Source organism: Malus domestica, chromosome 02, assembly GCF_042453785.1.
Source record: "Malus domestica chromosome 02, GDT2T_hap1".
NCBI lineage: Eukaryota > Viridiplantae > Streptophyta > Magnoliopsida > Rosales > Rosaceae > Malus > Malus domestica.
The window spans coordinates 26,924,834-26,985,781 of NC_091662.1; the positions used below are offsets into that span (position 1 = coordinate 26,924,834).

At 37.2% G+C, this 60,948-nt stretch overlaps 2 protein-coding genes across 2 annotated transcripts; one reads left to right on the forward strand and one right to left on the reverse strand.

Annotated features, from left to right (window-relative positions):
* The first annotated feature begins 26,435 nt into the window (after positions 1 to 26,435).
* Positions 26,436 to 29,688, forward strand: LOC103431622 (probable LRR receptor-like serine/threonine-protein kinase At3g47570). Its single transcript, XM_008369789.3, has 2 exons — positions 26,436 to 29,148; positions 29,291 to 29,688. The coding sequence occupies exons 1-2, from the start codon at positions 26,445 to 26,447 to the stop codon at positions 29,668 to 29,670; spliced, it is 3,084 nt and encodes a 1,027-aa protein (XP_008368011.2). The 5' UTR covers positions 26,436 to 26,444; the 3' UTR covers positions 29,671 to 29,688.
* Positions 29,689 to 54,321: 24,633 nt separating this feature from the next.
* LOC103431612 (protein TRIGALACTOSYLDIACYLGLYCEROL 4, chloroplastic) lies at positions 54,322 to 58,927 on the reverse strand. Its single transcript, XM_008369777.4, has 5 exons — positions 58,524 to 58,927; positions 57,331 to 57,577; positions 56,019 to 56,400; positions 55,108 to 55,430; positions 54,322 to 54,736 (listed from the first exon to the last, which is right to left on the reverse strand). The coding sequence occupies exons 1-5, from the start codon at positions 58,793 to 58,795 to the stop codon at positions 54,539 to 54,541; spliced, it is 1,422 nt and encodes a 473-aa protein (XP_008367999.2). The 5' UTR covers positions 58,796 to 58,927; the 3' UTR covers positions 54,322 to 54,538.
* Positions 58,928 to 60,948: the final 2,021 nt, after the last annotated feature.

The window sequence follows — 60,948 nt, forward strand, 5'->3', positions numbered from 1 at the left end:
ATACTCTGGATACATATTAGTGAAATCCTCGTGGGAATGATCTCATACTTGCTTTCTATACTATGTGTTTGATCTTGTGCACTTGCGAGTTTAAAATGTGCAATTAGTAGTTTAAAATTTAGGTTGCTAAATGCATAACAAGGACAAGTGGGCTGAGGAACGACCACATGGAAGGGAATTTGATAGGTTCAAAAATCGTGCAATCGTGTCTAATAAATGCGCCTGGATGGTTGGAGTATTCGAGGCTTTTCAGTATCCTTTGGTTTATTAGAAGGAATATGCTAAAGGGTTTATTTCACTTCTTTAAGGTCGAGGCTCGGCCAAGGCTTGTAGGCCGAAGACCTCAAAAGCGAGAGGGCAATGTTTGGGCCCAAAATAATATTTTGGGCCGAACTTAGAGTCATTCTTGGCCCAATAGCATTCATCTAGAATCTTGTTATGGGTCGTTCGGTCAAGGTCGACCGAATCCTATTGCGAGGAAGATTGATTTAGATAAAGGTGAGGTAGTCGAATCTTAGTGCAACAAGGGGTCTTGAAGCTGAGGATGCTTAGAGTTGGGAGATGAATTTGGTTCGTTATGGAGCTTGGTTCAAAGTCCTATAGGAGCTAGGATTGACCGAAACCTAATCAAATTGGGTTAAGGAGTTCTAGTTTGGCCATGAGAGGGGTTCACTACTATAAATAGAGAAGGGAGTGCATCATTCAGGGCCCCTTTCAAATCAACACACAAATTGCCCTACGCAAAGCTTCTCAACAACCTTTGAGATTTTATCCTTCTCCCCTTTCTTCTGCCAAAACATCTTCAGTTTGGATAAACAACACTGTGAAGGCAACCAGCAACATCTTTAGTTTGGATAAATGGCACTGGAGTTGTAGAATCAGTCGATCGAGGAGCACCTTCAGTTTGGATAAACAGCACTGCTTCGAGACCGACTTGTTACCATAACTCTTCACACATTCTAATGTACTAGTAGCCAAACTATCCTTTGAACTTTGTGGCACATTAGGCTGCTCAAAATACTGTTCAAGATTCTTTTTCAAATCTGGAGCGTAGAAATCAAAAGTGGGATCGTTCCAACGCCAATGTGAGTCATTCCTCATATTAATATGCTTCTTCACTTAGTCTGGAAAATATTTCCTTTCAGGGCATTGCAAAATTTCATGGGTATTTGAACAACAAAGGGCACAAACTATAGGTTTAAATTCATAGAAATCCTGTTTTGCGAAAGAAACCCATAGAATGGGTCTTCCTGCTGGTGGTAGTTCCTGGCCCATCGTTGAATTGCTCCCAAAATCAATATATTGTAACAAGGTGTTTTCTTGTTGGAATCCAAACCAATCCGTTGGATGTTCTTGTGAGAATCCAAACCAATCCATTGCTGCTAATGAATCCCATAAAGGTGGTGGTCTTGCTAGTGGTAGTTCGCAACACATCATTGTAGCGCTCTCAAAAATCAACAAACCAACCTAAAAAAATAAAATCAGCAATTACATAAAAAATATATGTATGTACAATAATAATTAACTAAGAATATGATAAATGCAAATTATTTAAAACAATCCCCGACAATGGTGCCAATTTCTTGATAATGATTTTTACTGCAAAAGTAGGGATAAAAACATTTACAAATACTTGCAAGAGAACAAGGTAGTTATAGTATAAACGGCTCAAGCAAGGTCGTTTTCACAGGGATTGATTGAATAATTGGAACTTAAACTAACTCTTAACTAACTATTTAAAACAAAGTTTTGAAAATGTTGATTTTATGACCTAGAATATTAAAAACGAATTTTAAATTAAAAAAATTAAAGAAAAACATGAAAGAAACCAATTTGAAAGGGAACAATCTTAGAAAATAATGATAAAAGGACACTAGAGTTTTGTCATCACCTTAACAATCTTATGTAGTTTTACCAATTAGTTATGAATTACACATGCAACTTTGAAGGTTAGGTTTTCCTTATGCATATTCTACTTGTGGCATTCAAGCTAAAACGTATATCAAACATGCAATCTGTCTATGGCATTCAGATCAAATATGAGCATGCATGACCCATTACGCTTTGTGAAAACTCTTTGAAAAACCATGCAACCCCTAAGACGTGGCATTTGCCCTAGGTGAACTTACAACTATCGATCACAAGAAGCAATACTCAATCCTCCGGTGGCATTCTTACCGAATTGCATCCGATTACTTATCTAAACATCTTAATGGTAGCCAAGCATTAAGATATAGAGACAGTTTAAACACAGTGATTAATAATTCAAAGCATGCATGCATAATATCATAAGCAATTAAATAAAGACTACATATTCATGTTAAGGCTCAAGGCATCACCCTAACAAACGGAGATTAGTTACAAACAACCATAAAACAAAAGGAATTTTATTGAAATAGATAAAGGATAGAAAACACCTTGAAATACAAAATGTCAAAGACTAGCTAAGTTCTCCAAATTGATGCCTTTGTTCCTAATAAAACCTTATTTATACTACTACAAACAACCAATAAAACCTTATTTATACTACTACAAAATAAAATCCTACCTAGAAAAGATCTTCTAAAAACTAGGAATATAATTGAATAAGATAACTAGGAAATAAAAGGTTTCTTATTTGAACTAAAATTCAAACTTCTCAGAAAATCAGACTTTTAACCGACCAAATCAACTCCGATTTGGTCCCAAAGGGTCTCTTTTTAAAGCTTGAGACATCCCAAACCCTAACAAATCCTCAGAAGGAATCTTCTTTAAAATATGCCATCTTGACCTCCAAAATGCCCAAAATGTTCAAAAACGTCAATTCGGGAAAGCTGCTTGTTGGGCCTTAATTTCATCCACACGGTTAAACAGCTAGGTAGAAAAATCTAAAACTTTGATACAATCATCTTGAAAGACTCACGAACATCCTCCAATTGGAATCACTCCAAAATTCATCTGTTTGATCACTTCTTGCTCCAGGGGAAATCAAATGTCCTACATTGAAAATATATAACAAAGTATCAAAATTCTACCAAAATAACCAATAAACTATAACTAAGAATAGGGTAAAATATATGGTACAATATGAACTCATCAGTGGATCCACTATATTGGAAGCAAGCAACTTTGTGTCAATCAACTTTGTGTCAATCTCCTTTATCTTTGTGTTGTCAACTTTGTGTCAACTCCTTAATTCAAGGAGCTTGTCTTCCCTAAGCCACCTTTGTGGCATAAATCAAGGGGTCAATCTCCTTATATATTGTTGTACAATTGTAATGATATCATAATGAAAATACAAAACATACTTTGAAAATCAACATGGTATCAGTGCAGGAAATCTAACCTACTTCTGCTGTACTACTATCCGAGCGTGTTCAATCTTCAAAATGACTGCAGACAATTCGTTATGATCAGAACCTGAAAGTTCACATGTGATTTCCTCCATGAATGTGCATGAGGTGGATGTCAACCCAAATCAAAGATTAAGCTCAGTCTTGTTGAATGAGTTTAATTACTTGCCTTGGTCGAGAGCAGTGTCTCTGGCTCTAGGTGAAAGGTCCAAGTTAGGGTTCATAAATGGAAGCATCAAAGTACCTAATGCTTCCTCACCAACCTATGAATCCTGGCTTAGCAAGGATCGGCTAGTTATGTCATGGCTCCTGAATTCCATGGAACAGAAATTAGCTGAAATATTCAGTTACTCTGAATCTTCATACCAGCTATGGGAGGTGGTCAAGGAAATGTATGGCAGCCAGAACAATGCTGCAAGGGTTTTCCAATTAAAGAAAGACATCTCCGATCTGGAACAAGACGGCACGCCGTTTGTGCAACTCCTAGGAAGCATGAAAAGCATGTGGAATGAGTTGGAAATTTATCACCCTCATACAATAGACGCATAACTGCTACGAAAGAGAGCAGAAGAAAACAAGATATTTCAACTCTTATCCAGTCTCGATTCAACGTATAAAGATCTACGATGTCACATACTCATGAACACTGAACTTCCTTCCTTCACCAGTGTATGTGCAACAATCCAACATGAAAAAGTAAGGAGGAAAGTCATGAACATGGGTATAATGGCTAGTGTACCTGAGGCTAGGGCATATCTAAACAACGAGAGAAAGTACAAAGGAAAACATCTAAACTTGAAGTGTCAACACTGCAACAATATAGGTCATGTTAAAGACACATGTTGGATTTTACACCCATAATTAAAGCCTGACTTCATGAAGGACAACAAGGGTTTACAAAGGGTGAATCGTACTACACAATAAGCAAATCATGCGTCTGCCTCCACCTCTAATGGGTCTAATCCATTCAAGAACTTCACAACGAATCCAGCTGAACTCGTGAATGAGTTTATGTCGTACCTTCAAGGCAAGAAAAGAGGGGTTGGAATTGACCTGCAGACAACATAGGAGAAGGGAACACGACGGCATTGCTCGGTAAGTTTACGGGTTTCTTGGCAGATACGAAACCCGTACCCCAAGAGAACATGCAAGGTATCATGAAAGCCTTTAAAACTTCTCTTAAAATAAATATGTTGCATGATTTTTGGGTTGTAGATTCGGGTGCCACAGATCATATGACTAACCATGTGTCTAAGTCTCAAAAGTTTGAAAAATTCACTAATCTTTCCCAAGTTTCAATTGCAAATGGTGAGAGTGTAAAGGTTTTAGGAAAGGAAAAAATAAAAATAATGTCAAATGAAATTGAATCAATGGCTTTGTATGTAACTTCCTTCCCATTTCAACTTCTATCTGTGGGAAAGATCACAAATACCTTGAATTGCTTAGTTATATTTTCTCCTCACAATGTCATCTTTCAGAACTGTGCCACCAAGAAGACGATTGGTGAAGGGTTTTATTTAGAAGGTCTCTATTACATATTAAAAAGCAATCCCAGAGGGTTCCAAGCCAAGTTCAATCCCATTCAAGATAATCAATTGTGGCATCAACGTTTAGCTCACCCTTCTCCACCCATTTTGTCAACTTTATTTCTAAACTTAGGGAAGGATGCTATTTCATGTGAAACATGCCACTTGTCTAAGGCCACTAGATTATCTTTTAACTCTTCCTTGTCCAGGGCTAGTAAGTGTTTTGAACTAGTTCATTCAAATGTATGGGGACCAACTAGTGAATCTTTTGATGGTTATAAGTATTTTGTGATCTTTGTTGATGATTTCTCTTGAGTCACTTGGTTGTATCTTCTAAAGTCTAAGAATGAAGTTATGGAAGTATTTAAGGACTTTTATAACCTTGTTAAAAACCATTTCTTCTCTCAAATTCAAACCTTAAAGTCTGACAATGGCACCGAATATATGTCCCATATCATGAAACAATATTTAAGCACTCATGGCATCATGCATCAAACAAGTTGTGTTGGCACACCTCAACAAAATGGTGTAGCTGAACGCAAAAACCATGACTTACTTGAAAAAACAAGAGCACTAATGCTACAAATGAATGTACCAAAGAAATTTTGGTCCTAAGGGGTTATGGTAGCTGCTTATATCATCAATAAATTACCTAGCCAAGTCTTGGATTTCAAGTCTCCCCTAGAGGTCACAAAAGGAAGTAAAATTGATCTCTCACACCTTCGAGTTTTTGGCTACATATGTTTTGTGCATATATCTCATCACCGAGATAAATTGGATCATAGAGCTGTTAAATGTATTTTTCTTGGTTATTCATCTAAACAAAGGGATATAAGTGCTATAATCCTCAACTAAGGAGATTGATTGTGTCTAAAGATGTTCGATTCCATGAAACTAATCCTTTTTTCAGCAAGTCACATGAAATCACAAGTCAAGGGGATGACATCTTGGATGTTTTCCCACTACCAAGAATCGAACTTAAGGCTCCTCAACAACAAGATCCTAGTCATGTCAACATTGATGCATCTCTCAATGAAAGTAGCAATAAAGGGTCTCACTCTGATGGTACACGGCATGAAGATGGTGATAATCAAGATGACCCTCATAATACTGTCCAAAATGTGAACGAGTTTGAGACAACTCTTCCTGCTCCTCAACGCAATCCAATGCGTGTTAGGAAAACTCCTACAAGACTTTAAGACTTTGTCATCTACAAACCCACACATCCCATCTGCCAATGTGTGTCGTACAAGAGAGTGACACCAACCCATGCTGCATTCCTAAGCACCATATTAAGTTACAATAAGCCTTAGAATTTCCATGAGGCTAACAACCAAGAGGTTTGGAAGGAAGCAATGCAAGAAGAACTTAAAGCTCTAGATCAACACAACATCTAGAGTATCACCAAACTTCCCATAGGCAAGAAAGTCGTGGGTTGCAAATGGATTTATAAACTTAAATTCAAGTCAGATGGATCAATTGAGAGGCATAAAGCAAGATTGGTAGCTCGAGGATTCACTCAAACATACGAGGTGGATTACAAAGAAACGTTTGCACCTGTTGCCAAAATGAACACCGTGAGAGTGCTATTGTCCGTGGCAGTAAACAAGGGGTGGTCCATGTACCAAATGGATGTAAAGAATGCATTCTTGCATGGAGATCTCAAAGAAGAGGTTTATATGAAATTGCCACCAGGGCATCCTCAAAGCAATGAACCGAATTTGGTGTGCAAATTGCACAAATCCATTTATGGCCTGAAACAGTCTCCACGAGCTTGGTATGGCAAACTAAGCTCAGTTCTCACTAGTGTTGGTTTCAGAAGCAGCAATGCCGATTCATCACTATTTGTTCGCACAAGAGCTGTGGGAAAATTGGTTGTGCTAATCTATGTTGATGATCTGATAATTAGGGGTGATAATGCTGACGACATCCTCAACCTCAAACAGTCCCTCAAACAAAGGTTTGCAATTAAAGACCTTGGGATATTGAAGTACTTCCTTGGTATAGAAGTGGCAACCTTGCACAAGGGGCTATTTCTTAAATACAGAAAATATGTCTTAGATTTGCTCAAGGAAGCCAACATGAGCGATGCTAAACCGGCCATTACTCCTCTCAACAACAAGCACAAACCTAGCTTGAAGGGCACGCCACTCACGGATATCAGCCATTATCAGCGATTGGTGGGTAAGTTAATTTACCTAACAATCACTAGACCCGACATCACATATTCTGTAAGTCTTGTGAGCCAATTCGTGCACTCCCCGACTTTTGAGCATTTGACCCTTGTTAAAAGGATCTTATGCTACTTAAAAGGATCTTATGCTACTTAAAAGGATCAATGGGTCATAGAATCCTCATGCAAAAGAATGACAAAACACAAATCATGGGATATTGCGATGCTGATTGGACTGGGAATGCCATTGATCGCAAGTCCACAACTCGCTACTATACCTTTGTCGGTGGAAACTTGGTCACATGGAAAAGTAAGAAGCAAACTGTTATCGCCAGGTCAAGTGATGAAGCTGAGTATCATGCCATGGCTTCAATTGTGTGTGAGTTGATTTGGCTCAAGGGGCTTCTGTGCGATTTAGGTGTTCCTACAACTCTTTCTATGTCCTTATTTGGTGACAATCAGGCAGCCATGCATATAGCATCAAACCCAGTGTTTCACGAGTGGACGAAACACATTGAAGTTAACTGCCATTACGTTCGGGAGCAGGTACAGTTGCAGGTGATTCAGACACACTATACAAGAAGCTTCGACCAACTAGCCGACATCTTCACAAAGCCTTTGGCTTCTCATCAGTTTCAGCGACTTCTGTCCAAGCTTGGATCCATAAACCTCCTAGATCCAGCTTAAGGGGGCGTATTAGAAGCAAGCAACTTTGTGTCAATCTCCTTTATCTTTGTGCTGTCAACTTTGTGATAACTCCTTAATTCACGGAGCTTGTCTTCCTTAAACCATTTTGTCGATTGTCTTCCCTAAGCCACCTTTGTGGCGTAAATCAATGAGTCAATCTCCTTATATATTTCTGTACAATTGTAATGATATCATAATGAAAATACAAAACATACTTTGAAAATTAACACACTACGATAGTGGTGACTATGGTTATAAATTGGATTTTGCTAAAGCTCCAAGACAAACAACCGCCATTGTTTAAATTCATGGGTTAAGGTTCGCACAAAACAGTATCACCATAGACCTTTACGACTCCATTTCTGCTCTTGTTTTCTCATCCTTTTGTATGCATGCTCTCATTCTTCACTACTCTTGCTCTCCTTCTTTCGCCCTTCCCAGAAATGAGACAGATAAACTAGCTTTGCTTGAAGTCAAGGCTAGCATAACTCATGACCCTTTTGGAGTTTTAGCTTCACAGAACGAAACCAAGCATTTTTGCTATTGGGGTGGTGTTTCGTGTGGTCGTCGTCACAAAAGAGTAACAAGTGTGGACCTCGAGTCCTCGAAACTTGCAGGCTCTATAACACCGCATGTTGGAAACTTGAGTTTCTTGAGAGAACTGTATCTCTCAAATAATAGCTTCGAGAAAATTTTCAGTGTGACCGGTATCTCAACAGCTTCAACAATCAAATTCCTCCACAAATCAACCGTCGACATAGATTGCAAGATTTATGGCTGGAGAATAATTCACTCAACGGTCAAATTCCAACTAACTTCTCACTCTGCTCTCAACTCCAGACAATCCATCTAGGTCACAATTTGCTAGTGGGAAACATGCCTGAGAAGCTTGGCAGCTTTTCAAAGCTAACAATAAATTAAATGAATTGGTCACATGCATAAATGGTTCAAAAACATAAATTATGTTCAATTAATTATTGGAGAAAATAATCCTTAAAACTCAATATCCAAAATTAAAACAAACAACAAAAAATCATCCAAACATAAAAAAAAAAAGGAAATTTTATTTAAACCCAACTATCTTATTTTCAAACCCAACTTAAATATTTTTACCATCAAATTCTCTATTTTGCCCCGACGTTATTTAGAAAGTAAAAATAAATTAAAAGAACATGAACCCACATATATGGCCACCACTTTTCAGCATCTTCTTTGATGATGCCGGTGTGAATCTCTTGTCACCGGTGTCTCTTAGCCACCTCCTCTTTTGTATTATCTCACTCCTTATTTGTCCCTTTCCCTCCTCTATTTCTCACGCTCTTCAATCATAACGCAGGCATCAGAGGCCTACAAGCATAGTCGAAGCTACGTGAGGACGAGGAGTGGCAGCCGCCCCTCCTTTCGCCGGAAAACATGCCTAGGACCGCTTCGATTGAAACTTGCACAGGTGGTGTGTCGTGGTAGTCCTTGGCTGTGAAGGAGCTCCTTCCTACAACTTCCATGTCAGTGCGTTTGGCATACGTTGTCGAGTCCATACAAATGGAGACCAAAAGCCGTACATCGACTAGTGTGGTGCTTTTGCTGCCGTTCAACTACTTGAAGCTACTTTTGCTGTAACTCATTCAAATAGTCGGAGATGTGAAGATTAAGAGCAAGAAGCGGAAGCATAGTGATTGATAATGTAACCCAGATTAAGAAAACCCAGGCGTAGAACTTCCTCTCTAGTTACAAGTTTTCGAGTGGTACAGAGCCGGCAATGCGGAGAACCACAAATGTCTATGGCCGAGAAGGGATGACGGAGTTGTCGATGAGGAAGATGTTGAGCCGAAGAGGGATCATTTATCTTGTATGGACAGTTCAAAGTCAAAACTTGTGGAAACTAAATGGTGTGCCATATAAGGGGGTTATGACGCTAAAAGAATTTAACTTGAAGTTGCCATGGAGAATTGCCGGTGAATCTTCCATAGGGTTTGAGGTGGAAGAGAACCACTGGGTGTGGAAAGAGATTTCAATTTTTTTTATTTCTATTGATGCACAAAACCGGAGGTCTTGGAACAACGTAAATCCGACCATGAATCTGCATGAAATGTAAATAACACAAGATGTATCGTGGTTCACCCCAAGGTTTGGGCTACATCAACACTAATTATGTATTTATCTGAGGGAGAGAGAGCTCTGAGAGTGAGAGCTTTGAGAGGGGGTGAGAGGGCCTAGGAATTGGTCTTCCCTAATTGTGAGGGTGAAGGGTACTTTTATAGAATAAAGACTCCTCACTTATTACATATTTGCCCCTTCCTTTATCACATAATTACTTTCAAGTCCCCCGAGTATTTATACGAGATCTAAATACGAGGCCCTAAATATGGTATAAACAGTAGTCCCCCAAGTCTTCAGTCAAGAGAATCTTTTGGCTGGAGATTTGAAATTCGGTCCATTTATGGGCCGAAGTAACTAGATGTTGTCTTGAACTGATGTTCGATATGAGACGGTGCTCAATCTGAAATAATGCTCAACTAGAAGTAGCACATGTTGCAAGGCTGCTCGGCTCGTGGCTTATGTTGCCTTGGTTGGCTCAGCTTGTTGCGTTGAAGGTGAGGGAGTCCCTTTTATATAATAAGGGCTCGCTCCTCAATACATAAGTGATGGGCTAGGAGTGATGCTCACGGCGAGGCGGTTGCTCAGCTGGCGGTGTTGCTCTCTAATGAAGGTGAGGGAGTCCCTTTTATAGAATAAGGGATCGCTCCTCAATACATAAGTGATGGGCTAGGAATGATGCTCGCAGCGAGGCGGTTGCTCAACTAGCGGCGTTGCTCTATAATGAAGGTGAAGGAGTCCCTTTTATAAAATAAGGGCTCGTTCCTCAATACATAAGTGATGGGCTAGGAGTGATGCTCACGGCGAGGCGGTTGCTCAGCTGATGGCATTGCTCTCTAATGAAGGTGAGGGAGTCCCTTTTATAAAATAAGGGCTCGCTCCTCAGTACATAAATAATGGGGGCTCTCTAATGAAAGTGAGGGAGTCCCTTTTATAGAATAAGGGCTCGCTCCTTAATACATAAATAATGGGCTAAGTCCCCCAAGTATTTTTCATGAGGCCCAGTTGAGGCCCAATATATGGTACATAATGTAATCCCTCAAGTCTTCGGTCAATAGAGTCTGTTGGCTGGAGACTTCAAATTGAATCCATGTATGGGCTGAAGTGGCGGTTGTTCGGAGGCGATATTTGTATACCCTACACTGAAGCTTTGTAGGTGAAGCTTTGCAAGTGAAGCTTTGAAGCTGGAGCTCTGTAAATGAAGCTTTTGAAGATAGAGCTTTTGTAAATCAAGTTTTTGAAGCTAGAGCTCTGTAAATAAAGCTTTTGAAGCTGATTGACATAAGTGATGCTCATGAATGTTTATGTTGATTTACATGAGTGATGCTCATGGATATTGTCATGAGTGATGGTCATGAATGTTATCATGAGTGCTCATGAATGTTTATGTATGATTGTCATGAGTGATGCTCATGAATGTTTATGTATGAATGACATGAGTAATGCTCATGTATAATTTGGAGTACTGGGCGTACTTTTGATCATCTGGTTGGTGGCATGAAGGAGAGTACGTGTTGTACATTTCATCACCTGGTTGGTGGCATGAATGGCTAGTTGCCAAATGATATTAGAGACGGGTTGTACATTTTATCATCTGTTTGGTGGCATGAATGGCTAGTTACCAAATGATATTAAAGTACGGGTTGTACATTTCATCACCTGGTTGGTGGTAATAGTGGCAGGTTGCCGAAGAATTTTGGAGTACTGGGCGTACTTTTGATCACCTGGTTAGTGGTAATAGTGGCAGGTTGCAAAATAATTTTTGGAGTACTAGGCGTACTATTGGTCACCTAGTTGGTGATAATAGAGGGTCTGGCTCTTTTGGGCATATGGGCATTCGCCCTCCACATGACATTGCAGCCCATTATTTTGGGCTTGCAGTTTTTTTTATTTTTTATTACCCTCTGATAAGGTTTATACAGATGTCTTTGAAAGATAAGAAAAATAATTTACACCATTCAGAAACAAAAAAAGTAAATCACATCATTCTGGTAGGGTGTTTATTCCTTACTTTTGCTTTCTGATTTGCTTTTGCTTTCGTTTTTTGCATTGCTTTTGCTTTCTTCTTTTCTCTTTCTACGTTGCTTTTGCTTTCATTTTCTGCTCTCTGCTTGGTTGCTGCTAGGACCTTGTAGTGGGATGGCATGTGAGGAAAGCCTTCAAGTTGCACTACTGTCGCCAGCCAATTGCCTTTTACTTTTCCTTTTCTCTTTTCCTGACCCAACAAGCTAACTGCATAGCAATCATACCCAAAAGCCAGAAAGAAAATGAAGCTAGTGCTCAGCCCAGCACCAAGCAGCGTGGTAGATTCCATGGACGAAAATGAGAGGTGGCTTTTCACTTGGTCTCTCCTTTTCCATGGACGAAAACGAGTGGTTGCCATCTGTATTTGGTGTGAATCTGATCGGGACGGCCATTCTTTTGGCAGCTAAACTCACGCTCAATGAAGGGGCATGAGGAAGGATCGTAGAGCAAGTAGGACTGGTCCAGAACCCATCTGCAACAAGATCTCTCTCTGTCTCTATGTTTTTCTTTCTCTCTCTTGATTTATCTTGCAACAACCTCACTGGATCATTACCCACATTTCTCATCACCGATCTGGACCGGGTGTCTACCTTCTTCTCGAATGGAAATTTGGAATTCCAGATTCAGGGGAGAAATCCGAGCAAAAGGATTAATCCAGAATCAGGAGATATGTACCCGAGAGAGATTGGATCGGAGCAGGTCCATGGGGTTGAGCATCGCTCTTTGTACAGAAAAAAAAGGGTTTTACTGCATCAAGACGTGCACATGACGCTGAGAGGGATGATGAGGGTGGCACACTCGAATTTTAACAGTGGCCATGAATCTTTCTGGGTTCGGTAAAGTTTGAATCTTTCTGTTTCATCGACTTTGCAACAAACATCAGCACATCCAATCTCAACCCGTCTTTCGGGTTAAAGTTCCTCTCTAACAAATCCAAGGAAAAATCAACAGCACGTCAAGCACAATCACTTGCATAGTATTGAAACTCACCTATCTGCTAAAATTTGAGTTTCTAACCACCCCAAAGTAAAGGGTTAAAAATACCAAAAACCCATCGAAAGGGAAACTCTTGAAGACCTAGATGGCGGGAATCAACGGCTGGATGAGAGTTTGGATGGCAGTGAACTAGGTAATCACGTATTTTCCGTACTGGATGCCGTCGAAGAAGGGGTAGAAGTAGCACACAGCGGAGATGAGGTGGTCGGGGGCGTCGATAAAGTTATCGATGCCTTTAGATTGGGTTGTGGTGAGTGGTCTTCTGGGTTTGATTTTGTCGGTGTGTTTAGTGAGGATGGAGTGGTGGTGGTTTAGAGAGAAGGCTGGACATAGCCATCTCTTCGGAGGAAATGAAATGAAAGGTTTTCTGAAAAAAGCCCAAAAATGGAGGTTTTGGGTTTTTGGGTTGTGCAGATTCACGGTAGTGAGATGAAAATGAAGGAAATTTTGTGAAAAACATGTTCATTTAAGCAACATCTATAGCATGCAATTAACAAATTAAAGGCAGAATCATGCTTGCATGCACTCAAAACAAAACATTACCCATTAAATTCAAAGCCTAGTAGATTGGTTAACCTTGACTCAACTTAAAACAACATTTGTTAGTTGAGAAATTATACCTTTATAGATTCCTCTTTGCATCAGCAAAGGCTAATCACCCAAAGAGAGGGCCTTCAATCCTTGCATCTTAGATCTATGGATTTGGATGGATGAAATGGTTCTCCAAGTTCCCAAAATTGAGAACCTCTAAGTCTCTTCACCAAGGTTAGATTGGAGAAGAAATGAGTGACCTTGGAGTAGTAGGATTGCTAGCTAAACCCTCCAAGGAGGCCAGCCACTTTAGAGAGAAAGGAGAGCTTATGTTCTCATCCTTTCCCCAAAAGAAAACCCTAAATGAATTTTGGCTATAAAGTCATATTTATACCTTAATTCATTGGAGTGGCAAACTTGTAAATAAGTCCAAAACTCACTCCATCTCTAAATGGCCAGCCATAGGGTATTATTGGGCAAATTGGGCCTTTGTGAATCATTATTCATTAAGTTGTCATACAACTTAAGTCAATGGGCTTAACATTCGAAGCCCATTGGGCCTTAAGGTCCAAAACTATCCCGAGGTCTTTAACGAACTTATTCGTTTGATTAATTAACATATTAATTAATCCTTGCCATAAATAATTAAACCATTTAATTATTCTTACTCATCTCCATTGTTTCTTCAATCTCCACCTTACACGGTGTACGATCCATTAGGTTCCTTGTAGTGAGGCAGTGGGCGATTAAAACCATTTCAAATCGATTGTGAATTGAAACTTACTTTCAATTCTCCCTTTAGTGATTATACACATTTAGGGCTTCCACAAACCATGAGTGACACCTAGCAGCATATCATGGTTACCCAAGCTAATCAGAAGAGGTGGAGAACCTATTCAGTTTAGGATTACAAATGCAATACGTAATTTCTCTAATACAATACTCTTGACCACATTGTTTGGTTTGATAGTTTATTCATGTATACTATCCAATGTGATTCGTGTGTTTATATGATTACCTTGAATGTGATTTGAAACGACTTCCTAAATCTCATTCATACTCTGGCCAGAGATTCTTAATCATATCATAGAGTATTCTCCCCCAAACTGTTTGAAGGTTAGAGATCCCTTGTTGCGCATTCACTTGCCTCCATGGCTAAGTGGCTTAACCCCGACGATGCCGTGGACACCCGCGGATGGGGTGACTTTGACATAATCAAAGATCAAGTACCTAACCACAAGACAACTATGATGCCTTTGGTCAAATGACTACTTTGCATTATCCCAACCATGAGTTCTCATGTGACATGAATATGAGAACTCTTCGTTGATCGTGTTCAGTGAACTCATTCTTTATTGAGCACCTACGTACTTGTCTTGATGTCACACACACCAATGACTCGAGACTAGTCACTCTTCCTGAGAGAAGACACAACACGTACTGATCTTAACGGACTGTTAATGCCCAATTGGCAATCCTATGATCAGGAACGTTTAGGATGTGTCTACGAAAGAATGGTCTCATGAATCTAACTTCTTTAGATTGCATTCTCCCAATCACATATTCTTTGGACTTATCGTTTAAGCGTATAACATTTATATGAGACGGCTCAAACAATAATCTTTGCCCTTGATATTAAACTAGATTAGTTTAACATGTGAAATGTCTGTAAAGTATCATCATATGATTGGTTTTAGGGCACATTTCCAACAATCTCCCACTTGCACTAGAGCCAATCAGCTTGGTCATCAGTGATGATACCTCTTCTGTAGTCATTTCATAAATGGCTGAGTAGTAGGCCTAGACAATGGATATCTATATGTTATCCATAGAAGCAACCTTGAGAATAACGACGTCACCATTATACATGATTCTCAATCATGTGGTTCAGTCTCTCATTTGAGTTCGGATCTTGATGAGACCTTGATTCCCTGGCTTGAGCTATCGCCCCATTAGTGTCGTAGTGTCGGTACACTAGAGACACTTTCTGGTTAGAACCGAATAGAGAGTTCATAAATGAACTTTCCCATCCAAACAACATTCTTGTAAGCTTCTATATGGCAATATATTTTGCATTCATAATGGAACACACTAAAGTCATTACTTTTAATGTTTCCATCCAAATATCTCTTTAGTCATAATAAAGAGATATCTGATTATCTCTTCATTCATAATGAAGAAATATCCAATGATGTATTAGATTCATAATCTAATACATTTACGCTTCCATTACGTTACTCTAATTCTTCCTCATTCTTTGGGGAATCTATCCTTTAGTATTTCTTAAATACTTAAGGACTCACTTGACAGTTGTCGTGGTTCTGATCCTTGGCTTGCACTGATATCGTCTTGTACCTTTCTAGGTACAACTCATATCAATGTTTTTCATACAATATGAAATACATAAATCACCTTTCTATGTATGCATAAAGGATTCTATTTACGCATTATTTCTTTGGGAGTCAAAGGGTACGTTCCCTTTGAGAAGGGCAACTTGCTAGTCTCACTAGAGTCGTCCTTCTAATTGAAGTTTATCATCATATGAGAAACTTCCTAGCATCTCTTGTCTATTATTAGGGATTGATATAATCTAATTATATCTTGAAATATATCATTATAGATTTCTATCCCATGTATTTAGACTATATCTCCCATACACATTCTATCGTTATAGAATGTTTAAAGTCATAACTTTAACGAAGAAGTATTCTTTTCATTTCCAAAATTAATATATCATATATGTGTGTATATATATATATATATATATATATATATTTAAATTTAGGAATATGATTAACTCCCACTAATCTTTTGTAAACCTAGTAAACAAAAGATTCATTCACATCTTTATGAGAAATCAAACGATTTGATCTTTCTCTCATAAGACACTTATAGCTCCCACTAGCTTGCTAAGATCCATGATGGATGGATCTCTACAACTTACATGTTTTGTGATTCATAGTTTTAGACATATATTATCAAGACTATCTTAATAATGGTTTCGGAAACCCATATTATGTCCAAACATTGAATCACCATTTAGTTGTAGCTAGCAATCTTCGAATTAATTGAAACCATGACTACGTCAAAGACGGTTTCTTCAAAGTCAACCAATCTCTTTGATTGTAGTCACCTTAAGCTACCAATTAGCTATGGAGGTTTCATTATTTCGGGTCAAATGGTACTTTACCATTTCCTTGAGTATATCTCGTATATACACTCAATGTAGTCATAAGGATTTTCATTCTTATTTCTTTCGAATTAAGAGGTGCAACTCTATGACATAGTCATAAAGTTCAAACCATTCAACTAAGACGGTTTATAAATCTTTCTTGACTACCTTGGAGCTTGTGGTATAGGAACTAGGTTGTTATATTTGTTGATCACTATCTTGTTTCTCAAAGAACCCATTCTTTGAGTTCTATCTCTCGTTCATTTGCGCTATCTTAGGCAAATCCTAGTGTAGGATTACAATGAACTACCCAACAAACAACATTTGTTAGTTGGTTTATAGAAATGATATCCAAATGTTAATTTAAGGATACCCACGAGATAATTTTTAAACAAATATTGCTTATTAGCACACAACCCCAAATCTTAACATGATTAAGATTTGTCTTTCTTTCCAACTACATCCTATGGAGTCATGAAAATTTTTGGAAGATCTTCTAATTGACAATCATATTGTCTTAGAAGTATATATCCTATATATGGGTAATTGATAATATCCAACGAACTAAATCTTATTCAAGTTCGTTCTTCTCTTAATGGAGAAATCCATTATCTTATGATGCTTCTTTCCTTGATATCTTTCAAGAATACTATTCTAAAGTGTTACCACTCCTTGGATCAAATCTAAGGAGGTAAATACTTTAGACGTCTTACTCATCAACTTACATTTCTTGAATTCTTTGAAACATTTTGCAAAGTATTCGGACTTGTGTTTATTCAAAATAAACTATAGTCCAACCGAGAGTGATCTTCGGTGAATGTCATACAACATGAGTAGTATTATGTTTGTGGACAAGTGTCACTAACATCTAAGTGAATTAACCTCAACAACTTTGTGATTCTTTCTTCTTTCCAAAAGAATAAAAATTCGAACATTTCGCCTCGATACAATTTTAATAAGAAGGTATTGGATCCGGATTTAATGATCCAAAGCATCCATCTATGACCAACTCATAATTTATGTTTTAGAGGTATCACAACTCAATTGAGATTAGTCACTACCTTGCAACCTTTTGGGTTTTAAGCATCGCTATATTCTAAACAGTTAACACTACCATATCATCTCTACTATAGAGATAATTAATTAGAATACAATAATCTAATCATTCATTAATAAAGAACAATGTTTTGTCAAACAAAACATTTATCCATTTAACATACGGAATTAAGTTCCTTTATTCAATTGGAATGTAAAGACAATCTTTGTTTTTCCATTTTCTTTGGTAGTTTATATGAGGAAGTAAGTACTATCTGCTTTCGCAGAGATCTACATTTAATTCACGTTCCGAATGTTAAGTACTTTCTCTTCTCTCATTAATCTTCTACTTCTTATTAGCCACACTTTTACAACGATTGTAAAACATAGTTACTAATACGGAATCAAGCATTCAAGTAGAAGAACCAACTGTTTTGAACTTTTCAAGAACAATTTACAACACCTTCGAAAGGTGTGTTCTTGACACTTGCAAGACATTTCTTGCAAATACCCCTTCCAATGTCCATCCTTTCATAAAGAAAGTTTGTTCCCTTGGAGTTTATTTCTCTTTCTTCATTTGACTTCTCCTTTGACTACAATAGTCATGGTCCCTAAACTCCCACTGTCTCTCTTGAAACTTATTTCAATTGTGTTATACACATCAAACGATTTGGAGAGCGTGTGGTTATTGTTCACTATATAGTTTACAATAAACTTAGTGAACCATTTGGATAGGGACACAAAGGTGAAGTCCTTACTTAGTTTCCGTTTCTAGAAGTGGTTTAACACTTCAACACTCAATGATTCAAAATCATCATAAGTCCATGTTGATGGACTATTTTTGTCAAACAACCATTATGTTCTAAACATAATTACAAACTTTCAAGAGTTGTTCAAGACAACTCTCATTTCTTCATACAACAATTTGTAAGTGAAGAATCATGGCACATAAAGTGTCCATGCCCTTGTGCTTTCTTCTTAAGTTCTTTGTTCATTTAACAAAGAAACAAGCACTAGTGTTTGCATTAGCTAAGGGTTGTTCAAAGCAACTCTTATTTCTTCATACAACGATTTGTAAGTGAAGAACTATGACATTAAAAGTGTTGTCCTCTTTATGATAGACTTATCTAACATGTTCTTCCAATGATACATTATCAATAGGAAGATTGTGAGGATTAGACTACTTAGGTACATATACAATCCATTTAAGACAATCTTTGGGATTGTTGTACCAAGTCCGGAAACTAAAGCATTCGGCTTTTCTTAGTCAAGTTTTGGATAGCGTTTGCAAATATATTGGTAAACAAATACATAACGTATATAAATTGATTGATTTTAAGCCATTTGATTCGGGTCTTTAAATCAAATAGCACCACCCACTATTTTTGGCAAATTCCATATCCCTCATCGGAATTCGAGAGTTTTGGAGGAAACTCTTAGTAGGGTATGAGAGGCTCACTATTACCAAGCCCACCTCAGAATTATATCATGTTGGCTAGCGTTAATAATAATGAGAGAGTACGCTTACTCATTTGCATCTCTTGCAAGTACCCATTTAATTTGGCCTCTAGAGAATGATGCCTCAAAATTATATCATGTTGGCGTCATTGTACTTAGTTAAGTCTTTCCCACCATGCCTAGTTCGTGTAGGGGTTCAAGCATAGCCTCAGAATTATATCATGTTGGCTAAACTCGTTGCCTACCTCACTTCATCATGTATGTATATAGAACTCCTCCTGAGTGTAAGCACGCACTTTGTACTCCCCCATTATAGGGTGAAGTCGGTGTACAAGTCACAAACGATCGGAGCCTACCACGGTGGAAGGCCACGAAAGAGTGTTCAAAGCACTCTCACGCTTATCAACTTAATAATGGTTTGGTTGAGGGTTTTTAGGTCTCATCACATATAAATATTCATTTTAATATTTATTAAAACAATTTTGGTCCTATTACAACTATTGGTCCATTTGATTGAATTTAGTTGTATATAATACTCCCACTATGCTTATAAAAACGGTTTTTAAAGCAAGAGTATATGATACAACTAACATAAACTTTGCATTCATTTGATGGACTATATAGTTGCCTTAGGGCCTTAGGATGACTATGAACCTTTGTTAAGATTCAACACGAGCCTAGTGTTGAATCTCGGTCTAGGGATGGTGATTGATTTTAGTTACGCGTTTAATCACATTAAGGCGTGTTGTCTTAGGGGCGTTGGACCCTCTACTCCATTTTCATGCATATCAAATAATACAAGAAAGGAGTACTTCAAAGTAAAGATGAGCTTATGCTCTTTACAACATTTGAATAAAACAAATTACTTTAAAGTGAAGAAGAGCTTATGCTCTTTTACAACATTTGATCAAATCAAATTACAACCAAAATCTAATCTACACATTCCCATGGTTCAAACAAATTTGAAACGGCCTTTCACATAGCTCAATTATCGTAGGCTTAGGTTCATAATCACCCTTTAATTAATTAACACTTTAACTAATTAAATTGAATGCAACATTTTCATTTGGTTTTTGTATCCATAAAATTGATTTAAATGGAGCTAAATGAAATGAAAATCCAATTCTCATTTAAAGAGACAAAACCATTTTGTTCTCAACCTAATTTGGGCCAAAATGCAATAACCTTAACCTTTGGGCTATGTTGCAAAACTTAAACTTTTGAGCTCATTTTGTAAAAACACAAAAGTTCACTACTTCATGTAATCACAACTAGAACCCAAAATTTTCAACAAATTGAAAAACTTCATTAAATGAACAAAACAATTTGTCCTTTAATGATTTTGGGCCTTTACGTAAATACGTAAACTTTTGGGTCAAACTAAAAATTACACAAAAGTACCAAAACTTTATGTAATTGCATAAAAGCCCCAAAAGCACCCCACTTGTAGGGTGGCCGGTTTTGGAGAGATTGAAGCCACAAAATTTTGAAAAATTTTCAACAAAGTCATAAAGCCATGCAAGTGGATATAGGTTGGTGTGAATAAAGCCATGCAAGTGGTGTGTGTGTAAGAGAAGTACTTCTTACACACCCATCACCATTTCTATCACCTTTCAAAATTTCAATAAATGTTTTGTTGATAGATAAGTCACACCCACCAACACAAAATAAAGACTTTATGAATCATCCAAAACTTTGAATCAAAACATCAAACCTTTTTGTTCTTGGTAAGAACTTCAAGAACAATGAAGAACATCCATGAAAACCCATAAGAGTTCCATGAACATTTTCAAGCAATAAAAATCAAATTTTCACTACTCAAAATGGGGTTAACATCCTAGGGTACTTAGGGGTTCCAAAAGTCACCTTAAAACACTTTTAACAAGACAAACATGAACCCAAAAAATCACCCTTTGGATTTGGCCGAAAATCCCCAAAAACTTGGCACCAAATTTTAGCTCCAAAATTCATGCTCATATGAACTACATCTACAACATTTGAGATGGCAAATTTTCTAACAAAATTTACATTCAAAAAAGCAAGAATAAAGCTTGTAACATTTACAACATTCAAATAAAAGATTATGAACTACAAAACCCAAAATGATTCACCAACTACTAGACCTAGGCTCTGATACCACTTGAAGGAAATTTTGTGAAAAACATGTTTATTTAAGCAACATCTATAGCATGCAATTAACAAATTAAAGGCGGAATCATGCTTGCATGCACTCAAAACAAAACATTACCCATTAAATTCAAAGCCTAGTAGATTGGTTAACCTTGACTCAACTTAAAACAACATTGGTTAGTTGAGAAATTATACCTTTGTAGATTCCTCTTTGCATAAGCAAAGGCTAATCACCCAAAGAGAGGGCCTTCATTCCTTGCATCTTAGATCTATGGATTTGGATGGATGAAATGGTTCTCCAAGTTCCCAAAATTGAGAACCTCTAAGTCTCTTCACCAAGGTTATATTGGAGAAGAAATGAGTGACCTTGGAGTAGTAGGATTGCTAGCTAAACCCTCCAAGGAGGCCAGCCACTTTAGAGAGAAAGGAGAGCTTATGTTCTCATCCTTTCCCCAAAAGAAAACCCTAAATGAATTTTGGCTATAAAGTCATATTTATACCTTAATTCATTGGAGTGGCAAACTTGTAAATAAGTCCAAAACTCACTCCATCTCTAAATGGCCGGCCTTAGCGTATTATTGGGCAAATTGGGCCTTTGTGAATCATTATTCATTAAGTTGTCATACAACTTAAGTCAATGGGCTTGACGTTCGAAGCCCATTGGGCCTTAAGGTCCAAAACTATCCCGAGGTCTTTAACGAACTTATTCGTTTGATTAATTAACATATTAATTAATCCTTGCCATAAATAATTAAACCATTTAATTATTCTTACTCATCTCCATTGTTTCTTCAATCTCCACCTTACACGGTGTACGATCCATTAGGTTCCTTTTAGCGAGGCAGTGGGCGATTAAAACCATTTCAAATCGATTGTGAATTGAAACTTACTTTCAATTCTCCCTTTAGTGATTATACACGTTTAGGGCTTCCACAAACCATGAGTGACACCTAGCAGCATATCATGGTTACCCAAGCTAATCAGAAGAGGTGGAGAACCTATTCAGTTTAGGATTACAAATGCAATACGATCTTTCTCTAATACAATACTCTTGACCACATTGTTTGGTTTGATAGTTTATTCATGTATACTATCCAATGTGATTCGTGTGCTTATATGATTACCTTGAATGTGATTTGAAACGACTTCCTAAATCTCATTCATACTCTGGCCAGAGATTCTTAATCATATCATAGAGTATTCTCCCCCAAACGGTTTGAAGGTTAGAGATCCCTTGTTGCGCATTCACTTGCCTCCATGGCTAAGTGGCTTAACCCCGACGATGCCGTGGACACCCGCGGATGGGGTGACTTTGACATAATTAAAGATCAAGTACCTAACCACAAGACAACTATGATGCCTCAGGTCAAATGACTACTTTGCATTATCCCAACCATGAGTTCTCATGTGACATGAATATGAGAACTCTTCATTGATCGTGTTCAGTGAACTCATTCTTTATTAAGCACCTACGTACTTGTCTTGATGTCACACACACCAATGACTCGAGACTAGTCACTCTCCCTGAGAGAAGACACATCACGTACTGATCTTAACGGATTGTCAATGCCCAATTGGCAATCCTATGATCAGGAACGTTTAGGATGTGTCTACGAAAGAATGGTCTCATGAATCTAACTTCTTTAGATCGCATTCTCCCAATCACATATTCCTTGGACTTATCGTTTAAGCGTATAATATTTATATGAGACGGCTCAAACAATAATCTTTGCCCTTAATATTAAACTAGATTAGTTTAACATGTTAAATGTCCGTAAAGTATCATCATATGATTGGTTTTAGGGCACATTTCCAACAGAAAAAAATAAAGAGAACCGACATAGCTTTTCGTGTTGATTTCCACAGACGACGACAAATGTTAATGCACAAAACCGGAGGTCTTGGAACAACGTAAATCCAACCGTGAATCTGCATGAAATGTAAATAACACAAGATGTATCGTGGTTCACCCCAAGGTTTGGGCTACGTCCACACTAATTATGTATTTATCTGAGGGAGAGAGAGCTTTGAGAGGGGATGAGAGGGCCTAGGAATTGGCCTCCCCTAATTGTGAGGGTGAGGGGTCCTTTTATAGAATAAGGCCTCCTTACTTATTACATATTTGCCCCTTCCTTTATCACATAATTACATTCAAGTCCCCCGAGTATTTATACGAGATCTTAAAACGAGGCTCTAAATATGGTATAAACAATTTCTTTTTTTCAATTTTAATCAAAGGGTGAATTAGGAATTTTAAGAAAATATTTTTTGTATTGGGTGTAGAAAGAGGTTGAATGGGTTCCAATAAAATTTCCCTAAAAAGAATGGCATAACCTCCCTTAAAATCGGCATACCCCAAACTCCACCCCTCACCCTATACCCAACCCCAAACCCAAAATTAACTCCAAAAACACATATTAATGAGAAATAAATTAAAATTTAGAGAGAAAATACCTTTTGGCAGGATTGAGAGTGATTGAGAGATAGGGAGAGAGGAGAGAGAGTGAGAGAGTAAGAGATAGAGACAGAGAGAGAGAGAGAGAGAGAGAGAGATGAGAGATTGAGTGTGAGAGGGGGTCGGATTTGGGGAGAGGGTAAGAGACGAAAGGTAAGAAAACTAGAGAGATAAATTGAAAAAATTATGGATGAGTTATTTTGGTTTTAAAAACCGTATCACTTTGTGCTACGAAGGATACGATTTTGCATGAAAAAAGATTGGTCGTGCAAAGTCTTAAAAAAATATTTTTTAAAAAAAATCATGTCTTCCATTTTAGGCACCCACCCAAATTTTTAGGGTTTTGCACAACGAAATATTGGTCGCGTAAAGTTTTGCGCAACGAACAAATTTTTCATTGCACAAAGTTTTTAAAAAATTGAAAAATTAAATTTCTCGCTTCCATTTTCAGCACCTGCCCAAATAGAAATAAATTTTATTAGACAATTTAAAATATAAAATAAAATAAACAGGGCTTATGCGACGAAATATTAGTATTCGTCGCGCAAAGTTTTTAAAAAATAATAAAAAAGAAAATAATTTTATTGTACAATTTAAAATATAAATAAATAGGATTTAGGCGACGAAATGTTGATCCGTCGTGCAAAGAAAATGATAAAAAATAAAGAAAATATTTTAGGTTGACAATATAAAATATAAAATAAAATAAATATTAAATAAATAAGGTTTAGGCGACAAAACATTAATAATTTATTTTACAATTTAAAATATAAAATTAAAGAAAAAGGAAATAAATTGGGTTTAGGCGACGAAATCTAAAGATTTCGTCGCGCAAAGTTTTTAAAAAATAAATTTTTTTTATTTTATTTATTTTTGTAAAGACTTTGCGCAACGAATTTTAAAGTTTCACCAAGCAAAGTGACTTTGGGTGATGAATTGTGTTTCGTCGCGCAAAATTTCATCACACAAGATTTTGCGCAACGAAGTTTCAAATTTCATCGCTCAAAATCACTTTGCACAATGATGTGTGTTTTGTCACACAAGGAGTTCGTTTTTTTACTAGTGTAGGTATAGACAATTAATAATTGATCAATGAGATGTTAAAGGACATATATATATATATATATATATATATATATATATATATATATATATATATATTTTTTTTTTTTTTTTTTTTTTTTTTTTTCCAACAGTAGCTATATATAGTAACTAGTTAGTTGCCATTCATGGAAGAAGTTGGGGTTCTACTAGAAAATCAATTGACAATGTAGAGAATAGCTCAATTACTTATACACACATGTAATGTCACTTGTTTCTCCGATATTGGATTCATAGTACCCTCAATATTCCTTCTTGGCTAATATATTTTCCACACAGGAAGTTGAAGCTGAAAATAGATGGGTTCTTTATGCCAAATAATTAGTTCTTTTTTCTTCCCGAAAAGTAACAGAACCCCTAATATGGCACAAACAACAAAACAAACAGCGATAAACTTATATCAATCTAAAGCAAATTAAATCCTGAAAGAACAAACCTGCTTTGATATTAAGTTGAAAATGAGAGAAAGTTTTTGTCAAAAACCATACGAACAAATGAATTATAAAAACTAATAATATTACTCAATTAATCGAAACAAACGAGAACACTACAAATTTGTCAAAGATGACATAATCTGTAGGAATACATTGTTTGGAAGAAGAAAAATAAAGGATTTTATGAGCATTAAACGAATTCTCAGATTTGAATCATGAATTGATAAAACGACACACTAATTACCACACCAAAATATCTTGTAGCTAGTTTTGTATCTAATTTTAATTTTCAAGGAAGGATGGAGAAAGTAGAGGCGAAGACTTAGACTTCCTTTTCTTGGGTCAAGTACTGTTAATTCTCTCCTACTGTTGGAAAATTCCTTACATACATACATCGGTCTAATATCACTGGTCTACCAACTACCACTGTTTCTTAACGTACAAGCTTGGAATACACGTTCAAGCAAGATTCCAGATCAACAATCTAATTTCCCCACTATGATCCAATCGGCCGTATACGGCATAAGAGAGAACGAGGTCGAACCAACTCTGGATTGGTGGCGAGAAGCCCTCCTATACTCCCATCTCTATCAACACATGAGGAAAGATATGGGTCTCGAGTTTGTATCATGCACCATTGCTCCAAGTCTCAGAAACCTTCGGTCAAAGTCAAGTCGACTGAACTGACACGCACTACAAGTCATTTGTCAACTTTCACTTTCAATAGTTTCTTCTGGGAAATTCAACCATGCCATAGTAACAGACGGAGTCAATGAAGGCTCACTGGGGGCAAATGTCCCCACTCAAGTAATTCGTTTGTTTAATTGTAAACTACAATTATATAATATACACGGATTATCTTTGAAAAAAATATATGTATCTAATATCAAACATACATTCATCCTACTTATACTCCATATCAAATATTATATGAGCAATAGTGCTCTTATTCTGTCATTCAAACCAAAAAACTCATCTCCCGTGTATCATGTACTTATGTTTTTATCATCACTTTGCCACTTTCCACTATTATATTGAAATTTTTGTAACATTGGAATTGTGATATATCATCATTTGAAACCATCCTTAATATCATATTGCATATAATCATACTATAATACGGTTTTCTTAATTGTTTTCGGTTGCCCCCACTAGAATAAATTTCTGGCTCCGTCCCTGAGATCCACTACGACAGTGGTGACTATGGTTATAAATTGGATTCTGCTAAAGCTCCAAGACAAACAACCACCATTGTTTAAATTTGCGAGTTAAGGTTCGCACAAAACAGTATCACCATGGGCCTTTACAACTCCATTTCTGCTCTTGTTTTCTCATCCTTTTGTATGCATGCTCTCATTCTTCACTACTCTTGCTCACCTTCTTTCGCCCTCCCCGGAAATGAGACAGATAAACTGGCCTTGCTTGAAGTCAAGGCTAGCATAACTCATGACCCTCTTGGAGTTTTAGCTTCATGGAACGAAACCAACCATTTTTGTTATTGGCGTGGTGTCTCGTGTAGTCGTCGTCACAAAAGAGTAACAAGTTTGGACCTCGAGTCCTCGAAACTTGCAGGCTCTATAACACCCCATGTTGGAAACTTGAGTTTCTTGAGAGAACTGTATCTCTCAAATAACAGCTTCAACCATCAAATTCCTCCACAAATCAGCCGTCTACACAGATTGCAAGATTTATGGCTGGAGAATAATTCACTCAGCGGTCAAATTCCAACCAACTTATCACTCTGCTCTCAACTCCGGACAATCCGTCTAGGTCACAATTTGCTGGTGGGAAAAATTCCTGAGAAGCTCGGCAGTTTGTCAAAGCTAAGACTAATCTCAATTCACGAGAACAACCTTACAGGAACTGTTCCTCATTCTTTTGCCAACTTATCGTCACTCGAAATAGTTTCTGCATGTTGTAATAGTTTGAGTGGAAGTATTCCTGATATTTTTGGCAAACTGACCAATTTCAGAACTCTTGCATTGGATGAAAATAGGTTGTCTGGTACTCTTCCTCCATCAATCTTCAATAAATCTTCTGTCAGAGTCATTAGTATCACAGTTAGCAACCGCAAAGGTAGCGGCCTCCAAGGGACCTTGCCTGTAAACTTAGGTATTGCCTTACCAAATCTTGAATACTTTGATATTGACGGTAACCAATTTAGTGGACCAATTCCCGTTTCATTGTCTAATGCCTCTAATCTGTATCACATTGGAATGTCATTAAACCAACTACATGGAAAGGTCCCTTCTTTGGGAAATTTACACAGGCTTGTGCGATTACTTCTTTATTTCAACACTCTTGGAAGTGGGGCACGTGATGACTTGAGCTTTCTATGTGATTTGACAAATGCCACACGTTTGCAAGTCCTGAAGCTTGGCAGAAATAATTTTGGGGGCATGTTACCTCAATGCATAGCTAACCTGTCTTCTTCACTTATATACTTCTCTGTATCCGAAAATCAGATATCTGGAAGTATTCCAATGGGGATCGGGAATCTGGTTAACCTAGAGAGCCTATGGCTGTCTGAGAACCAGCTTTCAGGTCACATCCCCCGCAATATAGGAAGCCTTCAGAAACTATATTTGATAAATATGGGTACAAACTCTCTTTCTGGGAAAATTCCATCATCTTTTGGAAATTTAAGTGGATTAACTGAGTTACATTTAAATGACAACATCCTTCATGGAAATGTCCCTTCAAGTTTAGTTGAGTGTCCCAATTTGATCATATTATCTCTTTGGTCTAATAACTTCAGTGGTAGTGTATTCGAAGTCATTCATATTTCCTCTTGGTTTACTTTTTTTGATTTATCTCAAAATCAGTTCACTGGTTCCCCTCCCAAACAAGTAGGAAACTTAATAAATTTGTGGTACTTTGATATTTCTTACAACATGTTATTTGGTGAAATTCCGGCAAGTTTTGGGAGTTGTATAAAGATAGAGTATCTAAGCATGGAAGGGAACCTCTTACGAGGGAACATTCCGCCCTCTTGGGGTTCACTGAAAGGAATTGAAGAATTATATCTCTCTCACAACAATTTGTCAGGCACAATTCCAGAATTCTTGGAACGCTTTCAGTTTTTGCAGTCACTAGATCTATCATATAACAACTTGGAGGGTGTGGTACCAACAAAAGGAGTTTTCAAGAATGCATCTGCGACAACACTGGTAGGAAATACTAAACTTTGTGGAGGAATACCTGAGTTTCATTTGCCAAAATGCAAATTTCAACATTCCCATAAGAGACGATTGAGCCTAACCTTGAAGCTGGTTATCTCTCTCGTTTGTGGGCTTCTTGGACTCATTTTTGCACTATGTTTCCTGTACCTTTATTGCTCAAAGAAGGAAAGAAAAGAGCATGCTTCAAGTGATTCAGAAAAATTTCTCAAGGTGTCGTACCGAAGTCTTTTAAAAGCTACCAATGGATTCTCCTCCACCAACTTGATTGGTATGGGCAGTTTTGGGTCTGTTTATAAAGGAGTACTTGACCAAGGTGAAACCATGATTGCCGTCAAGGTACTCAACCTCGTTCATCATGGAGCTTCCAAAAGTTTCGCTGCTGAGTGTGAGGCCTTGAAAAATATTAGACACCGTAATCTTTTAAAGGTACTCTCAGCATGTTCAGGTGTCGATTATAGTGGAAACGATTTCAAGGCCTTAGTTTATGAGTTCATGGCTAATGGGAGCTTGGAAGAATGGTTGCATCCAACTCAAAAAATTGATGAGACAGATGAGAGGCTGAGAAGCTTAACGTTTTGTCAAAGGTTGAACATTGCTATTGACATTGCTATGGCATTGGATTATCTCCATCATCACTGCCAGACGTCAATAGTTCATTGCGACCTCAAACCCAGTAATGTGCTTCTCGATGAAGATATGACTGGACATGTAGGTGACTTTGGGTTGGTAAAATTCCTTCCCCAAATTTCTGAAAATGATTCCAGTCACCAATCAAGCTCTGCCGGAGTAAAAGGAACAATTGGTTATACTCCTCCAGGTGAATGTGCTTTCTTTCATCGTTAATTTCTTGATTTTTCTTTCTTAATATTTATTTTGATTGTCTCAAACATGACATAAGACCTTTTTGAGCACTTAAAAAATTAGAAATTTTTTTTTTTTTTTCAATTGTGCAAATGCAGAGTACGGTGTGGGACATGAAGTCTGGAGGCAAGGTGATGTGTACAGTTATGGTGTCCTCTTGTTGGAAATGTTCACTGGAAAAAGACCAACTGATAACATGTTTCAGGGAACGTCAAACCTTCGTAACTTTGTCAAGGCAGCTATGCCTAAAGTTGTAGAGATTGTCGATCCTCTTCTTGTTCTAGAAAGCTTCGAAGGGGATATGAGCGTAAACAATCGCTTGGATCAAGATAGACAAACCAATCGTAACAAAATTGAAGAAAGCTGCTTGGTTTCAATTTTAGAAATTGGTGTTGCTTGTTCTGCCCAGTTGCCTAGAGAACGGATGGATATTTCTGATGTTGTGGCCGAGCTGTGTCGTATAAGAAACAAATTTTGAGTTAATAGAATATGTCAATTGACCATGTAAGTACTGCTTCCTTGTATATCTAGTTCGATTTTACATTATTAGCTAGAATTCCAAGCTAATAGAATATGTTTCTGTTGTTGTTGTTGTTGTTCGCAGGCAAGTGCATCACCCGTTGATGGATGATCTCCTCTATGAAATCGTGTTCTATAGTAGTCCATATATGCACTTATGTTCTAATAATCTCTCAGTCATTTCTATTTCACTTAAAAATTTACTTACCACATTCGCTCTTTTTTGTTCAAGAAACCTCGATGGTATGAAGGAAAAAATAAAAAGGTTAAGCCTATTCCACCTTCATTATTTCAAAATTTGTACTTAAGCAACTCATTTATCATGTCTGATTTGAATAATTATGTGAGACAAAAGATCTCTTGCTACTTTCTGGTTGTGGGCGCATCGCACTTATCTTCTTACAAGACAAAGTTCTACACTTACATCCCAAGTTCATAGTTCATTTGCAGCTGAGTTGGTCTGTGTGTATACATTCCCACGCTGGAGGTGATGTGTGTGGTCCAGTTCGGTTCCGTCAGTTTTTCGATTTAAAATTCCAACCCTAGGTTGATGAAAACTCAACTATGATGGTTACAGTAGTTAACTGAGGAATGAATGTCCTATTCATTTGAGGTATCAATTGCCAATTCATCACCAACTATCAATGGCCTATCCATCACCAATTAGTGGATGGACATAAATGTCTAGTAACACTCCCCCTTTTACGAATTTCTCAGTTGGGTAATCACAAGAACTCCATGTATGCTCTTTATAGGGATGATCCAGAAAACCTAAGTAGGGATAAAAACCGATAGTCGGCGTGAGAGAAACTTTGTACTCCTAGGGATTTCTCCCCCTAGAACAACAAACTCTTTAGGAGGACTTCCTTGATTTCAGGCATGTCTTAAGTGACGTATGGTCGTTACTGCCGGGTCAGAAGACCAAAACTAGTGCCTCATTAAAAACCTTTCTAGGCAAAACCTAGTGGGATAAAAACTTAGAAAAAGGAAAAAGGAGTAGTGTAGACATGTAAATTATGTTCACCAACGGATTAAATATCGACACAACAGGGCTTACATGGCCATATGGCATGCACCATGTGTCTCACAAATTGTACACATAGCATGTGACTTATCAAAACCAGACGAGTTGTCAAGAGGACACATGTTAACTTCTGGCAGAAAGGGATTTTGTATTTTAATTTAAATTAAACAAATTAATCAATTTAAACGATTGATTTATTTGATTTATATTAATTTAAATCAAATATTAATTTATGAAGTCAAATCAGGAATCAAGACACAAATCAAGTCTTGGTTATTTCATCAATTAATAAGCCCATGGTCAAGGCCAAATTTATCCTTAGGCAAGGCTTTGAAAGTCTATAAATATAAGGCTCCAAGACAAAGGAAACCGCCCATAAAATCATTCACGCCCAAGACGCTAAAAATCTAAAACTCTGAAGCTCTCAGGCATCCAAATTCTCCAAATTCCCAAACCCTTAGAAGAATTCAGAAAGTTCTCTACGTTCTTCATCAAACCTTTGAAGAATCATCAAGCACTACTACCCGTGCCGGTTTTTCCATTGCCGCAAGCCAAATCCTTACGACAAGTGTTCATCTGAGGTCAAGTCATCCAGACCCTCGGATCAACAACACGCATCTACACCTCTTTGGAGATAGAATCATAGGAAACTTTGTAAAAACAGATTGTGACCCTAAACTCATTAATACGATACAATTATTATGTACACGCGTTATCTCATTATTTGCTATAGATTTTTGTGTTTACCAATTTGGCACACCCAGTGGGACAATCTCTACCTCTCATCTCTTTCTCCGTTCAACAAAAAAACACTTAGAAATTGATGGCTTCCAAGAAAGGGCAAGTTGCTTTCGCGACTAAGGGAAGGAGCATCAGCATTTTTGCTGCAAGTGGAGAATCTGTGGGTGCCATGACTCGAAGCAAGGTAGAGGTAGTCGCCACGCTTCAACATGCCACTTCAAAGTTGATGCGGCTAAGGGAGCAAAGAGAGCATCAGAGGAGCGAGTCTGTCATTAGTCTGCCCTCATTGAGCACACTGAAGCATGTTACTGGGGCACGCACGAGGACACATGAAGTGGCAAGCAAGGTTCATTCGTGTCAAAAAGTTCATAGGAGAGCTCTTTATCATTAGCTTTAGACACGAACTCAAGTGCATAAACCTACCATAGATTGCCAACTAGCAACCGCCACACTGGGACTTCGCCAACACCCTTGATGTTTGTAGGAGAGTCACATCTTTTGGTTGCACAGGTTATGACCACCAACACCACCTCCATTAAGAATAGCTAGCTCAGATGAATGAGGCGATCGCAAGGTTGACCAAAACTATCGAATAAAATGACCTACGTATTGCCATGCTCATGGATAGGTTGGAGGCACAACATGATAAAAGAGTCAGTCCCAACCCCAAGAAGATGCCCAGGAGTCTGGCAAGAAAGATGAGTGTCAGGTAGACAAGGCCAGAGAATAACAGAAGCCAGAGACTAAAGCTACATCAATGGGCTTTATTTCCATCCAGCAACTCCAGGACATAATTGCAAACACCATCTGAGCATAGGTGGAAGGTACTTCAGGGGATACACTGTTGTATCCGAAGACATTCACCAGGCCAATTGATGGATTGCGGATGCTGATAGGGTACTAGCCGCCTAAGTTCATGCAGTTCGATGGAAAGGGGAACCCAAAGCAGCACGTTGCCCATTTCGTCGAGACTTGCAACAACACGGAGATGGAAGAAGACTACCTCGTGAAGTAGTTTGTCCACTCTCTAAAGGGGAAAGTGTTCGATTGGTAAACAAACCTAGAGCCCGAGTCCATTAACAGCTGGGGTCAAATGGAGTGGGAATTCTTGAACTATTTCTACAGTACTTGTCACACCATCAGTATGATAGAGCTCACAAGTACAAAGCAATGGAAGGACGAGCCAGTCATCAACTACATCAACCGATGGCGCACTCTAGTTCCCTTCCCAACGATGTTCAAAAATTAATAAATCTCGAGTCACTACAAAAAAAAATGGCCTTTGGATACAAAATTAAGGACACAAATGAGGGATTTGTGTCTATTTCCACAAAAAAAAATTAAAACAGTGCCCATTCAATAAAGGACACTACATATTGTGCCCGATATCAAGAAAAATGGGCACAAACACATTTTCTGACAACTTGGATAAAAAAAAGTGGACTCAAATATATTATTGTGCCTGTATTTGACGTCTAAGGATACAATTACTTTTTCTTTATTATTTTTCATAAACTTATGGCCCCACACCCCACTTTCTCTCTTTCCCCTTAACCCCCCCCCCCCCCCCCACACCCCCTCTTTCCCTCTCATCTCTCTTTCCCTTCTTTCTCATCTCTCTCTGCCTCCCTCGGACTCTCCAACCCGCATTCTCTAACTCTACTTCTCCTCAGGGCATTTGGTAAGTGATTCACCTTTTTTTCCCCACTAATTATTTGGTTTTAGAGATGCATTTCAACATTTATATCTAATCTTACCACTGAGATACAAGTCTAGACTTACGTTAGGTCCTTCGCACATAACTTAAATTATTAGTATTTAATTACTTTTACTTGGCTCATGGATTACTTTTGCTGGTTTTATAGGATTGTGACCAATGATTGTTTCAAAGCTTAATGTCAAGCATTACATCAGAAATCAGGATATACACAAAAGGAAATGTTAGTCTTTGAATCAAAGATATTTTGATCATATAGTTATGTATAATGAGGAACAAAAATAAGAATGGAAAACTAACCAAACACCCAAAAAACTTTCTTTTTAATCATCAGGACAAAATTTAGCAAAAATGCCAATCATGCCCTTCACACATGCATACAAGATTGCTCAGCAATGAAGGTGACACTTTCAGAAAAAATTTGCATGGCAAAGTTAAGGTGGCAAACATTGCAACAACCAAGACAATATGGATTCACGTGGCTTTCAGCAGTTTTCAGAAACAGTGCTGACAGCTTTCAGAAACAGTGTGTTGTCACTATTCAAAAAATTGTAAATATTGAAAGTTATTTGTTTTTTTTTAGGAATCAGCTTTTGTATATAAGGGAGCTTTTCCTCCCTTGCAGAAGACACCTTTAGCTCAACACAACCACTCAACACCTGAACACCCCACTCTCATACTCACACCATCTTCATACTTTCAAGCATCCTTAGTCTTCATAGCATCCTTGTAAACACTTCCTTGTAAACACTTTCTTGTAAACAACTATCTTTGTAAACTTTCCATATATCAATAAAAGTACAAGTGTACATATTCAAGTAATCTCCAAGTCTTAAGTAAGTTTTCTTTTCTTTCTTTAGTGTGTTTGTTTAATTAGACTTCTAGTCCAAAACAGGGAAACACAATTGTAGTTATATTATTAACCTGCTAAACTGGCGATCATACTTTGTTCAAACACTTTGTTATAGTTAAATGCTTGCCATACAAATAATTGAACATTAACCAGGGTACCTTTGAGTTCTTCGTACCTCTAAGTTTAGCCGTTAAGGCCTTATACTTGTACTGTGAATGGTCGTCATGCTGAAACATGTCGAGTTCCATGTGCAAGGTTTTATGTCTAGTTGTTATAATGGTCATCCGACTATTTAACCGAGCCTGCGTTGCGAATTTGGTATCAGAGCCTAGTTTAGCATTTTAATAGTATAATTATAATAGTAAAGTACCTTGATAGTAAAGTACCTTGAGGATAGAAGTCATTGATACAACTGATATCATATTTGTTTATTGTGTATGAACAACAGATATTATTGTCCATGTAGACCCTGTCAACCACAATTACCAGGTATTTATTGTCCCAGACATCCAACTATAACTAGCATAAAGAGAAGATTAGCATATATATCCAAAAGAATTATCATTACTTTGAAGAAGCAAAAGTTTTATCTTGGTTATCTTGAACATCCTTCATTTATTAGTAAATATAATAACACAGAAGTACAGCATAAAGTTTTAGAAGCAAAACAAATAACAGATCAAGTTTTAGAGACCTTGAGAGAAGAAAGAGAGTTTCTAAGAAACCAGTTAGCCGTAACTCTAAAGAAAGGTAGACTATAGTTTATGATAGATTATCTTAATTTAGAAATTAGTGAACCTCAAAAAAGTAAAATAACTTTAGACCAAAATGGTTTAGTTTGTTATTTTCCATCAAGAAAGCATAATCATATTTTGCATAGTGAAGAAAATTCACAAGCCAATAGTATTGTAGATCTTATTATTAGTCAAGCAGAAAATATAAAATTAGAAAATAATAAGCAAAATCATTTGTTAAACCAGTTGTTAGAGCATTTTCAGAAAAATTCCATAAAAATAATTAGACAAAATTTAGACGATATTTCATCTCAGTTAGAAGAAGATAATAAAAATATTCAAAGATTTCCTAGCAAAAGAGAGATAAAAGAGCTTGTTGATCTCATAGATAGTAAGCCGAAGCAAGTAGAACTTAGATCATTAGAAATAGTTGAGCAACTAAAATTAGAAGTTCAAAAAATTCAATTAGTACAAAAAGAGTTAAGTGAACAAGTAGATAAGTTGCATAATAAAATAGATAAATTATTAGTTTAATAACTGATTCTAGAACTAGTAGAAAATATATTCAAGCTTTAAAAGAAATTAGTAAGTTAGATAAAGACCCAGTAGGTTTAACAGATTTTTCAACACAAGTATCCAGTAGCAATATTCCCATTAGGCAAAATAATTTGATTATTCAATTAGTTTTAAGTTTGGCTGAAAAATTAGATCAAGTTGAAGAACAAATAGCAGAAATAAACCAAGTTTTACATAACGCATCTTCATCACTTCCACCATCCTTACTAGATAAATTAGAAAATTTAACCTTGAGTGCAAATAATAATAGAAGACCTAAGCTAAATCCTTTTGATAATAGAAAATGGAACTCTTTAGGAAAAAATGAAAATAAGAAGTTAGAGCAGAAGATATTTATCCAAATGAAGAAAAAGCACAAGAATTTATTCGCAGAGGTTTTGAGAGAACACAGAAAAATAAATATAATTTGTATCAATTAGGTTTATTTGAAAACAGAAGTAGAATTGTAAGTAGTATCAGTCAACATGAAGTTATCTGTATTGATAAAGAAGTCACACATAATCTAATTAGTAAAGAAGCAATTACTCATTTGAGAAAATCATATTTTAGTCAGATTCATATAGGAACAATATTAATTGGAATAGCAGGATTAACCAGAGCACAAATGGGCACAAAAGCTTTAGTATACATATATGATGATAGATGGGATAATCACCAACAAGCAGCAATAGCAACAACTGAAGTAGACTTAAGTTCAAACTTGGTAAATATATTAAAGTGAGCATAAGAACAAAAAATTATAATATGAAATGAGAGTATAAAAGTTTGCGTATTAGTTTAATGTATATAGGTAAAGTGTCTGATAGATATAAACATAAGTTTACTTTAGAGTTTCAAAATTTAGTTCAAACATTTCGCAGTAAACATGTAAATATGATAGAAGCAAAACCTATAGATAATAGCTTTTTAGAAGGAACTCAGTGGACATTGTCTAATCTACAAGTAGCACCAAATAGACAACCAAATAAAGTACAAATATATGAAACTAGTACAGGTCAAGCAACAATTAGGTTTAGTAATTATAAGCAACTAGAAAAAATAGAAGAGAATGAGAGTGAGATCGAAAATGAGAGTATACATATGGCTTTTGATAATTTAGATATTAATTTAGTTGAACAAAATTTTGATCATATTGTAGATAAACTTATAGAAGATATTGATCATTTCGATGAAGAACAATAATTGGAAAAATATAAGACATGATTTAAGACTACATAAAATTTCAGACGAAGAAATGAAAATTTTAATCTTAGAAATAGGAGTGGAACATATTTTAGGATCAAAAGAATATAATAATTTATTAGAATTGGAAGTAGAATGCAATCCAGCAGAAGAAAATAGTACATCAGGAGTAGAAAATCCAGGACACACAAGTAGAACTGATCAACAATTTTTGAGACCAACAAATGAACAATAGAATGAAAAAGCAAAAGTAGATTACATAGAAGAAAGTATGATAAAACCACCTAAAAAAATAGGATTCCATATTTGAGAGGGTTATAACAAATTAATATAGCTGGTAATATATTAAATTTAGATAATGTAGATGCACAAGATTGGGAAAGAATAATTGAGAGATGAGAAAAAGGCTGCATACATGCAGCATTAACATTAGATTTTAGTAATTCACAAAATATGTTAGATTACTTTGAGCATACTTTGAACAGTTTAGTTTTTTATTATTTTCCAGTCATGGAAAGTCCAAAATCCAGAACAGCATCAAGCAGCTAAAACACATTTTAATATTAATGGTTTTGTTACTTTGATTAAACAAGAGTTTTTAGATCATAATAGGTTAGATCGCAGAAGTGAACAAGAACAAATAAGAGCAATTAGAAATTTAGAACAACTACAAATTTGTGATTTACAATATATAACTGAGTATACCACAGATTTCTTTAAATATTTAGGAAGAACAGGTAGAATTAGTGATATTAATTTATTAGATACTTATATGACAAAAATAAAAGGACCAATAGGTGAAAAGATTTGGAATGAATGGCAAAAGCATCCAAAGAAGAATGATATTGCATTAGGACCTAGAATTCAACATGTATATGATATACCTAGACAAGAGTGTAGTCAAATAAAAGCTAAGAGACAAATTAGAAAACAATTTTACATGTGTTGTAAAAATATAGATTTACCACAACAGTATGGTTGCCATAAGAAAAATAAGCATAAGAAAATATACAAAAAGAAATATAAGTCATATAAACCCTACAAATAGCATAAGAATTTCAGCATAAGACCTTCAAGAACATATAGGAAAAGAAAATAAATTCCAAAACAATTTAGAAAAAGAAGTGGCAGACCTTGGATTAGAAAATATAAAGCACCAAAGAATAAGAGTAGTTGTAAATGTTATTCATGTGGAGAAGATGGACATATTAGACCTAAATGTCCAAAATTAGGTAAACAGTTAAAAGAAAAAGTACATTTGATGGAGTTGTTTAAGTTAGAAGAAAATGAAGATATTCAGTCAATATATAGTTTAGATAATTTAAGTGATAATGAGAGTATTTATAGTATATAGAGTATTAACATAATAGATTCAGACTCAGAAGATTCAAGTAGCACCAATAGTGATCTAGAAGAGTATATGTCACAGCCCGTCCTGAAATTTCATTTATCGTGGATGTGAGATGACGGAATTGTCCCCAAAGATTTCTAAGGTGTGTGTGTGACTTGTACATTTGTTTAATATTGTCCTTCCTAAGTTTGTGGAAAATTTAATTTGGAACTTAGGGTATGTTTTCAATTGTGTGGTTAGGGTTTAAGGTGGACCACACACACTCAAACCTGTCTTCTCTCTCTCCCATTGACTTCCTCTCTCTCTCCCCTCTCGGTTTCTTCTTCCCCTGCACTGTGCACGTACGGACAAAGGTGGAACTTGCCCAATTCTTCACAAATCGAGATTGAAAAGGTAAGTTTTAGAATCCTTGCAAGCTTGTGAGTTTATTGGTACCATTTTTGGAACTTAGAACCTTCGAAAACTCATGAAATCTGAACCCCCAGTTTTGAGTACTGTTCATTTGGACGTAAATATGGTTGTTTCAGGGAATTTGAAGCTCATAGGAAGCTTAGTGAGGTTCTAAGGAAGCTCGGAGAAGAAGAATCGAAGGAATTGGATGTAAGGATCCCTAGTTTCTAATCCCCGAATTGGTCACTATTCATGAACTTTTAAACCATTAAGTTTTTGTGAATTTTAGGACCATAGCAAGCTCAAGGAGGTTCTCACGAGCTTCGAGGTGCTTCATTGGTAGAGTTTGGACGTCGGAGGACTAAGAACGAAGCTTTTCAAATTTGGCCAGAACTTTCGAGGTTTTTTCCGGTGAATCCCCGGCGAGTTAGGGGTCGAGGTAGGTATGTATTTGTTCATCTCGTCGAGATCTTCATTTTGATATAAAGAGCATTGAAAGTAGTGAAGAAACGAGTAAGTTATGGCGATTTGAAAATAACCCAGAAACCGGCGACTTTTCCGTCGCCGACGAAACCAGTCCGGCAACTGGAGGTAGGGGATGACACGCGTGGGGGCGCGTAGGTCCGTGCCTCTCCCGGCATGTGGGGGCACGTGCAGCATTGAAATTTTTTTCTAAAAATACCTCGACGTCCGTGACGTCGAGTAGGTCACTGTGGTATATTCATATACCTAAATTGAGCATCGTATGAGAAGTTATTACGTATTGTTGGTTATGTCTTTAAATAACATTTTTATAGTTTTTTTGCATATAGGTGAGACCTATCCCGAGGACGAGCGCGTTCAAGGGCGTCACGGGAGTTACGACCCTTCGACATACCAGTGAGTGGGCAATTATTTTCTGTTTATACCTATATACTACTAATTTTTCCCAGAAATTGAATTTAAATGAAAGTACGTTTTAAAATGCCAGGCATACATAATATATGAATTGTATGAATTAGTATTTGATGCATATATGTGAAATGGTGTTGTGGATGCACATGTGAGTATCAGGTGAGTTTTATGTGTTCATGTGACTTATTAATGATATGAATTGTGTTGAGAGCTCATAACCTGCACCCCTGGTGTTAGTGCTTATATTATTCACCCGGCACCACACGCTCACCTTAGATCCAAGTAGGTGCATGTCGAACAAACCATTAGAGGTGGTTCCGACATGTCGTACAGACCATTAGAGGTGGTTCCAACTTGTAGGTGACTTTAGATTATTATATAGCTGTTGATGAGAGAAGCACTAGAGCGTATTCTTACACCATTCTTATCGTACAGACTACTCCAGGTAGTTCCGATTTATGTGCAGAGTAGTGACGTACAGGTCACAGTGGTGACTCCTGTTTGGTTGGATATTGAGCTATAGAATTAACCGTACAGGATAGCTATAGGGTCTCCGGTTGATTCATTATTTCACATGTTATATTGATGCATCATTATCATGTTTGAAGCATAGCATGACATATTTCTTGAAAAGTATTAAAGACTTGTGATTTGAGTTAATTGCTGTTATGTGGTTATATATATACTATTTTCTGGGAAGGTATACAGGTTTTACAGCAAGGGGTTAGAAGTGTTGTTAAATGAATTATTTTTGAAAAGCTTTATTTTACTGACCCACTCAATCTTGTTTTGCGCCCCTCCAGGTTCTAGTTAGCAGTGTTGGTGGCCCACGGGGATTCCCACGGCGTACTGACAGACTACTTAAATGTAGGACTCACCTTCGGATGTTGTAATTTAGTAATGGTCCTACTTAACTGCACTTAGTACTTATGCTCTGAATATGTGTGTTTCACACTTAAACTTACTCTAGCATGTTAGTTGGATATTATTGCTAGTAGTTGGTTTTTATTCCTTCGTATTTCTTTTATCTTTTGCTTCTGCATCGTACTTTTGGTTACGCCACGCCCACGTGACGGCCAGCACACCTTGATTCTAGGATTGGGGTGTGTCAGTATATGTGTGCATTCATAGAAGAACAGCATGAAGAGGAATATAAATACATTAATTTAGGTTGGCCAGAAAAATGTCATAAGTGTAGTAAATTAGTTGCAAATGAATAGTATAATACATATTCAATATTATGTGAAAAATGTTATAATAATAGGTTATTATAAGTTAATTCAGCAGAATCACAAGAAAATACTGAAATATTAGGAAATATTGTTCATAGTATAGAAAAACCAAAAATTAGCAAAACCAGTAAGAATAACACAATTTGATGAAAGACCAGTTTACTTAACACATTGTATAAATAATGAGTTTATTAAAGTAGAAAAACAACAATTTAATTTATCATTAACATTTGTTTCACCAGTATGATCGTATCCATTTATTTTAGGTTTAAACTTTTTAAAAAGTTTACAAGGTTTTTTATTTATGAACCCTAACATAACATTTTTCAAAAGAGGCATTACAATAACTAACCAAAGTAATACTGTAGAAGCATACAAAAGCATAAGTATAGAAGAGCCTAGTGGCCAAGATAGTTATTATTTAGAAAACTCAAAAGAAAATGATAAGCATAATAATGTAGAAAAGTTTGATGAAGACATATTTGAACATGAATACCCGGTTTTAGAAGAAGGAACCTGTATAGAAATATTACAGCTAGATAGACCAAAGAGTTTAGAAGAATTGTTACAATTAGCAGAACAAACTAAGATTATAGGAAAAGACCCACAGTTACATTGGAGTAAAAATAAAATACTAGCAAAATTAGATATAAGGGGTTTTTGAACTTTAATCCTTCAAGAAGATTAAAATTTTAAAAAAAAACCTGGTGTTAGATTAAATATTGATTTTAGTCCCTAATGTGTCCTTAATTCAAAATAATTAATGTGCATTTTATTTAATGTCTCCCATTAAATATTTAAATTTATTAATACACAAATTTTTATTTATTTTTTGACCAAAAAAGAGTTTTTTAATTTATTAATTTTATTTAACATTCTTCAAATTTGAAAGACTCAATTAATGTACCTAAATGTTAGTACCGAAATGTATATACCTAAATATATGCACCGAAATGTATTAATATTAAATTAATGTACCTAAATGTGTGTACCGAAATGTATGCACCGAAATGTTAGTACCAAAAATGTATTATATTGAATTAATGTACCTAAATGTTTGTATCGAAATGTATGTACCGAAATGTGTGTATCTAAATGTATGCACCGAAATGTATTATAATGAATTTAATGTACCTAAATGAAGAAGATAAAGTACATCGAAATATATTGTATAACAAAAATTAGTTTATCTAAATGTTCACAACAAAATATATTACGAAGAATGAAATGAAAATAAAAATTATAATGAAATAAAATTAATACATTAAAAATTAGAAAGAAAAAGATAAATAATTAAAAATCAAAATATAATTAATAAATGAGGCTATTAATGTATCAAGGGACTAAAATTAGATTTTGATCTTACTCATGGTTTTAATCAAAAAGTCATCTTTGCCAAGGATTAAAATGAAGTTTTCTATAGATATAATTAATCCAAATTTAACCATTAAGACGGCTGATATGCCTTGTAATTTAATAGATAAACAAGAGTTTGAGCAGCAAATAAAAGAGTTGTTAAATTTAAAAGTAATTAGACCCTCTAAGTCTAGACATAGATCAGCAGCATTTATTGTAATAAAACATTCAGAACTAAAGAGATGTAAGGTTAGAATAGTTTATAATTACAAGAGATTAAATGATAATACATATAAAGATAGTTACAAGTTACCAAATAAGAATGAGCTTATAAATAAAATTCAAGAGAGTAAATATTTTAGTAAATTTGATTGTAAATCAAGTTTTTGACAAATACGATTAGCAGAAGAATCAATTGAGTGGACAACTTTTACTTGTCCAGAAGGACATTTTAAGTGGCTTGTTATGCCATTTGGACTTAAAAATGCTCATTCAATCTTTCAAAGAAAGATGGATCAAATTTTCAAGAAATATGATAATTTTTGTAGTGTTTATGTAGATGATATTTTAGTACATAGTAAAAATAAAAATGAACATAGGAAGCATTTAGACAGAGTATTACAAGAATTTATCAATAATGGATTTGTGAATAGCAAAAATAAAATAGCATTAGAAAAGCAAGATATAGAATTTTTAGGAATGTATATCAAGTCAAGTACAATACAATTACAAGATCATATAGCTAAAAAGATGTTGGAATTTCCAAACAAATTAGAAGATAAGAAACAATAACAAGCATTTTTAGGCTGCTAAATTATGCAAGAAATTTTATCCCTGATTTAAGAAGAAAAACAGCAGCATTACATAGTAAAACTAGAAAAACAAGACAAAAATATTTTAATAGTGAAGATATTAAATTAGTTCAAAAAATAAAAGAAGAAATTACTAAACTTAAGCCATTAACATTACCATTAGATGATAGCTACAAGATAGTTGAAACAGATGCTTCATCATTAGGATGGGCAGGTATACTATACCAGAAAAAGCATAAGGAGTCTCCAAAGTCTTACGAACAAGTTTGTAGATATTCCTCAGGAAAGTTTAGTAATGTACAGTCAAGATTACCATCAACTTATTTAGAAATTTTAGGGATAATTAATTCACTTGAAGCATTTTCTTTATTTTTACATAATGAAGTATTTACGATTAGAACATATTGTCAAAATATAGTTTCTCATTATAATAAGATACATGCTAATAAACAGGCAGCCCGAAGATGGGTTAATTTTGTTGATTCAATTACAAGAAATGGTTTTAAACCAATTTTTGAACATATAAAAGGTAATGACAATACATTAGCTGATATCTTATCAAGATTAATTTGTTGAACAGGTATGAAATATCGTGGACCATCATCAGCAAATAGCATAAGGCTGCAAGGCAAAAGAGTTTCTTTCAATGGCATGATGATGCACCATCAACCTCCACCATTCAATGGATTTCAAAATAGCATGAGCAGACCAGCATCACCACCAGTACCTACGTTCAACTTTAATGCAATATTGTTGAAGGAATCGAAAATCCAACTCTGAGATATAGGTCAAGGGTACCAGAGCTTTCTGATAGACAGCAGATTCTCTTCAATAATTTTTTGAATATCCAAATTAAGCAGCCAAGCATGAGGTTAGGTCATGAAAAATTAATTAGAGCCTTGGAACAAGAGTTTGATAGCTTTAATTTTAATTTCCACCAAAACCAGTAGCATATTCATTCTCTAGAGCACAACCTTCAAGTCATCTCTAGGGACCATGAGTCATTACTTGGTAAGTTTACCAAAATGAACCAAGAACTCCAATCTCTTAGAATGCAGCAAAAGGCAAGTGACACCTTGAAAAGAGAATTAAAAATAGGTTTAGAAATTGATCAGCATAAGAATAAAGGAAAAGAGGTTATTAAACCCATAGAACAAGAGGCTAATGAGCCCATAGAAGAAATTAAGATTGAGCTCTTAGAAGAAGACGTTGAAATGGAGCAACATCAAAGTAATGAGCAGCATCAGGTTCTGAGTGACAAAGAAAAACAAGAAAAATACGAAAGTTTTCTTAGGAATATATCTTCAGACTTAATATTAGATGATGTTTTATTAGAAGAAATTTCAAAAGCAAAATTAAGAATAATGTCACCAGATATGCAAAATGGGATCCTGAGCAGAGCATCACAGTCCATGAATGAGTTACAATTACAATTACAATGTGCTTTGTATGAGTCCATCTTTGATCCAAAACCAGGGATGGATATTATTACAAAGATGTATCCACCATGTCTTTGTGATAGTGCAGAATATTGTATTTATAAACCAGAGATTAGCATAGATGTGACCAGGATTAACATGAGAGACTTTAAACCATGGCATTTTAGTTATGAGCATCAGAAAACGCATAATGTGGTAGAAGTTACCCCTGCCTTATTATTAGAGTTTGGTTATGTTGATAAAATATTCATTAATTGTATTTCCCAACTAGAATCAGTTCCTGAAAAACTTATAAAGTAGCAGAAGATTAACTGGAAAGGTGGAAAGAAATTTGCATAAGCTTTATTAGTAGTTCTCCAGACTGGTATGTACATATGCATATGGAGAAAACTAGGCATATAGTTATGATTAATAGAGAGTCCTTTAGACTATCCCCTATCTCCTGACATAGGTGGACTCCTTCATACAAAGAAATTTTAAAATTCAGAGAGATCCAAATGTTTGCTTTAGATGAGTTTGAAGATTTTAGGTATGACATGGTACTAGTAGCAGAAGAAGAAGAGATGTATATTTACAGCAAGACAAGGATCGGTCATCAGCCTTATTGGAAGCCCCAAAATTTCAAAGAAGAAACATCAGAAATATACTACAAGGTGAAAAAAGATAGAGAAAAAGATGCGAAGCTAGTAGAAGGTGATGAACAGTACTGGAATAATTTGACAGAAGAAGAGCTGCATAACATCAACAACATGATGGAAGCTTGAAGAGCTGGCTGTAAATTAGCATAAGTTTAATAGCATAATGTATAATAATGTACTCCCAGACAGAAATGTTAACATCATTATGGACCCCGCTGTAACAGCATAAGAGTAAATAAAGAAAAGAGCATGATCCATTATGGACTTTTCATACACAAAATGTCCTTTTGATTAAGAATGAATAGTGCCAGACCCCTTTCGTTAAAACTCCCAAATAAGAAAGCATTTATAATTCCAGGGCTATTGAGGAATCTGCTTTCAGTTAATCACTATATGAAGAGAACTGTTTGTATATTTTTCGAGGGTAGGTGAGCGTGGCTGATTTTAAAACAGCATAACCTTTTTTATTATTTTCTGCTTGAAAATTGTCATTTTTACACAAAAGAAATAGTTGCTTATCTGATATAATTGCAAACTCATTTCACTTGTTACTTTGATAGCTTATTATTTTGTCTTACAATACAAGGTTAAAGTGTAAAACACATTAACGAATGGGAGAGGTATTAATAAATATCCTTTTATTTCCCACTTGTATCCAAACATGTAATTAACTCATGCTGAGCATCAAATTTACTTGGATAATTAGAGTCTTTTAGCTCTCCCATATGTAGAGTAGAATGAAAGTAGCTAATATTAATTTGTTTTTGACAGAAAATTTCAATGGATGAGTTTCTGATGTTGGAAAGTTTGACTTTACAACCTGGAGTTGAAGAGTGAGTTTCCAAATACATAAAATTTAAATGGATGATTGCACAATCTTTTAGCTCATATATACCAAGTCAAATTTCTTCTTGATAATTTTACTTTCTTCAAATAGGAGTAGCGTAGACCAAACCCCATGGGCAAAACCCCTTTATCTGTATTTATTCAGTCATTTGTGGTGTTATAGGAAACAGGATATGAGACAAATTTGAAGAAACTTCGAAAGGAATATGGGTTAAGTGTTTATGTTTTTGCAATTCTGATTTCAAATTTATTTTATTATAATCTAAATATGTAGTTTAACATTTTTGAGGTCATTGATTTTTGGGTGCAGTACATCTTAATTCTAAGAAGAGGAGCTTTGACTCTGTAAGTGCAGGTCTCGGATTGCTCCGCTCTCTCAATGTAAGTACATCTCTGCATATCTTTATTTCCTCAATTATATTTGACTTTGTTATGTTGAGTTGCCAAATTAAAGATATGGCACTACCTTTTCGATACTGCATTAAATCTGGAACTTGCGAAACATTAAATTTTGAGTGTTAATTATTGAACAGGGCTGCATTTTAAATTTGTAAACATCCACAGTAATGGTTTGGGGCTTGATAGTTGTACGAAATCTCTTTTAAGTTTGGGTAGACCTTTTTGTAGCTTTCTAAGTTTGGGTTTTTCTTGATGTGTGCTTACGTGGTTTGGGATTACTTTCCTTTGCAGGCCTGGGTATTATATAAAGCTTTGCACTTTCAGATTAAGGTAAAGTTTGATTATATCTTATAGTTAGATTCCAACACTTCTCTCCAAAGGTTAAGCTTCGCATTTACCCCTCCTGAGTTTCAACTATCAACATTATATCGTTAGCGAAAAGCATACACCAAGGAATATCATCTTGAATATGTCCTGTTAAATCATCCATTACCAACACAAAAAGGTAAGGACTTAAGGATTGTTGATGCACAAAATCAGTGAGGACTTTGGTACAACAGAAAGTATTAAGTTTGTGATCTTCGCTAGATTGCTCTGGTCATTAATGTGGATAAGTATGTAAATGGATAGAGACAGGAAAGCAAACACAAGATGTACGTGGTTCACCCAGATTGGCTACGTCCATGGAGTAGAGGAGTTCTCATTAATTGTGAAGGGTTTACACAAGTACATAGGTTCAAGCTCTCCTTTAGTGAGTACAAGTGAATGATTTAGTACAAATGACATAGGTTCAAGCTCTCATCTTCACTTGCCTTATCTGTCTCATAGGTAGATGTGGCATCTTCTCTGGAAGTACTCTTCCTCCATCCAGGGGTGGTATCTTTAACTGGTGGAGATCCACAAGGTAATGTATCAATTTCACTTGAAGCTTACTTGTAGTTTCAGGCTTGGTCAAGCACGATACAAACCATGTAGTAGGAGTCCCCCAAGTCGCCAAGCTAGGGGATCTGCTGAAAGAGACGACAGACAAGGTAAGCAATCAGAGCTCCAAGCAATCAGTCCCATATCAGAAGTTTGATTTCGAGTTCCGGCTGATTGTTCTCATTCTCCCTATCTTGCAGGCAGCATGAAGGATAAAGAGAAGAAAAGGAGAATAGATGATATGAAATACTTTTGCTTTTGAAGAAGTAACTTTCCACAGGCTTATTCTTGAACTGGGCTGGAGGATTTTCTGGTTTCCTCCAAAGTATAAGGTCGACTGAAGAATTTGAGGGTCAAAACAAGTCCATCAAATCTAGAGTACGTTCGACCCTGCTGATATGGGATACTTTTGATGTTGACAAAGTAGTGGATGTATCGGCACGTGTTCTGTTACGCTTGTCTCTACATGCTTCCTTGTATCCTTCTCACTTCCCCTATCTGTTCCTCAGGCAGATGTGGTATCTTCTCTAGAAGCATAAGATGTTGAAGATGAGTACTCGAGAGCAATGCCAGGTAAGTAATCAGGTAAGGGGTTCCAGGCAGTCAGTTCCTGACTAGAACTTGATTCCAAGTGCTGACTGATTGCTCTCTTTCTTCTTGTCTTGCAGGTAAGAACAAGGCCAAAGGAAAAGACAGGTAAAAAGCATGATATGGGATACTCTTGCTTTTAACCCTGATGATATGAGATATTCTTGCTCTAGTGTAGCTTGTTTACAGAGGGATTATCGGGGGGAAAGAAAGCTGAGTATTTCGAGAGGCTTCGTTGGGAGTGCCCTCTCAGATATGAGGAATGGTTGAGCATTTTTGCAGGTCTGCCTGTCCATTGAGGATGGAGGTCGACATATATAGGAGTTTCCCTAACAACAAGTAGTAATGCTATTCCTTTACCCTGCTTGGTCATAGCACGGTAGTGGGAGCTGTCAGCTTCACGTGTGTCAGAGCACTTTGAAAAAGTGGTATGTGGTATCTGGAAAGATGATGTTGCATGTGAAGATTACAGACAAGCTTTATCCAAGGAGATCTGGCTCTCGAAGTTGAGAAAGCGGTGCCTCTTCAGTTTTCGAACAAGCAATCATGTCGAAGATCTAGCTCTTGAGATTCGGAGAACGGTGTCTATTCGATTTTTGAGAGAGCAATCCTGCTAAGAGTCTGGCTCTCAAGATTCGGATAGCGGTGTCACTTCAATTTTTGATAAAGTAATCATGTTGGGAGTCTGGCTCTCGAGATTTGGAGGACGGTGCCTCTTTGATTTTGGAGCAAGCAATCTTGTTGGGAGTGTTTTCTCGAATGTGAGTAAAGGTTGGGCATGTTTGCTAATCTACCTTGCCACGGAGCACAGAGGTTGACACATAGGGACTTTCCAATTATCCAGCAGTGGTGCTATTTCTTTACCCTTGTGGGTAATAATATGGTAGCTAGACCTTCAAAATTTATGTGTCTAAACTTTGTTAGCGCTGTTTCTTTGCTATTCTTTTACCCTTCTTGGTCATAGCGATGTAGTGAGAGCTGCAAGCTTCACGTGTCCAAACTTTGTCAGAGATCTTTGGAAAAGTTATATGTGGTACCCATGAGCTGATGGTGCGTGTGGAAAGTGGATGATTGAACAGTAAGATTCACGTGCTTTCTACTTCACCAGAAATCTTCAACAGGATGCCCATAATTTCAGCAAAGTTGAGTGTGCATATGACAAGTGCTGACAAGGCTGAGAAAAGCAGGTGCCTCTTCGATTTCTGAGATCGGCCTTCGTGGTCTCTGAGCAGCCTAGCTTTTGAGAAAGCAAGCGCCTCTTCGATTTCTGAGATCGGCCTTCGTGGTCTTTAAACAGCCCAGCTTTTGAGAAAGCAAACGCCTCTTCGTTTCTGAGATCGGCCTTCGTGGTCTCTGAGCAGCCCAGCTTTTGAAAAAGCAAACGCCTCTTCAATTTCTGGGCAGGCGCCTCTTCGATTTCTGAAGCTCCATCGAGTGCAGATTTTTATAGAGGCTGGCATTAAGTTCCAAAGCACAATTGAATCTTCACCAGTAGAAGCTCCCTTCTTGCACTTCTAAGATCTTGATTTGTCCGACCTTTTCTCTCTTCAACACCTTTGAAAATGTCTGGTCCCTACAATCGTCGTTTTGACTTGAACCTTGTTGAAGAGGCAGCCACGCCTTCTCCAGACAACATATGGCGCCCATCCTTCTTATCCCCTACTGGTCCTCTTACCGTTGGGGATTCCGTGATGAAGAATTATATGACTGCTACGGCGGTGGCCAGGAACCTTCTCACTCCCAAAGATAACAGACTATTTTCCAAACGGTCTGATGAGTTGGTTGTTAAGGATTCTCTTGCTCTAAGTGTTCAGTGTGCAGGTTCTGTGTCTAATATGGCCCAACGCCTATTTGCTCGAACCCACCAAGTTGAATCATTGGCGGCTGAAGTGATGAGTCTCAAACAGGAGATTAGAGGGCTCAAGCATGAGATTAAACAGTTGCACCGGCTCGCACATGACTATGCTACAAACATGAAGAGGAAGCTTGACCAGATGAAGGAATCTGATGGTCAGGTTTTACTTGATCATTAGCGGTTTGTGGGTTTGTTCCAAAGGCATTTATTGCCTTCGTCTTCTGGGGCTGTACCGCGTAATGAAGCTCCAAATGATCAACCTCCGATGCCTCCTCCTTCTAGGGTTCTGTCCAATACTGAGGCTCCGAATGATCCCCCTCCGGTGCCTTCTCTTTCTGGGGCTCTACCAACTGCTGAGACTTCTCCTAAGCAACCTTTGTGAAGGCTCCCTCTTGTTTGTTTATTTTGACTCATGTATATGTACATATTTGTAACGTATCGGAGATATCAATAAATAAGATTTGCTTCATTTCAACGTATTGTGTTAAATACACCAAAGCCTTCTTCACTGAGTGGGGTCGGCTATATGAATCTTAGAACGCCATTGTGCTCGGTCCTGTGTCATGTCCTCCGTTAGATCCAAATACTCTAAGTCTTTTCTTAGAGTCTCTTCCAAAGTTTTCCTAGGTCTTCCTCTACCCCTTCGGCCCTGAACCTCTGTCCTGTAGTCGCATCTTCTAACCGGAGCGTCAGTAGGCCTTCTTTGCACATGTCCAAACCACCGTAACCGATTTTCTCTCAATTTTCCTACAATTTCGGCTACTCCTACTTTACCTCGGATATCCTCATTCCTAATCTTATCCTTTCTCGTGTGCCCACACATCCAACGAAGCATCCTCATCTCCGCTACACCCATTTTGTGTACGTGTTGATGCTTCACCGCCTAACATTCTGTGCCATACAGCATCGTTGGCCTTATTGCCGTCCTATAAAATTTTCCCTTGAGCTTCAGTGGCATACGGCGGTCACACAACACGCCGGATGCACTCTTCCATTTCATCCATCCAGCTTGTATTCTATGGTTGATATCTCCATCTAATTCTCCGTTCTTTTGCAAGATAGATCCTAAGTAGCGAAAACGATCGCTCTTTGGTATTTCCTGATCTCCGATCTTCACCCCTAACTCATTTTGGCCTCCATTTGCATTGAACTTGCACTCCATATATTCTGTCTTTGATCGGCTTAGGCGAAGACCTTTATATTTCAACACTTCTCTCCAAAGGTTAAGCTTCGCATTTACCCCTTCCTGAGTTTCATCTATCAACACTATATCGTCTGCGAAAAGCATACACCAAAGAATACCATCTTGAATATGTCCTGTTAACTCATCCATTACCAACGCAAAAAGGTAAGGACTTAAGGATGAGCCTTGATGTAATCCTACAGTTATGGGGAAGCTTTCGGTTTGTCCTTCATGAGTTCTTACGGCAGTCTTTGCTCTTTCATACATATCCTTTATAGCTTGGATATATGCTACTCGTACTCCTTTCTTTTCTAAAATCCTCCAAAGAATGTCTCTTGGGACCCTATCATACGCTTTTTCCAAATCTATAAAGACCATGTGTAAATCCTTTTTCTCATCTCTATATCTTTCCATCAATCTTCGTAAGAGATAGATTGCCTCCATGGTTGAGCGTGTTGGAATCTAAAGGTCTTCGCCTAAGCCGATCAAAGACAGAATATATGGAGTGCAAGTTCAGTGCAAATGGAGGCCAAAATGAGTTAGGGGTGAGGATCGGAGATCAGGAAATACCAAAGAGCGACCGTTTTCGCTACCTAGGATCTATCTTGCAAAATAACGGAGAATTAGATGGAGATCTCAACCATAGAATACAAGCTGGATGGATGAAGTGGAAGAGTGCATCCGGCGTGTTGTGTGACCGTCGTAGGCCACTAAAGCTCAAGGGAAAACTTTATAGGACGGCAATAAGGCCGGCGATGCTGTATGGCACAAAATGTTGGGCGGTGAAGCATCAACACGTACACAAAATGGGTTTGGACATGTGCAAAGAAGGCCTACTGACGCTCCGGTTCGAAGATGTGACTACGGGATAGAGGTTCAGGGCCGAAGGGGTAGAGGAAGACCTAAGAAAACTTTGGAAGAGACCCTAAGACAAGACTTAGAGTACTTGGATCTAACGGAGGACATGACACAAAACCGAGCGCAATGGCGTTCTAGGATTCATATAGCCGACCCCACTTAGTGGGAAAAGGCTTTGTTGTTGTTGTTGTTGTTGTACACTTATGTGTTTACACCAATTAATCTTTGGGAGGAAGGATATACAAACAGCTCATGAGATAAAGATAAAGAATCATAATTTGAAAATTTGGAAGCCACTGCATACTCATTTCTTGTTGCTATGCGTAAATGATGTTTTAAGAGCTTCTTGGTAGTCTAAATTTATAGCTCCATCCTTTTCAGCAGTATCCAATACGATAATTTGTTTCACTGCTCGGTATATTTCTTACTCATGGTCTTTTACAGAGGCTATCAGAGCAGGGGCTATCAATACTGGGTTCTATGCGGAGATCTCAAAGTTCATAGATCTGAGGAAAGAAAGGTGTACTCATCTACCTGCACTGATCTAAAGCTTGATCTGTGAATAGTGTATGTGTTGCATCTCTGAACATTTATGATTTTTTTTTTCCAGACTTGGGAGCAGCCTCTCCATAAAATGGGGGTAAGGCTAGCCGACATTCACCTCTTTCAGACCCTGCGTAAAGCGGGAGCCTTGTGCACTGGGTACGACCTTTTTGGTCTATGTAGTTTCTCTGTGTATTTTCCGACACTTACTAACTTTCTTAGAAATTAATGTCATGGCTATGAGATTTATCACTACCCTGTACATCTTTTTTGCTAGTAATGTTGGTTGTGGGCTGTTTTAATTTTATGAAAAAATAATTTTTTGTTTAGCCTCAATCTCAATTTGTAGGTGATTTCGGTTTTTAATTTTTAATTTTTTTTTAAATAGTTGACATATTGGGCACAATAACAATAAGGGGTGTGCTATCCACACACTCCTTTTTACTTCTCACACACCTTTTGTTAATTTATGTCCGTTGATCTTCTTCAATTCATCTGATCCGATGGCCGAAAATTAGAAGGGTGTGTGAGAAGTAAAAAAAAGGTGTGTGGATATCACACTCCTAACAATAAATGTGCTAACATGGGTGGCAGCAGCAGTCATCTGACAACTTTGTCAGAACTGGGCACAAAAGGACCTTTATTTGTGCTTACACTTTTTAGCACAGCATACCTTATTGTGCTCTTTGATCAAAGGTGTCGCCCATAGAGGGCACAAATAGAAATATAGTTGATGCACTGTTGCTATTGGTCTATGGGCACATAAGTTGGTGCTCTTTGGCCTCAAGGGGCACAGATAATTTATTGTGTGCAGTGCCCATATTTTTTGTAATGAGTATTTGGATGTGTCAAGAAACACGTTATCCGGTGAAATTCCCATGACACTGGGTAGTTGTATTAGATTGGAGTATCTAGGCATGGTTGGAAACTTCTTCCAAGGAGCTAATTCTACCATCTTTAGGTTCACTAGGAGGTGTTAAACAATTATATCTTTTTCCCAGCAACTTATCAGGCGTGACTCCTGAGTTCTTGCAGCATTTTCAATCACTACAATATTTCAACCTATCTTATAACAATTCCGAGGGTGTTGTACCAATTAACGGAGTCTTCAAGAATGCCACTGCTGCATCAGTCGAAGGAACTAGTAAACTTTGCGGGGGCATTCCTAATTTCATTTGCCAATGTGCAAACTTCAACATTCGAGCAAGGGAGGATTGAGCCTTGAAATGAAGTTGACAATCTCTCTGCTTTGGGGGATTCTTGGAATCACCTTTGCATTAGCTTTTTTGTACTTTCGATGCTTACGGAGGAGGGAAGAAAAGGAATGCACTTCAACTGATTCAGACAAATTTCTCAAGGTGTCTTACCAAAGTCTTCTAAAAAGCTATTGATGGTTTCTCGTCTACCAACTTGATTGGTGCTGGCGGTTTTGGTTCTGTGTACAAAGGAGTACTTCAGAAAAGTGAGACAGAAATTGCTGTCAAGGTACTTAACCTTGATTGTCATGGAGCTTATAGAAGTTTCACTGCCGAGTGTGAGGCCTTGAAAAATATTAGACATTGCAATCTTGTGAAGGTACTCTCAGCATGTTCGGGTTCCAATTATATCGGTGATGATTTCAAAGCCTTAATTTATGAGTTCATGGCTAATGGGAGTTTGGAGAACTGGTTGCATCCAGCGAATGAAACAAACGACAGACCACACTTTTAACTTTTTCTCAGAGGTTGAGCATTGCTATTGATGTCGCAATGGCCTTGGAGTATCTCCATAATCATTGTCCAACACAAATAGTTCACTGTGACCTGAAACCAAGCAATGATCTTCTTGACGATGATATGGTCAGACATATAAGTGATTTTGGGTTGGTAAGATTCCTTCCAGAAACTTCTCGAAATCAACCTTGCTCTACTGGACTAAAGGGAACAATTGGTTACGCTCCACCAGGTGAATATACTTTTTCTTATATATTTCTTCTCTAACAAGTTTCACACAAGCCATGTACGTTAATTGTTTGAAAACTGAATAGGCTAGGGTTTGTGATCAAATTATTTTTGGATCGTGCTTTGCAGAGTATGGTATGGGAGATGAAGTTTGTACACAAGGCAATGTACGCAGCAACGACATTCTCTTGTGTGGAAATGTTTACGGCAAAAAGACCAACGGATAACATGTTTCAAGGATCTTCGAACCTGCATAACTTCGACAAGGCATCTGTGCATGAACAAGTGGTAGAGATTGTCGATGTTCCAAGAAAATTATGTTACCGGTGATCAGATGAACACTAGTTGTCACTTTAACGAGGATATCACCACCACTGGCATCAAATTTGAAGAAATCATGGTTTCAGTTTTAGAAATCGGTGTTGCTTGCTCTGCGGAGTTGCCTAGAGAAAGGATGGACATTATCGATGTTGTGACACAAATGCGTCGGATCAGAAAGAAGCATACTGAGCAGCATTAGCATGTAAAATTAGTAATGTTTCGTGTGTAAAATAAGTTTTCCTTCGTATTTTGTTTGATCAATAAACACGAATTACTATTTGCTCGCCGATGACAAACTGTTCCCCTTGATCAATAAACACAGAAGTACTCAAATCTTTGTAATACATCCTTCTCGCTTTCTACTGTCTAGCTAAATTACCTAAATGCGATACATATCAAAACACACTATCCAATATGTAAATGAAAATCGGGAGTTAAAACTCAAACAAGCGCAACTCAATCATCCCTTCTTTTCTTTTAGGGGAATACCAAGCGACGACCTTCCCTGATCGTAAAAGTCTCAAGGAGTAGCTCAAGCTGTATATGAAATCCTCAATATGTGGGCCATGTTTCCCGGGCAGAGAGTCGAGCGCAACTCTGGAATCCGCTCTAAAGACGATCGGCCCATACACCTACAAAGGAAAGGTATAGTACCAATAACAATTGGTTTTTCATCCCAGTAACCAAAAAATTTACCCCAGTCACGCATGTTAGTAGCCATATAAAGAAGCTCGGTTTTCTTCCTCACATTTTAAAGTTCTACGTTGATCTAATAGTCGTACATTATAGCGCATGAGCAGTAAAACGACTCTACAGATGCATCAGCAGAACAATGAATAGATTTGATACTCAAAATCAGACAGGGAAGACACGCTTCCACAAGCACCAATTAGCAAATAACTATAGCATGCAGGTTTTGTAACACACTGTGTATAACGGCATTTAAAAAATCTCTTACTAAAGGTGCGAAACACTTAAAAAGTTGAGGTATAAATGGAAATACCTGCTGCTGAAAGATTAGATTGATCCTAGGGGAGGACATCGGATCTTTTGCACTATTCATATTGGCCGAGGAACCCTTCAAACCATTAATAACCCTTTTAGCCAAAGCTGAAGCTGAACAAATATCCAGGCGAGCATCCATCCTGGTCAGATCACCGTAGAGCTCTCTAAATTTCCCGTGCTGGTAACTATAGCAGAGAGATCCAAAAAAATCAGCACTGAATGGACTTCTCTTCTTATTGCTCCTACAATTGTCCTCGTCTCCCCTCATATCAACTGCCACTGGGTTGTACCCATCCTGAAACCAGGCTGTGCAGCTTCCACCTAAAATATAATGCCACCATTGGCCAGAACAAACAAGTGAGAAATTGCACAATTTCATTTTCCAAACAAAAGGGAACTACATCACTAGCAATGATTAGGTTGACTACCCATTAATTTTGACTATTATAGAATTTCGTATCTAGTCTTCAATGGTGCAAACATTAGGAAATAGTAAAAGTAAAAACCTTGAGAGACTGCATACTGTCAGCAACGGATCTGGACTCATAAACACAAAATAAAAATATTGAATTGTTCTATTTGAATTTTTGTCTCTAGAATTATCTTTTATTACTATTATTTATAATGCTTCTTTTACTGAAGTCATACCTACAACCACGGAACAGATGAAAAGAGGTGACATTCTCTTTACATGCACGGGCTTTAATATAATAATGTAGAAAACTACACATACACAACACAAATGAAACTAAAAGCCAACAAAACATGTATACATGTATAAAAACAGGCAAATGTATAAGCTAAAATTATAAGATATTGCACCTGAGGGACTATGAAATTTCTGGAAAAAAAAAATGTAATGAGATAATACAAGTTATCACAGATAATATGAGTAACTTGTAAAATTACCAAAAATTCCAGATACTGCAGCATGAGGTTCTTTAAGACGCACATCATAAGATGGCCGCCAAAACCAACCCTTTTCTTTCTGTATCATGATGTCTTTTTGTGTCTCCTTTTGCCTCCAAAGATCTTGGCTTTTTTCATAAGAAAAGGCAGCCTTTGCACACACTCCAGGCATTAGAGAAGTAGGCGCCTCACCATCTATGGAATTAACTGCCTGGGGATGACCACTATTTTTATGTACACCAACACGGTACCGCAATCCAGATTCAGAAATGAGTGATGACATGTCTAAGGAAATTGACTCAGGCACATCCCAGTAATTTCCTTTATGGTCAACGAATAGTTCAGGCCATGCAGCCTCAAGTGTAATATCATGGTAAGGAAGCTGCAAACATCTGAAAAGGTTGAGAAAATTTCCTAGTACATGGCTCATAATTTAAACAGGAAGATAAATGAAGGAAATAAAGGTACAGACACGAACTTTTTCACTAAAACAGCTTATGCAGTGTAGCATCTATGTTCGGTGCAGTGCATATGTGCAATGTTATCAAGTCATGTAACCTATAAGTAACCTATAAATAAAAGTGGTAAACAGAAGAAACTTGTAAATTAAGATGTTTGAAGAATGTTGATATATATAAGCTAAACCCATATTCGAGGTATGTTCAGGAAAAAACTGAAAAATTTGTGGAAAAACTGAAAAAATTGTAGCTTCATTTTGTCTCTAAGATTGGATTGAAATTGACAACCCACTATATTCAAGGTATGTTGACGAAAGAAATGAAAAATCATTTGCCTCTATCTTTAATATACCTGAACATAGTAGTTTATCGATTCCATTCCAATCGTAGAGACCAAACGAGGCCTTACTTTTCAACAATTAAGAAATTAGGAAATAATACTTTAAGATTATACATGCTGACAGAATCTGGTATGTAGTAATGAGACCCACCACATGGTTGTTTCAAGGCCATTTCATGTTCAAGTGATTAATAGCTCATATAGACACATCCCTAGAATTACTTATGTTTAACTTTAATTCCTCTAAGAGAAATTTTTCATATGAAAGAAAACCAATCGGAGTTGGAAGGTATTACAACCTGGCATGAACAAACCCCAAGAAGAACTTTAAACCTAACAACTCCAATCTGTAAATAAATCATTCACCTACCAATAGTAATTGTAAAAAAATGAAAAGATTGACACTTATAAATCCCTCAAACTCGCTTCATGAACCCGGCAAACAAAAGATACAAGGAATGCTGACTCTTAAACAATTGGATTAAAATTCAAAACTAGGAAAGCAAATGTGTACCTTGTGAAAGAGCATCAATTTGTTGCGGCGTCCTTTTTTCTCACCATGCCCTTCTGTGCTCAACTTTATGGATGATGATGGGGACAAAAGAAGCTGTGTGCATAATCCAAACGAATAAAGTGACTTGTCGAAGACATGCTTCGCCACATCTTTGAATGCAGGGACCTCCATCTCATCATTAGTAAATTCAGCTTTAATAGAAGAAAAAAGTTTCTTTGGGCGGAACTGCCCAATGAATCCAAGCCACCTATTCTCATGCAGATCATTTAACAAGAGAATTAGTATGACGGACAACAAAAAATGCTAGCCAGAGTTGATAAATGTGAGAGATGACTTTGGTGTAAGCATAGTAACTCATAATTCACTCCTTCAGCAGGAAACATGCTCAAGGAATTAGGACAATAAACTCAATGCATTTGGATCAGTAATTTCACAAATTCAATACATATACACAGTCCATTCATTAGCTAGGACATTGTTCGAATTTCAAAACATCAAAACATAGCATTTTCACCCAAGAAGCCCCATAAAAAGGATGAATAATCCCAACCAAAGCTCCGATAACCCTGATAGGTAAGGAAACTTTGATGCTCTGAAAAAACATGAAACCCCCCTCACGAATCAGTAAAATAACAAGGCACCAAAAACTTCATGCTTCATGTGATATACCACTAGAACTAGGCCAAAAATTTGTTTGGTTTCAAGCTTTCCACTCAATCCCTTCTTCTCACATCATTGTCATGTAATAATTTATAATCCAATGTATATCCAATCTACCATTATCTTCCTAAATATCAAATATAGCACAAACCAAGCCTATAAACAGGGAGATAGAGGGTCTGTATCAGTTGGTAACATAAAAATTGTTGAATAAAACACGAAATTCGAAAACAAAAGCTGCATATTCATTTCTCAGCAAATAGGAGACAAATTCTCTTTCGCTTTTTTTTTTTTATTACCCAATTGAACCTTATAACAACAATTTCCATTGCTCCTCTCCAAAGTTTCCCAGCAACCAAACAAACAACAAACGAATCACACCCATTTCCCAACATTTTCCCAGTAACCAAACAAACCACAAACCAATCCACGGGAACATACAACGCGAAACAGAATATAATATAATACAAATTTGAAAAAAAAAAAAAAAACCCAATAGGCAATAGCTAAGCAAAGCCGTTGTAGCAGTGTACCAGTTAGAGGTAGCTGGTCTGAGCAAAAGGGACTGGAGAGAGAAAGAACCCAAGTCCTTGTGAGAAGTGGGGGAGTAGGAAGGTATAATACTCAAAGGGAACCCATTTCCCAGAAGAGATAGTTGCTGAATCCTGAGGGCTCGGCTGGCTCGAGCGCCGTCGAGAGGAAATGGGTCGCCGGGAACGGCCTTGGCGGAGCCCTCAAGGGTCTGAGGCGACGAAACGTTCAAGTCCCAGAAGGCTGAGTCCATTGCCGTCCTCAGGTTCGCCATTGTTGGCTGTCAAAAGAGTGAGGGAGTGCGAATCTTTTAGGGTCTGGTTTTGGTTTTGGGGTTTAAATGGTGGGTTTGTGATTTTCATTTGTCTCTTCCTTTGACTCCTTATCTGTCTTCAAAAGAGTTTGAATATGAGAAACAATTGTATTTTAATAAAAAATTATCAAATAAATTTATTTAATGATAAGGAAAAAAAAATATATAAAATATAAACATGTGTGCCTAGTGCATCCCCCAACCCCCTTCCCTCCCAAATATAACTAAATAAGAAAAGGTACATGAAAATACACATACATATTATATCATGTATGAATTAGCTAACTGTAACAACGATGACACCTACTTTTAGGCCTTTGACAAAGCAAGATAACACAAACACACGTCTAGTACTATAATCTCGTAAGGTGTATTTTCATGTATCTAATAAATAATATATATATATAAGTGATATATGTAGTGAATTTCATAAACAGTGAAGTACCGTTAAGTTTCTTAAACAATGTAGTAAATTTCATAAACAAGGTAGTACCGTTGACTTTCATAAACAATGTACTACCGTTAAGTTTTATAAATAATGTAGTAAGTTTCATAAACAGTGTATGTCACATCCCCGCCTGAGCCCCCACCATATCCAGGACCCTGCCTCCGCCATAGCACGATATTGTCCGTTTTTTGCCTCGACCACGCCCTCACGGTTTTGTTTCTGGGAACTCACACGAGAACTTCCCAGTGGGTCACCCATCTTGGGAAGTTCTCGTGTGAGTTCCCAGAAACAAAACCGTGAGGGCGTGGTCGGGGCCCAAAGCGGACAATATCGTGCTACGACGATGGCGGGGCCCGGGATATGGTGATGGCTCGGGGCGGGATGTGACAATTTGGTATCAGAGCCACTCCCTGGCCAAAAGTGTGTCTACGAGGACGTCGGGCCCCTAAGAGGGTGGATTGTAAGATCTCACATCGCCCAGGGGTGAGGATCCTATAAGCCTTATATGTATATTATCATCTCTACCTAGCACGAGGCTTTATGTGAGCTCACTGGCTTTGGGTTCCGTAGGAACTTCGAAGTTAAGCGAGTTCGGGCGAAAGCACTTCCAGGATGGGTGACCCATTGGGAAGTTCTCGTGTGAGTTCCCAGAAACAAAACCATAAGGGCGTGGTTGGGGTCCAAATCGGACAATATCGTGTTACGGTGGAGTTGAGCCTAGGATGTGGTGGGGGCCCGGGGCGGGATGTGACAATTTGGTATCAAAGTCAATCCTTAGCCGAAAGTATGCCGACGAGGACATCGGGCCCCTAAAGGGAGTGGATTGTAACATCCCACATTGCCTAGGGGAGTAGATTCTGTAAGCCTTATATGTATATTCTCATCTCTACCTAGCACGAGGCCTTTTGGGAGCTCACTGGCTTCTGGTTCCGTAGAAATTCCAAGTTAAGCGAGTTCGTGCGAGAGTAATCCCATGATGGGTGACCCGTTGGGAAGTTCTCGTGTGAGTTCCCAAAAACAAAACTGTAAGGGCATGGTAGGGGCCCAAAGCGGACAATATCGTGCTACAGCGGAGTTGGGCCTAGGATGTGGTGAGGGCCCGGGCCGAGGACAGTGTAGTACCGTTAAATTTCATAAATAGTGTAGTAAGTTTCAAAAACAATACGTGTAAGAATGCACGAGTCCTGAGCGTTAGTGTTTTTTTTTTTTTTTTTTATATTAAAATTATATCTTTTTCATTCAAATTTAAGTTTTTTGTCTTTTTTTTTAAGTTTAAGGGTTTTTTGTTAAAATTTAAGTCTTTTTCATTAAATAAAGCTATAGCATGATTTTTGGTTAAAATAAACTTAACCAAAGCCTTTTTTATGAAAGTTCTCTTATTTCAAATATGCCCACATTGGCTATGAAATACCTAGGCTTAGAGCATTTCCACCTCTAGAAAGCCCTTTGGGCACTAGACAATTCAATCCCCCTAAGTGAATAGTAATTGCCTATAGGTACCATTTGGTACGTGGGACGGGACGAAACGGAGTGGGATGAAGCGTTCTGTCCCATGTTTGGTGTGCCTAAAATTGGTGGAACGCGCTATTCCATAGGACGAATTTTGGATGAATTTTCGTTCTGTCTCACTCCCTAGAACGACTCGTTCCACATCCATGGAACACAA

Bases quoted from the DNA above. Each gene is read 5' to 3' on its own strand.
- LOC103431622 (XM_008369789.3), top strand. From the start codon at position 26,445: ATGGGCCTTTACAACTCCATTTCTGCTCTTGTTTTCTCATCCTTTTGT. The intron at 29,149-29,290 runs GTGAATGTGCTT...GTGCAAATGCAG, and splicing joins AATTGGTTATACTCCTCCAG to AGTACGGTGTGGGACATGAA.
- LOC103431612 (XM_008369777.4), bottom strand. From the start codon at position 58,795: ATGGCGAACCTGAGGACGGCAATGGACTCAGCCTTCTGGGACTTGAAC. The intron at 55,431-56,018 runs GTAATTTTACAA...ATTATATTTTAG, and splicing joins TGCAGTATCTGGAATTTTTG to GTGGAAGCTGCACAGCCTGG. The intron at 54,737-55,107 runs GTATTTCCATTT...TTTCCTTTGTAG, and splicing joins ATCTAATCTTTCAGCAGCAG to GTGTATGGGCCGATCGTCTT.